This window comes from Gorilla gorilla, chromosome 6 (assembly GCF_029281585.2).
Source record: "Gorilla gorilla gorilla isolate KB3781 chromosome 6, NHGRI_mGorGor1-v2.1_pri, whole genome shotgun sequence".
Taxonomy (NCBI): Eukaryota; Metazoa; Chordata; class Mammalia; order Primates; family Hominidae; genus Gorilla; species Gorilla gorilla.
This window is the reverse complement of record NC_073230.2, coordinates 64119925-64189241: the sequence shown is the minus strand read 5'-3', so window position 1 is coordinate 64189241 and position 69317 is coordinate 64119925. Positions and strand designations below refer to the sequence as shown.

At 45.3% G+C, this 69317-nt stretch overlaps 3 protein-coding genes across 10 annotated transcripts in view; all 3 read right to left on the bottom strand.

Moving 5' to 3' along the window:
* Positions 1 to 8589: 8589 nt before the first annotated feature.
* On the bottom strand, positions 8590 to 44325 carry NIPSNAP2 (nipsnap homolog 2). 2 transcript variants are annotated; one of them, XM_031007100.3, is made up of 10 exons: positions 44169 to 44325; positions 30559 to 30698; positions 30429 to 30474; positions 27261 to 27355; positions 26548 to 26618; positions 24962 to 25102; positions 23923 to 23954; positions 13812 to 13906; positions 11338 to 11421; positions 8590 to 9758 (listed from the first exon to the last, which is right to left on the bottom strand). In XM_031007100.3, the coding sequence occupies exons 1-10, from the start codon at positions 44258 to 44260 to the stop codon at positions 9694 to 9696; spliced, it is 861 nt and encodes a 286-aa protein (XP_030862960.2). In that variant the 5' UTR covers positions 44261 to 44325; the 3' UTR covers positions 8590 to 9693. The 2 variants fall into 2 exon arrangements, with proteins under 2 accessions (XP_030862960.2, XP_055203091.1); XM_055347116.2 differs by lacking the exons at positions 26548 to 26618; positions 30429 to 30474 and having other exon boundaries at positions 44169 to 44324.
* An 8022-nt stretch (positions 44326 to 52347) lies between these two features.
* Positions 52348 to 57058, bottom strand: MRPS17 (mitochondrial ribosomal protein S17). Of its 2 annotated transcripts, none has more exons than XM_019030741.4 (3): positions 56943 to 57058; positions 55556 to 55695; positions 52348 to 53962 (listed from the first exon to the last, which is right to left on the bottom strand). In XM_019030741.4, exons 2-3 carry the CDS (start codon positions 55676 to 55678, stop codon positions 53693 to 53695), a joined length of 393 nt encoding a protein of 130 aa, XP_018886286.1. In that variant the 5' UTR covers positions 55679 to 55695; positions 56943 to 57058; the 3' UTR covers positions 52348 to 53692. The 2 variants fall into 2 exon arrangements, with proteins under 2 accessions (XP_018886286.1, XP_018886287.1); XM_019030742.3 differs by lacking the exon at positions 56943 to 57058 and adding an exon at positions 56597 to 56907.
* A 5340-nt stretch (positions 57059 to 62398) lies between these two features.
* The window catches only part of ZNF713 (zinc finger protein 713), a 60411-nt gene continuing 53492 nt past the window's right edge, over positions 62399 to 69317 (bottom strand). For all 6 annotated transcript variants that reach the window (XM_055347099.2, XM_019030738.4, XM_019030740.4 and 3 more), the window contains one exon: positions 62399 to 69317. This exon is cut by the window's right edge and continues 528 nt beyond it. In XM_055347099.2, the coding sequence (XP_055203074.1) occupies positions 68821 to 69317 (497 nt within the window). In that variant the 3' untranslated portion in view covers positions 62399 to 68820.

The window sequence follows — 69317 nt, the reverse complement described above, 5'->3', positions numbered from 1 at the left end:
CCACACCCAGCTAATTTTTTTCTGTATTTTTAGTAGAGACGGAGTTTCACCATGTTGGTCAAGCTGGTCTTGAACTCCTGACCTCGTGATCCTCCCACCTCGGCCGCCCAAAGTGCTGGGATTACAAGTGTGAGACACCACACCCGGCCAAGCTATTATCATTTAAGCTATAAACTAAATGTCTCCCAGTTTAGCTTGGTCCAAGCCCAGCTATGATTAAGGGCAGTTTGAAGGCTAAAGGCAAGATTGGGGGTGGTTAAATTACATCTCACTTGTTAGAGTTTTTGCAAATGTGGTTTCATTTGTGTGTGTGTGTCTGGGGGTTTTTTTTGTTTTTTTTTGTTGTTGTTGTTGTTGTTTGAGACAGAGTCTCGCTCTGTCATCCAGGCTGAAGTGCAGTGGCATGATCTCGGCTCACTGCAACCTCCGCCTCCTGGGTTCTCATTTTTCTTTGCTGGTCCATCTTTCACAAGCATGCAAAGGTGGTTTCAGAGCCCATCCATGGGGCTGTGGCCTGAACATAAGGTGGACATGAATTTGGCTCAGAGGGATCTGATCCTCCGAGAAATACTGATGGCCGCATGGGACCCTTTATAAGAGGGGCTGGTCCCACAGGCTGCCCAGCTCTCAGCAAACTGCCCAAAAGCTGCCGTCTCAGACAATCCCTGTTTTGTTGTGTTAGAGGAGTGAGTTTGAAATGATGCAAGAACTGCCTTTCATACGTTTTGAATTCTGGACTCACTGGAAACAGCTACGGAACAGCTCTCCCAGGAGTTACGCACATGCCTACACTAGGATGGACTCAGAAAGGCATGGCTGATTGTCCGTGTGACGCCATTGTTCATTCTGATTATGAACACCGCTTATGTAAACAGAAAGAGCTAAGAATTGGGATCATGAAGCCAAGAGCAGAAATTTGTCAGGGTATTAAGTTGAAACAATAACAGTCCTTTAAAGCTTTTATATGCTTTAAAAAAAATGACTTTATGCCCCCACCCACTCCATTCTCTCCTGGTTTAACTGCTGCTTATTTTTTATTTTTATTTTTTTGTTGAGACAGGGTCTTGCTCTGTCACTCAGGCAGGAGTACAGTGGTAAGATTATAGCTCATTGCAGCCTGGAACTCCTGGGCTCAAGCGGACCTCCTGCTTTGACCTCCTAACTGGGACCACAGGTGCACACCACCACACCTGGCTAATATTTAAATTTTTTGTGGAGATGGGGGTCTTGCTGTGTTGTCCAGGCTGGTCTTGAACTCCTGGCCTCAAACGATCCTCTGTTCTCAGCCTCCAAAAGTGTTGGGATTGTAAGTGTGAGCCACTGCATGCAGGCCTAACTGCTGGTTTAATGATTCTTCCATTTCTCTCTCTTCTACTGGAGACAAGTGTGTCTGTCTCCATGGCACCCAGGGAGGCCCACTGGGGCTGCTGCTCCCAAGGGCAAGGCCAGGAGAGAGCGGCAGATTTCAGAGATTGGCCTCAGGAAGCGGTAACACGAACCTGATGGCTTTTGACCCTACGACCCTCAGAATCTTTATGAGCAGCTTCAGAAAAGCTAACCATGAGTCACAGTGCTTATTTTCACATTTTGCAAGGTGTTTTCATGTCTCCTCATGTGATTCTCACAGTCCTAAGGTCAGCAGTATAGAAACTGCTGCCCTTTTTTTTTTTTTTTTTTTTTTTTTTGAGATGGTGTCTCGCTCTGTCACTAGGGGCTGTAGTACAGTGGTACGATCTGAGCTCTGCAACCTCTGCCTCCCAGGTTCAAGTGATTCTCTTGCCTCAGCCTCCCAAATAGCTGGGATTACAGGCACCATGCCTAGCTAATTTTTGTATTTTTTGTAGAGACTGGATTTTGCTATGTTGCCCAGGCTGGTCCCAAACTCTTGGCCTCAAGAGATCCGCCCACCTCAGCCTCCCAAAGTGCTGGGATTACAGGTGTGAGCCACCGCGCCCGGCCCTGCTGTCCTCTTTAACAGCTGGGAAATACCCTACCAGAGTTCATGACAGCTGTGAGATTACATTCAGAGCTGGAACCGGAGGCAATGATTTCCACACCATTCTTTATCTTGTAAGCATTCCTAGAGAGTTAACAATTTAGCAGGCCAGGATTATCCACCCCAAGTGAATACTTAACACTGTGGTCACAAGTGCTGACATATGAATACAATGGAGAAATTTTACTCCCTGAGATAGAAGCCCTGTTTTGCAAAAACTTCAAGTGGTTTTCATCTATTTTTTAAATTTTTTTGTAGAGATGGGGGTCTCATTATGTTAGGCTCAGGAACTCAAGATCAGCTTTACAATGTAGCGAGACTCATCTCTACAAAAAACACAAAAAGTAGACAGATGTTGTGGCTCATGCCTGCCGTCCCAGCTACTCAGGAGGCTGAGGCAGAAGGATGGCTTGAGCCCAGGAGGATGAGGCTGCAGTGAGCCATAATTACACCACTGCACTCCAGCCTGGGTGACAGAGTGAGACCCTGTCTCCACAGAAAAACAAAAACAAAACCCCAAAACTGACAGTCTCTATACTTTTTCTTCTCCTTCATTCTCTTCTCTCTCCCTTTCTCCTTTTACTTCTTCCCTCCTTTCTTTTTGTTGATTCATCTTATTATTGACCATCTATGATGCCCCAGAAATAAACTGAAAGTATAAATTTAATAAGAAATACATTTATAGAGCAGGGTGCCGTGGCTCATGCCTGTAACCCCAGCACTTTGGGAGGCCGAGGTGGGCAGATCACGAAGTCAGGAGTGCAAGACCAGCCTGGCCAACATAGTGAAACCTCGTTTCTACTAAAAATACAAAAATTAGCCAGACGTGGTGGTGCACTCCTCCAGTCCCAGCTACTCCGGAGGCTGAGGCAGGAGAATCGCTTGAACCTGGGAGGCGGAGGTTGTGGTGAGCTGAGATCACGCCACTTCACTCCAGCCTGGGCAATAGAGCGAGACTTCACCTCAAAAAAAAAAAAAAAAAAAAAAAGAAATACATTTGTAGGCCATGATGGTGGGCTCAAGTCTATAATCCCAGCACTTTGGGAGGCCAAGGCAAGCAGATCACATGAGGCCTGGAGTTCAAGACCAGCCTGCCCAACATGGTGAAACCCCATCTCTACTAAAAATACAAAAATTAGCTGTGCTTGGCGCACACCTGTAATCCCAGCTACTTGGGAGGCTGAGGCAGGAGAATTGCTTGAACCCGGGAGGCCAAGATCCTGCCACTGCACTCCAGCCTGGGTGACAGAGTGACACCCTGTCTCAAAAAATAAAAAAAAAATAAAAATTTGTAGTGAATTCTTATAACTTTATATTGCATCAGCAACCTTTTGAAATTTAAGTTGGACTTTCTACAACCAGAAGCAGGGCTCAGTCATTCTTTTTTTTTGAGACAAGGTGTCGCTCTGTTGCCCAGGCTGGAGTGCAGTGCTGTGATCTCGGCTCACTGCAACCTCCCCCTCCCAGGTTCAAGCAATTCTCCTGCCTCAGCCTCCCGATTAGCTGGGATTACAGGCATGTACCACCATGCCGGCTAATTTTTGTATTTTTAGTAGAGATGGGGTTTCACTATATTGGCTGGGCTGGTCTCGAACTCCTGATCTCAGGTGATCCGCCTGCCTCAGCCTCCCAAAGTGCTGAGATTACAGGCGTGAGCCGCCACAGCGCCGGGCCAACTCAGTCACTCTTGACACTGTTTCCAGTTCTACTCCCTGACCCCCACAGTCCCTCAATGTGGTGGATCCAGAAGTCTGCCTTACACAACTGCCCCCTGGTGGCCACCTTCCCGTGGGACAGTTACATGCCGCCTGTTCAGCAGGCCCCACTGACCCTCACACCGACACGGACTGTGCAGATATGCTGCAGTGACCACCATTCAGTCACTGCAAGACCTCCTGGAACTCGTGACTGCTTGCTTTATTTTTTGTTTGTTTGTTGAGGCAGGGTGTGTCTCTGTTGCCCAGGCTGGGGTGCAGTGGTGCAATCTCAGCTTACTGCAGCCTCGATCTCCCAGGCTCAAGTGATCCTCCTACCTCAGCCTCCCAAGTAGCTGGGACTACAGGCGCCCACCACCACGCCCAGCTAATTTTTGTATTTTTAGTGGAGACAGGGGTTTCACCATGCTGGCCAGGCTGGTTTCAAACTCCTGACCTCAGGTGATCCATCTGCCTCAGCCTCCCAAAGTGCTGGGATTGCCGGCGTGAGTCACCTCGCCTGGCCACTTGCTTGCTTTAAACCCACCAATTAAAATCCCCACGTGAAACCTGCTTGGGTGACACCCAGGACCCCACTAAAGGCACTGGCCCCCAAGTCTCCTTCTGACCTCCTGTGTATGACCTCCAGGAGTGTTGTGTATCCCTAGGATCTTTAAGTGATAAACTGTTTGTTTGTTTGGTTTTGTTTTTTGACAGGCTCTCACTTTGTCACCCAGGCTGATGTACAGTGACATGAACACAGCCCACTGCAGCCTTGACGTTCCAGGCTCAAGTGATCCTCTTGCCTCAGCCTCACAGGTAGCTGGGTACCATCACACAGGTACCATCACACCTGGCTAATTTTTAAATTTTTTGTAGACACAGGGTCTACAGAAATTGCCCAGGCTGGTCTCCAACTCCTGTACTCAAGAAATTCTCCTGCCTCGGCCTCCCAAAATGCTGGGACAGGCATCAGCCACTGTGCCTGGCCAAGTGATAAACTATTTCCATCTTGGGCCTCTCCTAATCACTGGAGGGGTGCCGTCCACCTTAAAGGCCCTACATTAAAGCAATGGGCGGCCAAGCGCAGTGGCTAATGCCTGTAATCTCAACACTTTAGGAGGCCCAGGCAGGAGGACTGCTTGAGCCCAGGAGTTGGAGACCAGCTTGGGCAACATAATGAAACCCTGTGTCTACAGAAAATTTAAAAATTAGCCAGGCATGGTGCATGCACTGTAGTCTCAGCTACTCAAGAGGCTGAGGTGGGAGGGTCACTTGAGTCTAGGAGGTCGAGGCTGCAGTGAGCTGAGGTCACGCCATTGCACTCCAGCCTGAGTGACAAAGCAAGACTCTGTCTCAAAAACAAAACAAAACAACTACTTGATATCAGCGGAAGCTTGTCAGGTAAACGTCCAAAGAAAAACAAGAAAAAAATATATATATATATTGTTTTAGTCACCTAGAAATACAAGCCATTCTAAAGATTTTACTTATAGAACACTAAAAGGGCGGGAAAGTAACTGATTATCTTGTGGTATGGGCTGTCCCAGAGGGAGGCTACTGCCTAGGGACATTGAGTTAAAAATCTTCCTCTTTTTTTTTTTTTGAGATGAAATCGCACTCTGTCCCCCAGGCTGGAGTGTAGTGGCATGATCTCGGCTAACTGCAACCTCTGCCTCCCAGGTTCAAGCGATTCTCATGCCTCAGAATCCCAAGTGGCCAGGGTTACAGGTGCATGTCACCACACCTAATTTTTGTATTTTCAGTAGAGACAGGGTTTTGCTTTGTTGGCCTGGCTGGTCTCGACTTCCTGACCTCAGGTGATCCACCCTCCTTGGCCTCCCAAAGTTCTGGGATTACAGGTGTGAGCCACTGCACCTGGCCTATATTAACACATTTTTGATGTGGCTCCCATCCCAAGGGTTAAGAGGCCAGGCTGGGGGCACGCACTCTCCTAGGCCTCACTAACCACAGATTGTGACACAGCCTCCACCTCCTGGGCTCAAACGATCCTCCCACCTTAGTCTCCTGAGTAGCTGGGGCCACAGGTGTGTACCACCACACTGGCAAATTTTTTTTTTTTTTTTTAGAGACGGGATCTTGCTATGTTGCCCAGGCTGGTATGGAACTTCTGGTCTCAAGAGATCCTCCTGAGTTGGCCTTCCAGAAGAGCTGGGATTATAGGTGTCAACCACTGTGCCCAACCATGCTTGCTTTAAATCTACTAATTAAAACTCCTCATAGGGAAATCTGTTTGAGCAATGCTCTGTACCCCACTAAAGGCACTGGCCCATGCGTCTCTTTTTCTCCCCGTCTGTGCTCCCTGACTCCATGTGTGTGACCTCCAGGCATGGTGTTTACCCCCAGGACCTGTAAGTAATAAAATCTTTATTTCCATCTTGGGTGTCTCCTAATCACTGGAGGGATGCCCTCCATCCTAAAGATCCCAAACTAAAGCAAAATTATGATGGGGAACTGCAAAAAGGGTCTTTCACAGGCAGTTGTGAAAATAAAAGACGGTTCTATCAAGGGCTAGTTTGGAGGAGAGCAAAGTGGTTCTAAAAAGGCTTTTAACAAGTGGTAAGGGCTGGGTGCGGTGTCTCACGCTTGCAGTCTCAGTGCTTTGGGAGGCTGAGGTGGGAGGATTGCTTGAACCCAGGAATTTGAGACTAGCCTGGGCAATATAGTGAGACGCCATCTCTACAAAATAACAGTAATAATTTTAAAAAGCCAGGCATAGTGGCACACCTGTAGTCCTAGCTCTTTGGGAGACTGAGGTGGTAGGATTGCTTGAGCCCAGGAGTTTAGGGTTACAGTGAGCTGTGGTCGCACCATTGCACTCTAGCCTGGGCGACAGAGTGACACTGTCTCCAAAGAACAAAAAAGGTGGTAGGGATGCTGATAATATGGCACACTTGCTTTTTGAAACAGACTTAGAAACCTCACGTGTGATAATGAAAAATGAGTTGGCTTTTATAAGTAATATTCCTCAGACTTATAACCAATAAATGGAAAATGAGTTTGGAAGTTTTGAATACTGCCAATGAAAAGTAATAGTGTGGCCGAGGACAGTGGCTCACGCCTGTAATCCCAGCCCTTCGGAAGGCCCAGGTGGGTAACTTGAGCGCAGGAGTTCAAGACCAGCCTGGGCAACACGACAAAACCCTGTCTCTACAAAAAAATACAGAAATTATCTGAGCATGGTGGTGCACACCTGTAGTCCCAGGTATTCGGGAAGCTGAGGTGGGATGGCTTTAGCCTGGGAGGTGGAGACTGCAGTGACCCAAGATCGTGCCACTGCACTCCAGCCTGGCGACAGAGCCAGAACCTGTCTCAAAAAAGAAAATTAATAGTGGGACAAAATAATGATTCATTGTGCTATAGAAATTCAGTAAAATGACTCGTCAAACTGAGCAGGAATTGCTAAAATAAAGTGATAATTTCATAAAATAGCTCAAGAATAGAATGCCCTTATCAAAGGTCACTAGTGACCATCATGTTGCTAAATTCATGAATTTTTTTTTTTTCCTAGATGGTGTCTTGCTCTGTCACCAAGGCTGGAATGCAACCTCCGCCTCCCAAGTTCAAGTGATTGTCCTGCCTCAGCTTCCCCAATAGCTGGGATTACAGGCGTATGCCTCCATGCCAAGCTAATTTTTGTATTATTTGTAGAGATGGGGTTTCACCATGTTGGCCAGGCTGGTCTCGAACTCCTGACCTCAGGTGACCCGCCCGCCTCGGCCTCCCAGAGTGCTGGGATTACAGGTGTGAGCCACTGCACCCAACTATGATCAGTTTGGGGACCACATCTGGCCCAGTCACTTGGCAGCATTTGACAGAGGTGATCTCTGATGGACTTTCTTCACTTGGCTCTCATGACGCCTTACTTGCTTGAGTGTCTGCTGAGTTCCCTGGTGGTTTCTTAGTCTCTTTTGCAGGTTCCTCCTCATCTTGATCCTCTCCTCTGACTACAGTCACTCCCTTGGTGAGCTCCTCTAGTCTCACTTTTTTTGAGACAGGCTCTCGCTCTGTCACCCAGGCTGGAGTGCAGTGGTGCGATCTCAGCTCACTGCAACCTCCACCTCCTGGGTTCAAGCGATTCTCCTGCCTCAGCCTCCCAAGTATCTGGGATTACAGGTGCCCACCCCCATGCCCAGCTAATTTCTGTGTTTTTAGTAGAGACAGGGTTTCACCATGTTGGCCAGGTTCATCTCGAACTCCTGACCTCAGGTGATCCTCCTGCCTCAGCCTCCCAAAGTGCTGGGATTACAGGTGTGAGCCACTGTGCCCAGCCTTATTATTATTTTTGAGACAGGATCTAGCTCTGTTGCCCAGGCTGGAGTGCAGTGGTGCAATCACAGCTCATTACAGCCTCGACCTCCTAGGCTCAAGCAATCCTCCTGCCTCAGCCTCCTGAGTAGCTGGGACTACAGGCACATGCTACCACGCCCAACTAATTTTTCGATTTTTTGTAGAGATGAGGTTTCATTCATGTTGCCCAGGCTGGTCTCAAACTCCTGCGTTCAAGGGATCCTCTGGCCTCGGCCTCCCAAAGTGTTGCAATTACTGGTGTGAGCCATTGGGCCCGGCCACTAGGGTCTTTCTAATGGCCTCCAACACTCAAAGGATCCAGCCCTGTGACCTCTGAGTTCATGTCCCACCACACTCTCCCTCATGTCTGCTTCTGCCACTGGCTTCTGCTGCCCTCAGCACATACCAGGCATGACCTTGCCCAGGGCCTCGTAATTTGTTCCTATGGAGGGATTTTCCGCAGAAGCCAGCTGACTTCCTCACTTCCTTCAATCCTTTGTGACAAGCTATTTTGCAAGAGTGACAGGGTCATTCACAGCACGTTTGTCAATCTCAGAACAAATTAAAAAAGAAAATCCAAACGTGATATGTGAAAATTAAGAGGATTTTATTGACTTTTCTATGTTCTTTGAGAAAATCATTCACATGTAAAAGTTTGACATTTGATATGAGATTTATTCACACTTTACACATACATTCTTGATTGTGGGGCAGACAACTGTTCATTTCAACAGGACTTTCACATGGTAACAGTCACAAAATTGGCATACTATATTAAAAAATGAAATCAAACAGCTAGACAAAAAGTATGCAGCTTTATGCCAATTTAAATCTCAACATGCACCACCCCTCATCCATGATCTCAGAATTATCTGCTGTGAGCTTATTAAAATATTAGCCAGAGAGTGTCTGAGGTCACAAATGATCGTTTACAAAATAAAACCTCTTTTCCTAGAGCTACTTGTTTTGTTATAGAAAAATACCACAAATAAAAATTAGTGCTATTCAAGGTGTTCATTTCAAAATCACATATGATACACAAGTTTCAAGCCATTGTTTTTGTGTCTCACATTGAAACATCACAATACATGATGTGAAACTGATTTACTGATTAAATGTACCTTGCCCAGCTTGGAAAACCCATTGTCTACTATGTGGACTGCTTACAAATGAGAGTGAGTTAAAACATTTTCAGTTATTGGGTACACTTGTAATTTGTTCCTCCTCAGAAACTACTCAGAAAAACTGCTTGAGAAACATGACAAAATTTGTATTTCTTCCTGATACAAGAAATTTGTCTAAAAATCTGTGATTATAAAACAGATTTGTTTTTTGGTTTTTTTTAGTAAAGAAATGGCTAATTTTTTTGTGTGGTTGGAATCTTATTTTCAAGATGATTCAGAATTCAATGTGGACCCCTTCTGGAGGGTGGGGAGAAGTGGCTAAGTGTTATAAGGTATACTGGACAACACGGGGGTGTTTCAAAGAGGACAACAGGGCACTGTCACAATCAGTCCAACTGTAATTCTTTCCTTTCTTGTGATTATGTAAATTTTAAAGAAAAGAGGTTTCTCACAAGCTATATACAGCAGCTTAAAACCTCAGTGTTTTTCACTTGATACACAATTAAAATTAATTTATGACAAATACTTGTCACAGAAATGTATGTAGGCACATAGAAACTCTACAGCTTTACTGGAGGGGCGAGGTCTTCAGTGGGATCATGATTCTGGATTCCATTTCCTGAATAAGTGGAACTGAAAACAGGATCAGGGTTACTGCACTTGTTACTTTCTAAACACATTATGGTAAATGACACTAACAGACAGATTGCCGAGAATGTTCACCGATGTGCTGCTTGAAAACAAGAGAATATCATAATATACAGGACTAACCTCAAGGGCAGAAATATACAAGCGGACCCTGTATCAGCTGCCATCCTACAAGATGCTATTAAAATTACAACAGATCAGCTGGGCGCAGATCACCTGTAATCCCAGCACTTTGTAACAGATCACCTGTAATCCCAGCACTTTGGGAGGCTGAGGCAGGTGGATCACGAGGTCAGGAAATCGAGACCATCCTGGCCAACAGGGTGAAACCCTGTCTCTAGTAAAAATACAAAACTTAGCTGGGTGTGGTGGCGCCTGCCTGTAATCCCAGCTACTCAGGAGGCTGAGGCAGGAGAATCGCTTGAACCCGGGAGGCGGAGGTTGCAGTGAGCCGAGATCGCGTCACTGCACTCCAGCCTGGCGACAGAACAAGACGCCGTCTCAAAAAAAACAACAGATCCTACCTGGATATTTGTTTTATTTGTGGGAGGTGGGGAAAGTCCATACTGTGAGGAGAAATGGTGATTTCTCAAACGTTCGCGTAAGCAGCAAAATCAAATACAATTATATAATTATAACATGTAATTATATGTTATATAATCTCTTGAACTGAAAGACAAGGTAACACCTACTTTCTAGGACAAATTACTCTTTTATTTTCTTGGTAGTATAGGGGCTGAGATACACTTTTTTTTTTTTTTTTTGAGACGGATTCTTGCTCTGTCACCCAGGCTGGAGTGCAGTGGCACAATCTCCACCTCCCAGATTCAAGCGATTCTCCTGCCTCAGCCTCTCAAATGGAGACAGGTTTCATCATGTTCGTCAGGCTGGTCTCGAACTCCCGACCTCAGGTGATCTGCCCACCTCAGCCTCCCAAAGTACTGGGATTACAGGCGTGAGCCACTGCGCCCGGCCTGAAATATACTTGCCATGCAACATGGCTGGTACTGATTACCTCTACCAATGCCACTGGGTTACATTCAGCCAACTGTTTTCTTTTAAAAATCAAGCAAACAGGGTTTCATAATATACTTATGTATGTGCACATGCATGTATTATGTACCCAGATACATACTGTACATACAGGAAGTTTAATTTATCTAATTTCAAAATCACTCTTTAATTGATGTATTAAGTTCTGATTTGGGATACTAACAATTCTGATGGAAAAGGAAAGCTTAGAAAAAAATTTTATTTGTGTAATAAGTTTTCAGAGAATATAGAAATCTACAAAAAAAGGTGATGATGTAAAATTTACAACATCCAAGGGTCTGAAAACTGCAACAGATGATATACCTATTTGAAAGCATGGATATTCTACTTTATTGAAAAAAAGTCATGTTAAGTATTAGAGAAAAATTGACTATCTCCCTTCCCCCCACAACCTGATAACTCACTATCCTAGCAACATACTATTACAAAAGCCACCTATTAGTGTCAGGGTGAAAGAACATGATTGAAACAGTAAGACAAAAAGCATATTTCATGGCTGTTAAGAGATTACCTGTGTAATATACCAATTCCTCCCAGCCATGTTTGTGCCATGCTGCATTCCGTATGTCTTCCCTGGTCTGAAGATCCCTGTAAGCTTAAAAATAACCACACAGAGAAGTAAGACTTAAAACACATACACTGCATTCCATCCATACATCCGTTAAAGTCTTGCTTCACCTGGGCATCTAGTTTTCTCAGGGACTACTTCAGGTGTGTAATATACTGGGCTGGGGAAATTCTGAGCAAAATTATATTAGGCCATGTGGGAAAAGCAAACTTTCAGTCTTTTTTTTTTTTTTTTTTCTGAGACAAGGTCACTCTGTCAACCAGGCTGGAGCGCAGTGGCACGATGATGTTTCACCGTGGCCTTGACCTCCTAGGCTCAAGTGATCCTCCCACCTCAGCCTGCTGAATAGCTGGGACTACAGGAATGTGCTACCACATTGGCTAATTTTTGTGTTTTTTTGTGCCCAGTCAGATGTCAAACTCCTGGGCTCAAATCATCAAAACGTCTCAGTCTCCCAAAGTGCTAGAATTACAGGGGTGAGCCACCACGCCTGGCCCATTCTTAAGTTAAAAAAATTATTTATTTGTTTGTTTGTTTGAGATGGGGTCTCACTATGTTGCCCGAGCTGGTCTCAAACACCTGGACTCAAGTGATCCTCCCGACTCAGCCTCCAAAACTGCTGGGAATCGAGGCGTGAGCCACCACATCCAGCCACAATTCCCTCTTAAGCTTTACAATCTAGTGAATCTAAGATATACCTTTATAAACCAAGTGAAATTCTCCAATAACATGTTAAATTCATGACCAGAAACTGTGAGACCACAGATGAGCAATGTCAGATCAATTTTATTCACCATTTATCTCGCACTACACTGATCTGGGCAGGGAGTATGTTCCTTGCGGTGAAGCCCCAGGATATGAGGCAGGTGAGGTCAGTTGTGGAGAGTGCCGTGGCCCATACGAGGACACGGTGTATAGGGGAGCAGGGCAAGCAATGGGAGAGCTGTGGGAAAGGTGCAAGCTGACCAGGTGGGTGTTGAAGTAGAAAAGGACATCACTGACGTAGGAATAGGAAGAAAGGCGCTTCAGGTGGAGGGGGATCACCTGTGTCATGGTACAATTCACAGGTATCTCATCCAGATGCCTTGGTTTCTTTTCTTTTTTTTTTTTTTTTTTTTGAGATGGAGTCTTGCTCTGTTGCCCAAGTTGGAATGCAGTGGCGCGATCTCGGCTCACTGCAACCTCCGCCTCTGGAGTTCAATCATTTCTTCTGCCTCAGCATCTTGTGTACCTGGGATTACAGGCATGCGCCACCATGCCTAATTTTCTGTATTTTTAGTACAGATGAGGTTTCACCATGTTGGTCAGGCTGGTCTCTTAACTCCTGACCTCAGATGATCCACCTGCCTCGGCCTCCCAAAGTGCTGGGATTATAGGCGTGAACCACTGTGCCCAGCCAATATCTTCTTAATTACATTTTTTTTTTTGAGACAGGGTCTTGCTCTATTTGCCCAGACTGGAGTGCAGTGGCACAGTCATAGCTCACTGCAGCCTCAAACTCCTGGCCTCAAGCAATCCTCTTCAACTTGCTGTTGCTCTGTGAAGCCTTGAGTCCTCCCCACAGGGTAGAGACAAGAGGTCTGTCCTGTGTTCCCCACAGCCTCTATGAGAGCTCCGCCATTCACACTCTGGTGCCTGCCTGTTTGCAATTCCAGGATCCTGCATCTGGGAGGCCCTCTCCGGGCAGCTACAGGTGCTGATGTGAATGGAGCATGCACCTGGCTTGACCTCTGCCCAACAGCCAAAGGGATGGAACCTTCCTCCATCCAATCCGGCCCTTCTAGCACCTGTGCTTATTCACATGCCTGGGAGGGTTGCACACCATATACAGCTGCAACGGTGATAACCAGCACCACACAAGGCTCTGGGGGCTCAGGAGGAGTGACGATGTTCACTAGTGGGGAAGGGTGACATCTGGGGCAGGCCTGGAAAAATACCAAAGATGGTGCCAAACAAAAGTGTGTGGGGATGGAAACGGTGAGGGGGTCAATGTCCTGAGACAGTGGAACCACGTCTACAAAGGCAGGCAGTGAGTATGTGCAGGAAGCTGCCGCTCTGGGTAAAATGCAGGCCTGCCTCTGTCGAGGAAGTAAGCAGTCAGTCTACAAAGAAAGGCTGGGACCACTCTGTGGAAGGCACTCTGACTTCCCTGGCCTCCTTCTTCCATGGCTGCTTGCTTTACCCCTTATTCCTTTCCCCATCATCCCCACTCACTTTCAGCTCACTAATGCCATCAATCTATGGACTTTCACTGTTGACCTCGCTAGTTCCAGACAGCCCCGTATGGACTGTCCCTCTGTGACGTCTGGATTTGCTGTAGTGGTTAAGGTTACTGACTCAAGATGTGCTCTACTTCCCAGTACAACTTAGTAATGAACTCTTAAATCCCAGTAACTCGAAAAGGGAAAAACAGATACCCCAAAGATGGTGCACCATGTACAGCTGCCCAATCTGAGAGAAGAATCCTCCGACGGCTTCGTTACCATCCTGTCTGAAGCGGATTGCACGAGCCCTGTAAGAATGAGATGATGTTTGTTTAAGACACTGAATTAGATACGCTAACGAGAATCGGTAGACTAAACCTTCACCATACTCAGGGCAGGCTGTTTAAAATGAAGACTAATGGTTTATCAAACTGGTATCAAGTTATCTAAGGCAAATCAAAAGTTATTTTATTTACTTTATTATTATTTGAGACGGAGTCTCATTCTGTCACCCAGGCTGGAGTGCAGTGACACAATCTCAGCTCACTGCAACCTCCACCTCCTGGGTTCAAGCCATCCTCCTGCCTCAACCTCCTGAGTAGCTGGGATTACAGGCACCCGCCACCATGCTCGGCTAATTTTTCTATTTTTAGTAGAGACAAGATTTCCCTATGTTGGCCAGGCTTGTCTCAAACTCCTGACCTCAAGTAATCCGCCCGCCTCAGCCTCCCAAAGTGCTGGGATTATAGGCGTGAGCCACCACACCTGGTCTAAAAGTCATTTTAATGTATACGAAATGTAAGCATACTTTTCTGTAGCTATACGAATTTTTGTGAGAAAATGTACAGTATTTAATAATTATTAAAAATAAAAACAGCAACCTGAGGATGTATATATAGTTGCACTGGTGATTCTTGAAATAAAGTCTAGAACTGGCAGAGGATGGGACCCGTCAATTTAAAAAGCACTGCTTCTCCAGAACACCCTCAGAGGGGAAGCGAGGCAAACCTGGAACTAGAGCACCCAAGGTGCCACAGGGCACTGTACCCAAGGGAGACAGGGACCACCCCTGGGGCAGGGCATTAAAACACAGGTGAAGGAAGCACACCTTCAAAGCAGCTGATGACTCTGAAATCCTGAGAAACACCCCTGCTCTCTGAACTACACAAGGGACTCTGCAACTTCTTGGATGCCATACGGAGGAACCATGGGAATGAAGCTTTCTGGTGGTACAGCCTCGGTAGTGCAGGCAAAGCTGCCTCTTGCTTATTTTTTTTTTTTTTCTTTCCTACTAGAGCAAACCATTCAGAAAATGAGTACCAAAGGCATTCATTATGTACCAAATATGTAAGAAAGTACTAATACACATTGTGCCTCTGTAGACATCACACTATGATCAGTTAAAAATAGGTACTTGGCTTAAAACTTTCTTTTAAGAATTTCCCACTGCAAAAGGTATCAGCTCTTTAATTTTTTTTGAAACAGTCTTCCTCTGTCTCCCAAGCTGGAGTGCAGCGGTGCGATCTCAGCTTACTGCAATCTCCGTCTCCTGGGTTCAAGTTATTCTCCTGTCTCAGCCTCCTGAGTAGTTGGGGTTATGGGCACATGACATCATGCTCGGCTTTTTTTTTTTTTTTTCCAGATGGAGTCTCGCTGTTGCCCAGGCTGGAATGCAATGGTACGATCTTGGCTCACTGCAACCTCCACCTTCTGGGTTCAAGCGATTTTCCTGCCTCAACCTCCCGAGTAGCTGGGATTACAGACGCCCACCACCACGTCTGGCTAATTTTTTGTATTTTTGGTAGGCATGAGGTTTCGCCATGTTGGCCAGGCTGGTCTCGATCTGCCCCGCTTAGGCCTCCCAAACTGCTGGGATTATAGGCATGAGCCACCAGGCCAGCCTACAGCCCTTTTTTTTTCAGACGGAGTCTTACTCTGCCACCCAGGAGTGCAGTGGCAGGATCTCGGCTCACTGCAACCTCTGCCTCCCAGGTTTAAGCTATTCTCCTGCCTCAGCTTCCTGTGTAGCTGGGATTACAGGTGTGCACCACCACGCCTGGCTAATTTTTGTATTTTTAGTAGAGATGAGATTTCACCACATTGGCCAGGCTGGTCTTGAACTCCTGACCTCAAGTGATCTGTCCACCCCAGCCTCCCTAAGTGCTGGGATTACAGGTGTGAGCCACTGCACCTGGCTCAGAGCCCTTTCCTTTCATACTTGCACTACTTAAAAAAAAAATATTTAGTGATGCATCTGAATTCCTAAAAATGTTTTAAAATGTGCCCATTTTTTCAAAAGCAGTCTTCTAGAATCAAAGGTGAAAAGGAAGGGGCTTCAAATGACATAGGGAGGTCACCAGAAGACTCATGGTTAAGGTCTATCAGGAGATGACACACCATGCGTTACCCAGTAAATCCATACCACACTGCCCAGGCTCTGGCCTGAAGTCTCAGTCATATCAGGGTCCCACAGGTGACAAGACTTGGGAAGACAGATTCACTCTAATTCATTCAAAAGAGCTGGCAGCATATAAACAAGGATAGCAACCTACTAACAATGACAGTGAAAGATGTCACTCTCAAGGCATAAGATGCTTGAGTTGGCTTGGCTGAGCATTCTCTTCCTGGAAGCAAACCTCATATATACTGAATGATAACATCTCAAAAGGGGGAAAAAAATCGAAGTAAGAGTGATTTCCTGTGAGTGACTAAGCCAGTCTCCTTTTTTAAGACAGAGACTCACTCTGTCACCCAGGCTGGAGTACAGTGGCATGATCTTAGCTGACTGCTGTCTGGAACTCTTGGGCTCAAGGGAGCCTCCTGCCCCGGCCTCCTGAGTAGCTGGAACTACAGGCTTGCACCACTAAGCACAGCCAATTTTTTATTTTTTTATTATGTTTTTGTTGTTGTTGAGATGGGGCCCTGCTATGTTGCTTGGGCTGGTCTCGAACTCCTGGGCTCAAGCAATCCAGTCTCCTTAAAATCACTCTACACCTCTGCTCTAATCCACCACGAGCTCAGTGCCATGATGGGAACCTTACCCAAGCGCTTGGGTTCCTTTATGGTGAAAAAGGGACTTCTTGCTATTGCCCCCATGGATTATCCACAAATAAGATGACATCTTTAATCTTTACATTGAGAATTAAGTGATCAATATCTTCACAGAAATTATAAATCTGATTATTGAAATTAAGCAAATCACTTCAATGTGCATTCTAACTCTATTCAGAAGAAAAAAACCTGGCTTTCATTGATAGTGATAAATATTCCAGATTATTCATTTCATTCTGAATTTTTGTAATTTAGTTATGGTAGGCAACGAAAACATACTTGCCTTAGCCTGGTAACAATCAGAAGCCTGTACAGACGAGGTGGTCACCATCTTAGTTACCTATGTGCCAAAATATAAACTGAATGCTAAACTGGCTTTATAAATAATTTTTTTTTTTTTTTGAGACAGAGTTTCACTCTTGTTGCCCACGGTGGAGTACAATGGTGCGATCTTGGCTTGCCGCAACCTCTGCCTCATGGGTTCAAGTAATTCTCTTGCCTCAGCCTTCCGAGTAGCTGGGATTACAGGCATGCACCACCACAGTTGGCTAATTTTTGTATTTTTAGTACAGACAGGGTTTCTCCATGTTGGTCAGGCTGGTCTCGAACTTCTGACCTCAGGTGATCTGCCCATCTTGGCCTTCCAATGTGCTGGGATTACAGGTGTGAGCCACCGCGCCCGGCCAAATAATTTTTTAAATAACTGAATAACCCCAGTATGTCCCTGTGGATTCCACGGCGAGCGAGTCTTGATCAGTAATGTGCAAAAATTGAACTAGTGAGTAATCCTATTCCGTGAATAGCTACATGATTAACAACAATAGTCCAAAAACAAAAGAACAAAAACTGTATATAACAGTAGCATACAACCAAATATGTATTTCTTAGTTTTCAAATGAAAAGAAATTCTAACTTGCATTACTTAGCCTTTGATGATCTAAGGAGGAAAGGTTCATTAGAAATAAAGATCACAGAACTATTTGTTGGAGACAGAAGGGATCTTAGAAATTATTTCATGCACAGCAGGAAATTTCATAACCGAAAAAAGAGAAAAACTGGGGCCGAGCACGGTGGCTCACACCTGTAATCCCAGCACTTTGGGATGCTGAGGCAGGCAGATCACTTGAAGTCAGAAGTTTGAGATCAGCCTGGCCAACATGGCAAAACTGTGTCTCTACTAAAAATACAAAACATATTAGCCAGGTGTGGCGGTGCACGCCTGTAATCCCAACTACTTGGGAGGCTGAGGCAGGCTAATCGCTTGAACCCAGGAGGCAGAGATTGGAGTGAGCCGAGACTGCGCCACTGCACTCCAGCCTGGGCAACAGAGCAAGACTCCGTCTCAAAAAAAAAAAAAGAAAAGATATAAGTTGAAGTAAAAAAAAAAGGCAAAAAGGTACAAGTTCTCTTTTCAAGGTGAGAGCTGTCAAATAACTCAAACCCAGAGCTTTTTCTCAGCACCACGTGGCCTCCCCCTTTGTGGGTAAATAGTTATGAAATGCCAGCTTAGGAAACAGAAATAGCAAGTTGCCAAAGAAAAGTAAGAGTTAACATAATTACTTCAAAGAAATAAACACACACATCTCCCCCTAAAAATGAAAAACAGGCTAGGCGCGATGGCTCATGCCTGTAATCCCAACACTTTGGGAGGCCGAGGCAGGCAGATCATGAGGTCAGGAGATCGAGGCCATCCTGGCTAACACAGTGAAACCCCGTCTCTACTAAAAAACACAAAAAAAATTAGCCGGGTGTGATGGCTGGTGCCTGTAGTCCCAGCTACTCGGGAGGCTGAGGCAGGAGAATGGCGTGAACCTGGGAGGCGGAGCTTGCAGTGAGCCGAGTTCACACCACCGCACTCCAGCCTGGGCGACAGAGCAAGACTCCATCTCAAAAAAAAAAGAGAAAAGAAACAAAAATTAAGGTACAGAAATAAGTTTCAAAGAAAAAAAATGCTATAAATCTTTTGTTGAATTAGATATAGATGTATGCTTCAGATTATTTTAGGAAACTATCCCAATGTTTCAAAATTATATATATATTCTGAGATGGAGTCTCACTCTGTTGCCCAGGCTAGAGTGCAGTAGTGCCATTTTGGCTCACTGCAGCCTCCACCTCCTGAGTAGCTGGGACTACAGGTGCTCGCCACCACACCCAGCTAATTTTTTTTTTTTTTTTTTTTTTGTATTTTTAGTAGACAGGGTTTCACCATGTTGGCCAGGCTGGTGTCAAACTCCTGACCTCAAGTGATCTGTCTGCCTCAGCCTCCCAAAGTGCTGGGATTACAGGCGTGAGCCACCATGCCCAGGCAGTATTTTTAGCTTCCAAAGAAATCCCATAATGAAGTAAGTATGGAGACTGGTAAAAAGAAAACACCAACAATCTCACCATCACAGAACCCTAAATGTCACTAGTGTTTTTCTTTCCATTTCCTGTCCCAGGCACTGACTTCAGCTAACCAATGGTCAATAATTTATTCTTGCATCCCTCTTAATTATTGAGGCTTGAGACAGGGTCTTGCTCTGTTGCCCAGGCTGGAATGGAATGGCATGATCATGGCTTGCTGCAGCCTCAACAGCGAGGGCTCAAGTGATCTTCCTGCTCAGCCTCCAGAGTAGCTGGTACTACAGGCAAGTGCACCACCGCACCTGGCTAATTTAGTATTTTTTGTAGAGATGAGGTTTCACCATGTTGCCAAGGCTGGTCTTGAACTCCTGGGCTCAGGGGATCCTCCCACCTCAGCCGCCCGAAGTGTTGGAATTAGAGGTGTGAGCCACAGCACCCAGCCTATTGAGGCTTTGTATGTCTCTGTCTTTTCTCATATTATAATAGTCAGGATTTCTAAAAACAGTATTAAATCATAATGGTGAAAGCTGGTATTTTGTTACAATTGTAATCAGCATGCTTCTTGTGTTTCTTGTGTTTTGAATTTAAGGTAGCTCCTCGGAGGACATGGACAGCTTTATCATTTAAAGCAGGGCTAGTAAACTGGCCCTCTGGCTAATCCCACCCTCTGCTGATGGGCATTTAGGTTGTTTCTACTTGTTGGCTATTATAAAACATGCTGCTATGGTCACTTAAGTGTTTACATGGATGTTTGCTTTCTAACTTGCATTATTTAGCCTTTAATGATCCAAGGAGGAAAGATTCTTGTATAAGAAACACTTATACACATATGTATAAGTGTTTATATGGATGGTATCTTTTGGGTAGACACCCAGGAATGAAATTGCTGGGTCATATGTAATTTTTCTTTTCTTTTTTTCTGAGATGGAGTCTTGCTCTGTCGCCTGGGCTGGAGTGCAAAGGCGTGATCTTGGCTCACCGCAACCTCCACCTCCTGGGTTCAAGCGATTCTCCTGCCTCAGCCTCCTGAGTAGCTGGGATTACAGGTGCACACCAACATGCCCGGCTACGTTTTTGGTATTTATTTTTAGCACAGATGGGGTCTTGTCACGTTGGCCAGGTCGGTCTCGAATTCTTGACCTCAGGTGATCCGCGCCCTCAGCCTCGTTAAGTGCCGGGATTACAGGCGTGATCCACTGCGTCCAGCCCACATGTAATTTCATGTTTACCATTCTGAGGGACTACTAGACTATTTCCAAAGTGGCTGCACCATTTTACATTCCCATCAGCAATATCGGAAGGGTCCACTTTCTCCTCACCTCACTAACACGTTATTATCTATCTCTTTTAAGTTACAGCTGTCCCAGTGCACAGGAACTGGTATCCCATTATAGTTTCACTTTGCATTTCCATAATGACTAAGAAGGTTGAGTCCCTTTCCATAAGCTTATGGGCATTCATGTATTTTCTTTGGTGAAATCCTATTCAAATCCTTTGCCCGTTAAAAAGTTTTAAAATTTATTTAAAAAAAAAATTTTTTTTTTTGATACAGGGTCTGTAGCCCAGGCTGAAGTGCAGTGGCACAATCTCAGCTCACTGCAACCTCTGCCTTCCAGGTTCAAGTGATTCTCGTGCCTCAGCCTCCCAAGCAGCTGAGATTACAGGCATGTGCCACCACACCTGGTTAATTTTTGTATTTTTTGTAGAGATGGGGTTTCACCATGTTGCCCAGGCTGGTCTCAAACTCCTGATCTCAGGTGATCTGCCCACTTTAGCCTCCCAAAGTAGCTGTGAGCCACTGCACCTGGCCTAAACATTTTTTAAACGTATTTTTTATTGTGGTAAAAAAACACGTTAACATTGAATTTACCATCTTACCCATTTTTATGCAGTGTCCAGTATATTTACACTGTTATGCCACAGATCTCCAAAACATTTTCATTTTGTAAAACTGAAACTCTATACTCAATAAACACCAATTCCATATTCCCTCTCTGCCCAGCTCCCGGCAACCACCTTTCCACTTTCTGTTTCTATGATTTTGGCAACACTGGATACTTCACATAAGGAGAATGATACACTATTTGTCCTCTTATTTCACTTAGCATTACATCCTCCTCAAGGTTCACCATATTGCAGTATAAGACAAGACTTCCTTCTTTTTTGGAGGTGGGGGATGAAGTCTCGCTCTGTTGCCAGGCTGGAGTGCAGTGGCGCGATCTCAGCTCACTGCAACCTCCACCTCCCGGGTTCAAGTGATTCTCCTGCCTCAGCCTGCAGAGTAGCTGGGGCTACAGGTGCACGCTACCACGCCCAGCTAATTTTTGTATTTTTACTAGAGACGGGGTTTTGCCATGTTGGCCAGGCTGGTCTCAAACTCCTGAGCTCGGGTGACCAGCCTGCCTCGGCCTCCCAAAGTGCTGGGATTACAGGTGTGAGCCACCGCACCCAGCCCACAATTTCTTTATCCATTTATCTATTCATGGATATGTGGGTTGTTTCTACCTCTTGGCTACTGCAAATAAAGCTATGATAAACATGGGTATGCGAATCTTTTTGAGATCTGCTTTGAATTCTGTTGGATATATACCCAGAAGTGGGACTGCTGAATCACACTAATTCCATTTTCAATTTATTTATGTATTTATTTTTGTGAGACAGGGTCTCACTGGGAGTGCAGTGGCATGATCATGGCTCACTGCAGTCTCCACCTCCCCAGGCTCCAGCAATCCTCCCACCTCAGCCTCCTGAATAGCTGAGACTACAGGCATGTGCCACCACCACGCCTGGCAAGTTGTTTTTTTTTGTTTTTTTTTTTTTTTTTTTGTAGAGACAGGGTTTCACCATGTTGCCCAGGCTGGTCACCAACTCCTAGCATCAAGCGATCCTCCTGCCTTGGCCTCCCAAAGTGCTAAGATTACAGGTGTGAGCCACCACACCCAGCTGCTGTCTTTTCAAGTTCTTTACCCATTTTTTAATTGAGTTATCTGTATTCTTATTATTGAGTTGTAAGAATTATTTATCTATTCTGAATTCAATTTGCTTATCAGACATATGATTTGCAAATATTTTATTCCAGTATATGACTTGTCTTTTTAATTAATTTTTTTTTTTTTTAGTATCACTGAAAGTAAGGCATTTTTTTGTTTTGTTTTGAAACAGTCTGCTGTCACCCAGGCTATAGTGCAATGGGGTGATCTTGGCTCACTACAACCTCTGTCTCCCAGGTTCAAGTGATTCTCCTGCCTCAGCCTCCTGAGTAGCTGGAACTACAGGTGCACACCACCATACGTGGCTAATTTTTGTATTTTTAGTAGAGACAGGGTTTCACCAAGTTGGTCAGGCTGGTCTCAAACTCCTGACCTCAAGTGATCTTCCCACCTTGGCCTCCCAAAGTGCTGGGATTACAGGTGTGAGCCACCATCCCCGCCCTAATTTTTTATTTTTTTGAGACAGGGTCCTATTCTCTCCCAGGCTGAATAGTAGCACAATCATGGCTCACTGCAGCCTCCACCTTTAAGGCTCAGGTGATCCTCCCACCTCAGCCTCCCAAGGTGCTGGGACTACAAGTGTGTGCCACCATGCCCGGTTAATTTTTGTATTTTTTTGTAGAGTCGGGGTTTTGTCATGTTGCCCAGGCTGGTCTCAAAGTCTCAAACGTCTGGGCTGAAGCAATCCTCCTCCTTCAGCCTCCCCAAAGTGCTGGAATTACAGGCATGAGCCATCACGCCCAGTCTTTATTTTTATTTTTATTTTATTTTTTTGAAAAGGAGTCTCACTCTGTCACCTAGCCTAGAGCACAGTGGTGCGATCTCAGCTCACTGCAACCTCTGCCTCCTGGGTTCAAGCAATTCTCCTGCCTCAGCCTCCCAAGTAGCTGGGATTACAGGAGTGCACCGCCACGCTCGGCTAATCTTTATATTTTCAGTAGAGATGGGGTTTTGCCATGTTAGCGAGGCTGGTCTTGAACTCCTAACTTCAGGTGATCTGCCCACCTCAGCCTCCCAACGTGCTGAGATTACAGGTGTGAGCCAACATGCCCGGACTTTTTTTTTTTTTTTTTTTGAGACAGGGTCTCACTCTGTTGCCCAGGCTGGAGTGCAGTGGTGCAATCTTGGCTCACTGCAAACTCCATCTTCTGGGCTTAAGTAATTCTCTTACTCAGCCTCCCAAATACCTGGGACCTCAGGCATGTGGCATCACACCTGGCTAGTTTTATTTATTTATTTATTTTGGTAGAGGTTGGGGGTCTTACTATGTTGCCCAGGCTGGTCTTGAACTCCTGGACTTGAGTGATTCTCCTGCCTTGGCTTCCCAAAGTGCTGGGATTACAGGCATGAGCCACAGTGCACCTGGCTAGTCTTTTGCACTTCTAAAGCCTGCTGGGAGTTTGATAGGGATTCTGCTGAATCTACATATCAACTTGTGGAAAAATTGTTATTTTTCTACTCAAACTAGCAAGGAAAAAAAGAAGAAACTATTATTGACATGGTGTGTATACATGACAAAAGTAACGTTTCAGAAAAGATGATATCCAAGAAGTATGTAAACTAACCTTATGCAATATTGGTTTTGCTTTTAAAAAAAGGTGCTTATCTTTTAGAAATATATATAGTACTGAAATATTTATGAATGAAATAGAATGCTGTCTGGGACTTAATTCCAAACAATCTGGGTTGAAGGAGTTAGGCCTAAACAAGATTGGCCATGTGTTAATTATTGAAGCTAAGAGATGGATGTGGAAGGGAGCCCCATTATTCTCTCTAGTTTTGTATGTTTGAAAAATCTCATAATAAAAACATCAAACGAAACATTAGTGTAGTGTTAAGTCACGGTACTATCCTCAGATTTTTTCCCCTAGAATTAACACTATGGCCTAAACTAATCTATTCACAAGACTTAAAAAATCACCATTCAGTAATATACTCACCAGTAATTGCCCCATTCAATCATGGTTCCTGGCTGAAAACAGATTTAGATTTGGTTTGTTAGTTCTTCTGTGAAAAAAAAAATACAGAAATAGCAAACAGCAGTAGAAAAAACATTAAGTGACAAAACTAACTTCAAAAAACCTTTTTTTTTTTTTTTTTTGAGACAGAATCTTGCTCCGTCGCCCAGGCTGGAGTGCAGTGGCTCAATCTCAGCTCCTGCAACCTCCGCCTCCTGGGTTCAAGCAATTCTCCTGCCTCAGCCTCCTGAGTAGCTGGGATTACAGGCGCCCGCCACCATGCCTGGCTAATTTTTTATATTTTTAGTAAGAGATGGGGTTTCACCATGTTGGCCAAGCTGCTCTCAAACTCCTGACCTCAGGTCACCCACCTGCCTTGACTTCCCAAAAAGCTGGGATTACAGGCATGAGCCACCACACCCAGCCAAAACTTTACTTTTTAATTTAATAGAGACAGGGTCTCACTATGTTGTTCAGGCTGGTCTCAAACTTCCTGGCTCAAGCGATCCTCCAACCTTGGCCTCCCGAAGTGCTGGGATTACAGGCATTAGCCACTTTAATAATGCTGCTATGTGGGGCTTTCTTTCTAGACCTCAGTAGGAAAATTTCTAGAAAGTGTTATAAGATATTATTGCCTTTTACTCTTATCATGTTGTATAATTTGTTCAACAGTCACAGTGTTTATTAGCTGCTCTCATTTAACCACAACAGATGTTACATATTGTACCTTATCCTGCACTTTAGGTCTTTCTTCTTAAAAACAAATATGTTATTTAGAAAAATATCAAATAATAAGCATTATGTGTAAGGCCCTAAAAAGCAAAAGAGCTTAGCCTTGGTGACAGTGTGAGACCCAGTCTTAAAAAAAAAAAAAAAAATATATATATATATATATATATATATATATATATAATGCCAGACACACATCACAGAATGTACACACAAGTTCTGTTGTCAGCCTTACAAAATGCTTGTGCTTCTTCACAGAGGAGTAAAAGGAATAACATATTTCTGTACTTACTCGGAGTTGGTAAGACCTGAGTTCATATATATTAGGTCCTGATCTTGGCACAGGCTCATTCCAGAAACTGAACTCCAACAGGAGCTGATTCTTCCTGGAGAGAAGCATGTCACTTCTTGCCTTACGAAATTCCAAAAATTCCTTTGAGTGAAAAAAATGTGCTCATGAAATCTTCTGATACTTACATATAAGCCCATTTCAGTAACACTGATGTTCCTACAGAATACTATAATAGGGTAATCAACAGGTCCCAGTTGGCCTGAGACAGTCCCAGTTTACATCTGTTGAGCTTGCGTAATCATTAACAGCATTCCTTTTCATTCTCAAAAGTGTCTAGGTTTAGATGACAAATTACTTGGTCATCCTAATTATTTAGGTGGCAATGCAAACAAATCTAATTTGCTATATTTTTAGATTCTTCTAACAGTGTTTGATGGCACATCAATAGAAGTAGCATGCAGACTACAAAAGAGCAGATAATTCAAAACCTATTTATATTTGTCTGGGAATCTATACAAAAGAATTTCTTTCTTAAGGATGTGTGGCTTTTAAATTTCTCCCTATTGACAAGCACCTGCTAGTGAAGGGAGGGTGGAAAGCAAAGTCAGGCCAAGATAAACTCTATGTGTGTGACAAACAGTTCCTGCATTAGACAGTTTTAGGTCATCCAGAGCTAATTGTGCCTGCCATGCTGATTGATACACCAGTCACCAGTCTTTTGGGGTTTTTTTTGTGTTGTTTTTTTGAGGCAGAGTCTCACTCTGCTGCCCAGGCTGTAGTGCAGTGGTGTAATCTCGGCACACTGCAACCCCTGCCTTCTGGGTTCAAGCAATTCTCGTGCCTCAGCCTCCCGAGTGGCTGGGATTACAGTTGTGCACCACCATGCTCGGCTAATTTTTGTATTTTTAGTAGAGATGAGGTTTTGCCATGTTGGCCAGGCTGGTCTCAAACTCCTGGCCTCAACTGATATGCCTGCCTTGGCCTCCCAAAGTGCTGGGATTACAAGCATGAGTTACCGCACCCAGCCCAGTCACTGGTTTCAATGTACCACCTTATCAGTTTCAAAGCATAATTGACTTTTATAATAAGAACAATAAGATTTTTTTTTTTTTTTTTTTGAGACAGAGTCTTGCTCTGTCGCCCAGGCTGGAGTACAGTGGCGCAATCTCAGCTCACTGCAAGCTCCACCTCCCGGGTTCACGCCATTCTCCTGCTTCAGCCTCCCAAGTAGCTGGGACTACAGGTGCCCGCCACCAAGCCCGGCTAATTTTTTGTTTTTTTTTTAGTAGAGACGGGGTTTCACTGTGTAAGCCAGGATGGTCTTGATCTCCTGACCTCGTGATCCGCCTGCCTTGGCCTCCCAAAGTGCTGGGATTATAGGCGTGAGCCACCGCGCCCAGTCAGAATTGTTGTTTGAATAGTATTACAACTGTTTATGTTTAAATACAACTTCAGGAGTCCAAACAATAAAATTTCTGTTACAAAAAATGAAGTTTATTAACAAAAACTGAAGACAGAAAAGTCATTTAATTCTGTACTAACATCTATATATCATAGTCTAAGTAAACATTTTTCAATATCATTACCTTATTTTCTCTGAGTTTATTCATGACTTCTGTGAGGGCTGGATAGCCTCCTTCATACCTCCAGAGGTGGACTGAAATGCATTTTAAAAGATAGTATACATTTAGAATTTCATGATACTACTACTTGAAAATGTTCTAGATAGGTATAACGTTAACACAGCACAAAACTGTAGGCTGGGTGTGTGGTGGCTCATGCCTGTAATCCCAGCACTTTGGGAGGCTGAGACAGGCGGATCACTTGAGGTCAGGAGTTCCAGACCAGCCTGGCCAACATGGTGAAACCCCGTCTCTACTAAAAATACAAAAATTACCTGGGTGTGGTGGTGGGCACCTGTATTTCCAGCTACTTGGGAGGCTAAAGCAGAAGAATCGCTTAAACCCGGAAGGCAGAGGTTGCAGTGAGCCTAGATACTCATCACTGCACTCCAGCCTGGGCAACAGAGCAAGACTCTGTCTCAAAAAACAAAAAAACTGTAATGCCCCATGTTTTGGCCTATGAGTTACATCATAATGGTTCAATAATAGATTCAAACATTAAAAACAATTTTAAAACCATTTTCGCAATGAATTGTTGAAGAAACTACTTTAATCACAAAATTAGACTGAGACTTGGAAAGCTTTGATGATAAGAACAAGCATTAAATTAGAAAATTACTTAAGTGTTACATAAGGCTTAAGGAAGAAGTGTTTATTCCAAAGACTTCGCTTCCTACCAGCTTGGTCCTGCTCGCCATACCACGTGTTCCAAGTCCCCACCAAAGTACAAGGGTAGTGTTTATCTTCGTGAATCTTTGGCAACACCTCTTGACTTAAAGAGAAGAAACAGCAACACTAATTAAACAACCAGCAAAATTTGACCAGGTGGACAGCACCTGATCAGTAACAGGAAAAAGACCACCTACTCTGTGTTCTAACAACTGACCTTAGAACATCATGATAAAACGGCATGTGGAATTAACCTTTTAGCTGAATTATGTTGTATTCCAACACCCTGCTGATCAGAAGCTTAAGTTTCTGATACCCCAACTATCTAGAAGAGTTGTTGAATCAGTATAAAGATGATACAGAAAAACCAAAGGTCCCAGGATTTTGGGAGCTATGGGTCTACTATTTTCCATTTGAGGGGAAAAAAAACGACATCACCAAAAAACATTCTGTTGGTTCCAAAGACAGGAAGAATGAGAGACGGGGAATAGTAGAAAAGAACACGGAAGAAATAAGGAAGATGGAAAGGGAGGAAAGTAATGTTCAGGACAGAGGCAGACAACACAAGCAGTACCAGCAGGCAGAGGTAACAGGAGCAGAGAACAAGCTGGCCTTCAGGAAGGAGCAAGAAGACAGCTGGAACACAACATAGTCTGGAAGCGACTCCAACCTCCAATAGTCCCCAAGGGCATCAACATGGCAGAAGAATAAAAATTAAAGATACAATGCGAAGCATAAATTATGTTCTACTCAATTCAATGGGCCAAGGGGATGGGAGGGGTGTCACGTAGTCTCACACCGAACACACCAACCAATTCATTCCCGCGCATTGTGCAGGGACAGGGGCAAAGCCATGACTGGTGACGGCAGTGTATGAATTTAACAGGGGTGTCAGAGTGGAGCTTGGTTCCATGGAAGCTTTCCTATGGTATAGATTCTAATGTACAGGGAAAGGCAAAGGGAAGAGTATAACTGTTTTACACCAAGAGAAAAGCTAAAACCTGCACACTTTTTGAATAGAAAAATTATGATGAAAAAGTATCATACAGATTCAACAATGGATGCAAAAGGGGATCAAGGGCAAGAAATGGAACCTGTTCACACTATTTGCTGACTCTGATATTTAGCTAGTGATCACCACCAGATGCTGGGGCTACATGACCAAGGGTATGTAAGTACCATGTGCTAACCGACTGCACCACTGGAGCTTCATACGACCAGGGATATATAAATGGTTAACAGAGAAAAGTTCCAAAACGGTCTATGTCTAACTAACTGAAAACCCATACATCTTTATGACCCAGTATAGTGACCACATCATGTGTACTTTTGGAAGAGTAGCATTTACTTTTTAAATTAGGATCTGATATTAAATGTATCTGATGCGTGACTCATGAATGTTCAGAAATAACATGGGATTAATGAAAATCGAGGACAGGGAAAGAGGGATTCTGCTAGGGAAATGTATGTCCAACATTTCCTTTTCGTCGCATGACATGAGCAGGAATAGACAACCCTGCATTGGAGGCAGTGCCCAGGAGGAAGCCCAGTACACATGACTCAGGTGGGGTCCAGAAAGGGGCCTGGCAACAGGGCCTAGGTTTTTCACCAACACAAAGTCACGCATGGATTTGTAGCCACTCCTCTTTGCTGGGGACCCCAAACCTGCTCTTAGGAGCCCTGGCCTTACCTGAATGGAGATTGTAAGGCAGGCAGTACTTGTACCCAGAACTGGATGGGTTGGGCAGAATCCCATTATTGGGACCCCTAAAAACCAGGCAGGAGTTAAGTCTTTATGTTCTGGAAACAGGGAGCTGCTGAAAGTTTCAGAGAAAAGAAAAAACGTGATGAAAAAAGAAAACAGAACTCAAGCAGATCAATCTGACAAACTTTGGGGTAATGTATTGCAGGGCAGGGAGGAGACACAGGTATAGCTTGGAGCCCAGAAAGGTAGTCAGAAAAAAAGCTACTTGGGAATGGGGCTCGAGAGGCTTGGAGAGGGAGATGGAGAAGGAAACAAGAGAACCAAAATACATGTCCGATGAAGAATGCACGGCTTAGGTGACAGATTCACCACAGAGAACTAAGGAACGGGCTGAGTAAAACAAGGTGAGTGGCACAGACAGGGAAGTTGGAAGAGCAAGGTGATTCTACATGCTGGATGTGAAGTGAGAGCACAACATCAAATAGAAATAGGAACAGCCAGCCAGAAACCCGAGACAGGAGACGAAGTGATAAGACAGGACAAAAAAGGTAATCCAGGACAACGTCGGCATAGGGAAAAATTCCATTTTTATGAGAAAAGACTTAGAAATAAACATCTGCTTTAAGGGCATTTTTTAATAAAGAGAAATGTGCTGGAATGAGCAAGAAATTCAATGCTATTGTTACATTTCATAAGCTATCTTCAAAAACAAAACAATAAAAAACAAAAGGTTTTTCTTCTAAAAAGTATGCTGATTATAGGGACAAAATTGTTTGCTTTCTTAAGAACGTAGTAGATATTAAAGGTAAAAACAAAACAAAACAAAACTAAAAACCTTTTTCTTCACATTTGCTCACCATGGGTCATTAAAATACTATTTCTGTTAACTTAAAAGCCAGTAAGCTTAGTTCTCCCCTTTCATCTTAAAGTTTACAAATTCTGTAAGCAGGTTTAGATCTCAAATGAGAATCAGCGGAAGGGACTTGGATCCTGGAGAACAGAGGAGTTGGGAAGAAATGGCAGCTATGTTCGAATACATACAGGACTCTCACAGGGCAGTTTTACTTAGGGGAATCAATGAAGGACTCAGAGATGTGAATTCTTATTCCTAACACTCAGAGCTGTCCAGAGATGGAAGTTACTTCAGGACAGGCAGTCAGGAAGGTCTGTGGAAAGGATTCCAGCACTGGATAAGTAGATGGACTAGACAGCCTGGCAAAATTCCTCCAAACACAAGAGTCTGGTAACATTCTAAAGTCTGATAGCCTATATGATGATTTAGCTGTGTGAGTGCTTAAAATCAAAACGCCTTCGGCAATCCCACACAAAGCTCAGTTTAAGAGCCTCTGAATGTTCAGCTTCAAAAGAGAGGGATGAAAGATCTCTCTCTATGCTATCAAGTGTTAGTGGAATTAACTAACAAATAAAGTCATTATTTTTCCCCAAGTAAAGGATAGTTTGGTATACACACCAAATTTTGTTGTATGCTTCTAGGCATTCCGGTTTAACATTGTGAACTGAAACAAAAGAAAATTCAACGATAAACTTAGGAACAAAGGGGAAAAAAAGTCAACTATGAAGATAGCAAACCTGTCACTCACACTGTAATTTGTATAGATTGCTTGTTTCCTTTTTGGCTAGGAGATTGGAGTGGGCATCTTTTCTTGGATCAACTTTCCGGACAAATAAGGATTTTAGCCAGCTGTCTTCTCGAGATCTGTTGCTGGAAGATGTCCATGTCCTATGGAATAACAAAGGTGTTGTCACGCAGTATACTGTTTTCATATATCCATCAGCTCACCTGGCAAACACAGTGAGCAGCTATTCTAGGCACCGTTCCAGAACCTGGGCTACCACAGAATGCCTGCTTTCCATGACAACAGCATGCACTCCAAGAAGCAGAAGCAAAGAAAAATGTAAAATGTGTGGCACTCCTATAAGAGAGCCCACATTTATCTTTGCAATTTGCACTATGTGTTTTTCAAAGCAATTTTTGACACAGAAAAAATATACATGGATACCTAGAGTAGATAAACCCACAGAGACAGAAAGCAGAACGGAGGTTGCCAGGAGGTGAGGAAAGGGGAGGTTGGGGTAAGGAGTTTCAGTTTGGGAAGATGAAGAAATTCTCAAGATGAATGGTAGTGATGTTTCCCCAAAATGTGAATCTACTTAATGCCACTGAACTGTATGCTTAAAAATGGTTAAAATGGTGAATTTTACATTACGCACATTTTGCCACAATTTAAAAAATATTATTTGATTTGGAAACAGATAGTGGTGATGATTGTACAACATTGTGAATATAAGTAATGCCACTGAATTATGCACTTAAGATGGTTTAAATGGCAAATTTTATGTATATATGTTTTACCACAATAAAAATATTTTTAAAATACAAGGAAAATGAAATACATTCTTTCTTTAAAAAAAATTTACCCCTCAAGTAAATTAAAAATCAAAAAAATTTTTTTTTTTTTAGATGGAGTCTCGCTCTATCGCCCAAGCTGGAGTGCAGTGGCACGATCTGGGCTCACTGCAACCTCCGCCTTCCAGGTTCAAGCGATTCTCCTGCCTCACCCTCTAGGGTAACTGGGATTACAGACACACACCACCACGCCCAGCTAATTTTTTGTATTTTAGTAGAGATGGGGTTTCACTGTGTTGCCCAGGCTGGTCATGAACTCCTGAGCTCAGGCAATCCACCTGCCTCAGCCTCCCAAAGTGCTAGGATTACAGGCAGGAGCTACCGAGCCTGGCCAAAAAAAATCAAGATTTGTAAAAATTAACTTTAAAAATCAAAAAATTTTTAACTGCCCCCACAAACCTCAGAATACCAACTTTATTAACACATAATTTGCTAATTTTCATCTTATAATTAAATTTCTATTGTGAATGCTTTCAGAAAGTGAGGATAAATTTGACTCAAGTCACAAACTATACTTTAACTCATGGATTTTTTCTTTCTTTTTTTGAGACTGGGTCTTGCCCTGTCACCCAGGCTGGTGTGTGGTGGTGCGATAGCTCACTGTAGTTCACTGTAGCCTCAAATTCCTGGGCTCAAGTGATCGTCCCACCTCAGCCTCCTGAGAAGCTGGGACTAGAGGCATACGTCATCTTGCATGGTTAATTTTTTTCAATTTTTTCTAGAGATGGGGTCTTGCTATGTTGCCCAAGTTGTTCTCAAACTCCTGGCCTCAAGCAATGCTCCCACTTCAGCCTCTCAAAGTGCTGGGATTATAGGTGTAAGCCACTGCAATTGGCCCTACTTCACAAATTTCTATGTGCATGTTGAACTCCCATATGCCAGCTAATAGGAATACAAATTTGTTGACCTCCCAAGAGGGCAGTGTGGCATCATCCATATCAAAATGGAAACTGTGTATGACTTCAGCCCAATAATGACACTTGCGGTTATGTCCTACGGCCAGCTATATTTAGACAGGTGCACAAAGTTGAATGCATACAAATATTCATTGCTGTCTTGTTTCCAGTTATCTCCTGGCATAGGCCATTTGAATAGCCATTAATGCAGACTGGTCACATAAATTAGGAAATACTCCCTGTCAGAAAATATGCACTCGATAAAAAGAATGAGGTAGATTTATGTGCACTGATGTGCTGACATCTCCAAAATAAATTCTGTAAAAAAGCCGGCACAGAACAGCACTATATATACACGTACAGAGTGAGCTGTTAAAGAGTGATGACATCTGGGGAACATGACTGGGCCTGGGGTGGGAGTAAACGTTTTTTCTTTTCATTGTATAACCTTCTGAACTATCTGAACAATTTCTACACACACACACACACACACACACACACACACACACACACACACACACTTTTTTGAGAGAATCTCGCTCTGTTGCCAGGCTGGAGTGCAGTGGCACCATTTCAGCTGACTGCAACCTCCACCTCCCAGGTTCAAGTGATTCTCCCGCCTCAGCCTCCTGAGTAGCTGGGACTACATGGTGTGCCACCGTGCACGGCTAATTTTTGTATTTTTAGTAGAAACAGGGTTTTGCCATGTTAGCCAGGCTGGTCTTCAACCCCTGACCTCAAGTGATCTGCCCACCTCGGCCTCCCAAAGTGCTGGGATTACAGGTGTGAGCCACTGCGCTCAGCCCTCTTCTGAACTTTATGTAACCATGATCAAATGACAAACAGCGTTTCCTTCATCTTCTTGGTTTTTCACATCTATGTACAATAAAATGTACTTTTTTGGCAGACAGTACTGAGTTTTGACAAATGCCTAAAGTAATGCAACCAGCATCACAACAGTTTCTTCACCCCTTGAAGTTAATCCTTTTATAATCAACCCCTCTCGCCATCTCTAGCAACCACTGCTGTGTTCCTTTTCCCTCAGTTTTGCCTTTTCTAGAACATCATATGTATGGAATCATACAGAAGGGTAGCCTTCTGAATTCCTGCCCCTTCTTTCTGCACAATCCCTTTTATAATTGGTGATCTTACCTCTGGCCAGGTCTATCACAGCATACCCTTTATACTTTTGTTCTCTTTTTATTTTTGAGACAGGGTCTTACTCTGTTGCCCAGGCTGGAGTCCACTGGTGTGATCACGGCTCACTGCAGTCTTGACCCCCAGAGCTCAAACGATTCCCCCACCTCAGCCTCCAGATTAGCTGGGACAACATATGCACACCACCATGCCTGGTTAATTTTTGTATTTTCTATAGAGAATGGGTTTTGCCAGGTTTCCCAGGCTGGCCTTGAACTCCTGGCCTCAAGCGATCCTCCTGCCTTGGCCTCCTGAAGTGTTGAGATTTCAAGCATGAGCCACCGTGCCCAGCTACTTTTGCTCTCTAACTGACCTACACATAGATCTTTTCTGCCTTTTCCTAGATGAGTAATGTACTGGGATTCCAAAGGGCCAGCATAAATGTCCAGAATCTTAGTGCTTCTGGACATAAAAGTCCAGATGCTGATGGGCCAGTGTGAACCTCTTCTTGGGGATCTCTTTAGAAACACTAGATGATTTTCTACAACAGTATTCCTTTTTTTTTTTTTTTTTTTTTTAAGACAGAGTCTCGCTCTGTCGCCCAGGCTGGAGTACAGTGGCATGATCTTGGCTCACTGCAAGCTCCGCCTCCCAGGTTCACACCATTCTCCTGCCTCAGCCTCCTGAGTAGCTGAGACTACAGGCGCCCGCTGCCACACCCGGCTAATTTTTCGTATTTTTAGTAGAGATGGGGTTTCACCGTGTTAGCCAGGATGGTCTCGATCTCCTGACCTCATGATCCTCCTGCCTCGGCCTCCCAAAGTGCTGGGATTACAGGCGTGAGCCACTGCGCCCAGCCTTCTACAACAGTATTTCTAATCTGCTTGGTAGACTTGCTTAAGCACCCAGATACCACCAGGTAAACATTAAGAGGAAAAGAGAGAGCAACTCCAGGTATTAAAAAGGGGGACCAGGAATTTAAACAAGGGACAAGAAAAACTCTCATGAGAGCAAATTCCCCAGTACTTCATGAAATGAACACACGGATTTCATACTACAATAATAGAAATTCCTATTCTTATGCAGCAACGGTATTTTAGAAGTAGGGCACTAAATTTCACATGATACTGGCAGCCTTTTTTTCTTTTTTTTTTTTTTTTTTGCTTAAAAAATCAGTTTGCTGCTTTATTTATTTATTTTTGAGGCAGGGTCTCATTGCACTTGCTGGAGTGCAGTAGTGCAATCTCGGCTCACTGCAACCTCTGCCTCCCAGGTTCCAGCAATTCTCCCACCTCAGCCTCCTGACTATCTGGGACTACAGGTGCATGCCACCACATCCGGCTAATCTTTGTATTTTTAGTAGGGACAGGGTTTCATCATGTTGGCCAGGTTGGTCTCGAATTCCTGGCCTTAAGTGATCCGCCAGCCTCAGCCTCCCAGAGTGCTGAGATTGCAAGCGTGAGCTGCCGCGCTCAGCCTAGTTTGCTGCTTTCTTGAACAAACACTACAGAGCAAACTTCTCCCCAATATGATGTTCTTTTAATTTAAAAACCAACTCATAGGATATTGTCTCAAATAGGTAGAAACCAGATATAAAGGTTTTTGAATGATGTGAACTTACAAATATAAAAAATACAAATATATTGGCCGGGAGTGGTGGCTCACGCTTCTAAATCCCAGCTCTCTGGGAGGCCGAGGCAGGTGGATCACCTGAGGTCAGGAGTTCAAGACCAGCCTGGCCAACATGGTGAAATCTTGTCTCTACTAACACTACAAAAAAAAAAAAAAAGATAGCTGGGTGTGGTGGCACATGCCTGTGATCCCAGCTACTCAGGAGGCTGAGGTAGGAGAATCGCTTGAACCCAGGAGGTGGAGACTGCAGTGAGCCAAGTCGTGCCACTGCACTCCAGCCTGGGCTACACAGCAAGACTCAATCTCAAAAAAAGTAATAATAATAAAATAAAATAAATTAAATTAAAAATAAAATGTGCTCTATAAATAATTATAAAGAAATATAAAAGCACGTTTTCACATCCTTCAAAGATTAAAAAGAAGCAAACGCACTTTAAACAAGCAAAATAACAATACCAGTAAATGCAATTTTTCTTGAAAGTGAGTAAGATAAAAACATATAGTATTAAGTGGCATTTGCAGATGTAAGTTGAAGATGCTTCCAATTTGTGTTTACTATATATAAAAATTCCTAAAAATTAAGAAAGCATTAATGGTGGTTTCCCTGAGAAAATGGTTTAAAGGGATAGAGGGGAAAGACACACAGCTTTCTCCATATAATGTCTATATTGTGCTTTTCTCTTCTGTATTTTTTTTTTCTTTGAGACAGGGTCTCACTTTGTCACTCAGGCTGGAATGCAGTGGCGTGATCTTGGCTCACTGTAGCCTCGACCTCCCGGGTTCAAGCTATCCTCCTGTCTCAACCCCTCCCAAGTAGCTGGGACTACAGGTGCCCAGCACCACATCCAACTAATTTTTGTATTTTTTTTGTAGAGACAGGGTTTCACCATGCTGCCCAGGTTGGTCTTGAATTTCTGAGCTCAAGTGATCTGCCTGCCTCAGCTTCCCAAAGTCCTGGGATTATAGGTGTGAACCACCACACCCAGCTATATTCCAATAAAAATGAAAGCACATTTTGTCAATTAGTTTGAAGTGTTTTACGTACACTACATTTAGGGATATCTGTTTAATAATATCATGGGCTGGGCACAGTGGCTCATGCCTGTAATCCCAGCACTTTGGGAGGCCAAGGAGGCGGGTGGATCACCTGAGGTCGGGAGACCAGACTGACCAACATGGAGAAACCCCGTCTCTACTAAAAATATAAAATTAGCCAGGCATGGTGGCGCATGCCTGTAATCCCAGCTACTCACGAGGCTGAGGCAGGAGAATTGCTTGAACCCGGGAGGTGCAGGGTGTAGTGGGCCGAGATCACGCCACTACACTCCAGCCTGGGCAACAAGAGTGAAACTCTGTCTCAAAAAAAAAAAAAAAAAGAAAAAGAAAAAGAAAAAAGAAACTTACCCATTACTTTAAGGCAACCATATAAAATTAGTGATACACAAAGTAGAAAGTTTTAAGATTTGTTTATGGGACTATGTAATTTCTGTATGTTCTTTTTTTTTTTTTTGAGACAGAGTCTTGCTCTGTTGCCCAGGCTGGAGGGCAATAATGGCACAATCTCAGCTCACTGCAACCTCCGCCTCCTGGGTTCAAGTGATTCTCCTGCCTCAGCCTCCTAAGCAGTTGAGACTAGCGGCGCCCACCACCACACCCATCTAATTTTTGTATTTTTAGTAGAGGTGGGTTTTCGCCATGTTGGCCAGGCTGGTCTTGAACCCCTGACCTCAGGTGATCCGCCTGCCTCGGCCTCCCAAAGTGCTGGAATTATAGGTGTGAGCCACTGTGCCCAGCCAATTTCTGTGTTTATTTTAGATTTTAAGTTCATTAAACAGAAATTGTGTCTACAATTTTTTTTGTTAAATAAATTGTAAAAGCTTAGGAATAACAATTATGAACAATTAAGAAAGGGATATAATAAAAAGTGTCTAAAAATACTGACTAGGGAGTTTCACTTAAAATAAGAAATACTAAAGCAATGACTACTAATAGTTTTATGTATATCCTTCCAGAAATACAGAGGCAAACATATATTATGTATATTTATAGACAGATAATATTTTCACTAATAAAGGATGCCTTTGAAATAAAAATCACCCCAACTGAGCATTTATTTCATATCTCAGAAACACCAAAGTCAGCCTGGGCAGCATAGGAAGACCCTGTCTCTACAAAAAAAAATAAAAAGAGTAGCTGGGCATGGTGGCTCGTGCTTATGGTCCTAGCTACCCAGGAACCTGAGGCAGGAGGATCGCTTGAGCCCACGAGTTCAATGCTGTAGTGAGCTATGATCATGCACTGTACTCCAGCCTAGGCAACAGAGCAAGACCACCTCTAAAACAAACAAACAAATAATAATACCAAAGGGATTCCCCTTTGGGTGGGTACAATGAGGTAAGGGATGTGACAATGCTAGTAACTGAAAAATGCAGAGCAGGGGGTGAGACTAAATCAACACAGCACACACAAAAGAACCTGAGTGGCATTTGCTTGTGAACTTGGGCAGCAATCATCTTGACAAATGAAAAACAAGCCAGCCCAGTACTACCCCCAACCGTCAAACTGAAATCTTTGAGTGTCAGGTGACCAAAGCTGCCTAATATGCCCAACCCATCTAGTCATTCGAGTCGCAGCTATGCCGACGGCTGCCCAAATGATAAGATCTGGCTTGGGCCTGGGTTCTTAACTGACAGCGACAATCGCCAAGATGGTAGGGGGCACTTTCCAGAGGATAAGGAAGGGTGCACTATACAAAACACTAGACTTGAAATCGAGTCAGCATTCTATGCCGGGCTCTATGGATACAAAGATAAACCAGATGCCAAGCCTATTCAGTCTCACAGGAAAAACCTATCAGTAAACAGCCAGAGCGGCCACAGATGCTGTAAAGTTAGACATACACTGCAAGAGCTCAAGTGAACCCACCATCAGCTTGGCCTGGGAGGCACAGGAGGGACTCCAGTAGGGGCATTCTGGCTCTGTTTTGGAGGGCAAGCAAGACATGTGGAGAAGGCAGGTGCTAATTCCAGTCAATGGGAACAACATGTACAGGGACATGGAGTCATGACACTGAATGGCATATGTCTGGAATGGCAAGCTGTTTAGCAAGGCAGAAGAGCATGTGGGAGGACCGTGAGGGCGAGGCGAGGGCGACTTTATCCTGTGTAGGGTGAGATGCTGTCAAGTTTTCAAAAAAAATATAAGTGTCGGACGAGCGCAGTGCCTCATTCCTGTAATCCCAGCACTTTGAGAGGCTGAGGTGGGTGGATCATCTGGGGTCAGGAATTCAAGACCAGCCTGGGCAACATGGCCAAACCCTGTCTCTACTAAAAAATACAAAAAAAATGGCCAGGTGTGGTGGTGGACACCTGTAGTCCCAGCTACTCGGGAGGCTGAGGTAGGAGAATCACTTGAACCTGGGAGGCGGACGTTGCAGTGAGCCAAGATCACGCCACTGCTCTCCAGCCTGGGCGAGAGTGCAAGACTCCGTTTCAAAAAAAAAAAAAAAAATCTAAGTGTCAAAAGCAGCCTGGCAGGAGCGTGGTATATGGCTGCAGCAACGAAGGCCAGGAACATGCTTCCTGGGCACCCTGGCTGCCATGCCCAGCAGCACCACGTATGCAGAAGGCACTCAATAAATACTCACTAGATGGTCTGGGGTTAAGATGGCAGTGGGGATGAAGAGAAAGGAGTGCATTCAAAAGAAGCTCGTGGGTGCTGATCAGGTGGGGAAGAAGAAACTGAAGAAGGGAAAGGACTTAACGCTGAGACCACAGGATGAGGCAGCAGGAGCACACCGCGCTTCATTCATATGATCATTTTTTTTTTTTTTTTTTTTGAGACAGAGTCTCGCTCCGTTGCCCAGGCTGGAGTGCAGTGGTGTGATCTCGGCTCACTGCAAGTTCAGCCTCCCGGGTTCACGCCATTCTCCTGCCTCAGCCTCCCGAGTAGCTGGGACTACAGGCGCCCGCCACCACGCCCGGCTAATTTTTTGTATTTTTAGTAGAGACAGGGTTTCACCATGTTAGCCAGGATGGTCTCGATCTCCTGACCTTGTGATTTGCCCACCTCGGCCTCCCAAAGTCCTGGGATTACAGGCGTGAGCCACCGCGCCCGGCAATATGATCACTGTTATTTACAGACTGTGCACTACACCTGTCAGCCACTGACGATGCACAGATGAACCTGGCCCTGACTTCACGGGAGCTCAGTTTGCTGGTGAGGGCAGACAGACAAACACGATCACAACTCAAACAGACAAGCTCTTCAATGATGACACAAGGAAGTAGGTAGCTGTTGTGGCATGGGTAAGGGCAGCCTGGGGGCCAGCTCTAACGAAGTACCTGTTGAGTGGAAGACTGGAAAGAAGAGGAACAGATGGTCAGGTAGATACCCATGGAAGGGAGATTCTAAGCAGAACCAGTGATGGCCAAAGCCACAAGTGTGCAAACAGCACCAGCATTTGGAAGCACAGGCCCGGGGGAGAGAAGAGGTTGACAGACCCATGCCAAGAAGACTCCTGCCTTAAAGCAGCAGCTCCCTGACTCCCCTCCCCACCACCACACTCCGTCCAGCCCCAGTACCCGTCTTCCACACTGCTGCTCCAGAGACCTGTTCCCACACCTTTCATTTCCAGAAACTTCAAACCCAGAGGAGTTTAAACATGTCAAGACTTCTCTGCCCTGCATCTAGATTTTAAAAATGAACATTTTACCATTAAAAGTTTTTCTCTCTATATATTTGCTTTTTAATTTCTTTTTTCTTTTTTTTTTTCAGACAGGGCCTTGTTCTCTCATGTCAGCTGGAGGGCAGTGGCGCGATCTCGGCTCACTTCAGCCTCCACCTCCTGCGCTCGAGCAATTACCTTGCTTCAGCCACCTGTATAGCTGGGACTACAGCCCTGCACCATCACACCCTGCTAAATGTTGTAGTTACCCTGCTAAATGTTGTAGTTTTAGTAGAGACAGGGTTTCATCACGTTGTCCACACTGGTCTTGAGCTTCTGGCCTCATGTGATCCATCAGCCTTGGCCTCCTACAGTGCTAGGATTACAGGTGTGAACCACCACACCCGGCCCTATATTTGCTTTTTAATTTCTACTGAACCATTTGAAAGTAGAGTTTTGGGCTGGGCGCAGTGGCTCACGCCTATAATCCCACCACTTTGGGAGACCAAAGCAGGCAAAGGCGGGCAGATCACGAGGTCAGGAAATCGAGACCATCCTGGCCAAATGGTGAAACCCCATCTCTATTAAAAATACAAAAAAATTAGCTGGTTGTGGTGGCGCACACCTGTAGTCCCAGCTAATCGGGAGGCTGAGACAGGAGAATCACTTGAACCCGGGAGGCAGAGGTTGCAGCGAGCCGAGATCACCCCACTGCACTCCGGCCTGGGTGACAGAGCGAGACTCTGTCTCAGGAAAAAAAAAGAAAAAGAAAGTAGAGTTTGGACATAATGATACTTCTCCCGTAAATCCTTCAGCATGTATCTCCAAAACACAATGACAGAACTACAATGCTATCATCACATCTGAGAAAAACAATTATTCCATCATATCTAATATCCACTCCCTATTAAAATATCCCCAGTTCTCCCCAAAATGTCTTTCATTGCTCTTGTGGGTAGGGGAATGGGGGCAGACAGGGAGGAGGGATTAGGAACCAGTCAAGGTTTGTGTCATAGAGATCTTTCTACTAGGAAAATGTCCGCTTAGAATTCTTTAGACGTGTGGCTGGGCACAATGTCTCACACCTATAATCCTAGTACTTTGGCAGGCAGAGGGTGGGAGGACTGCTTGAGGCCAGGAGTTTGAGACTAGCCTGGGGAACATAGCAAGACCCCCTTCTCTACAAAAAAATTAAAAATTAGCAGCCGGGTGTGGTGATTCATCCCTGTAATGCCAGCACTTTGGGAGGCCGTGGTGGGAGGATCACTTGAGGTCAGGAGTTTGAGACTAGCCTGGGCAACATGGAGAAACCCCATCTCTACTAAAAATACAAAAATTATCCAGGCGTGGTGGTGCACGCCTGTAAGTCCCAGCTGCTCAGGTAGCTGAGACAGGAGAACTGCTTGAACCCAGAAGGTGGAGGTTGCAGTGAGCCGAGATCACGCCACTGAACTCCAGCCTGGGCAACAGAGTGACACTCTGTCTCAAATAAATAAATTAAATAAATAAATAATAGCTGGGCATGGTGGTGTGGGCCTGTAGTCCCAGCTACTTGGGAGGCTGAGGTGGGAAGATCCCTTAAGTCCGGAAGGTCAAGGCTGCAGTGAGCCGTGGTCATGCCATTAAACTCCAGCCTGGGCAACAGGGCAAGACTATCTCCAAGGAAAAAAAAAAATTCTTTAGTCATCCCCTTCACTAACAGGTTCGAGCCCACACTCTTCGTAGGAATCCAGACGAGTATTGCTGAGGGTTGAGCTAGGGCAGTGAAGATGGAGAGGGTGGATTCAAGACATACTAGAGGCAGAACTGACAGATTTGGTAAATGATAGATGGCGGGAAAAAGAGGGATGGGCTTGGGGAAGACCATCTGGTGTCCGGCCTGGGCCACCACATGGAAAATGTTTCATGACTGGAGAAGAAGAACCAAAGAAAAGCAAGCTTCGTAGAAGGAAGAGGAGTTAAATCCTGGGTACAGCAGTGTTTTGAGCACCTGTGAGACACTCATGCAATGTCCAGGAAGCGGCTGGGAATTCCAAGCTTGCTGCTGAGCAGCACTAAGTGAAATGCGCTGGCTAATGTACAGGCAGGGATGAGGCTCCCGGGAGGACGCCCTTCTCCCTTGCTGAAACTCATTCAGCAAATCCTGTTTTCTTCTGTCATTTTACCTAACGCTTTGGCAGCGGATGGCACTCCCTCCCTCCTCCTGGCCACTGCCACATAACAACGAGCTTGCCAGCTCCCCCTCCTACATTCAGCCTATATACGCTGCACATCCCAGGGCTTGCTTTGCAGCCCCTTCTCTCTCCACACTCTCGCCTCAAGCAATCTCACACATTCCTATGGTTTTTTGTTTTTTTGTTTGTTTTATTTTGGAGACAGGGTCTGGCTCTGTCACCTAGGCTGGAACGCAGTGGCATGATCTCGGCTCACTGCAACCTCCACCTCCCAGGTTCAAGCCATACTCCCACCTCAGCCTACCAAGTAGCTGGGACTACAGGCGTGTGCTACCATGCCGGGCTAATTTTTGTATTTTTTGTAGAGATGTGTTTTGTCATGTTGCCTGGGATGGTCCCGAACTCCTGAGCTCAAGCGATCAGCCCAGCTCGGCCTCCCAAAGTGCTGGGATTACAGCCTGAGCCACTGCACCCGGCTTCCTATGGTTTAAAAAAAGTTTCATTATACAAATTTTTATTTATGTACTTATTTATTATTAGGGACAGAGTTCCACTATGTTGCCCAGGCTGGTCTCAAACTCCTGGGCTCAAGCAGTCCTCCTGCCGCAACCTTCCAAAGTGCAGGGATTACAAGTGTGAGTCACTGCGTCCAGGCTTTATTACGAAAAACGTAAATCAAATACGAAACAGTATAATGAAATCCATGTGTCTATTAACATTTAGCATTCCTATATACTGACAACTCCTAAATGTTACCTGTAGCCCAGACACCTCCTTTGAGGAGTCATACTGCCAACTGTCTATTTGCTTTTCCACTTGAATAGCACACAGCCTTCACAAACTTTACCAGGTCCTAAACTGCTCTGAATTCTTCTTCCCCAGCCCTCCTGAATTACTGGTAAGCTCCGGATGGCCTTGGACGCCTTATTCACTGATGTCTCTCAACAGTCAACAGTGCCTGCCTGGCACGTGGTAGGCACTCACATTTTGGCAGAACAGCTCTCAGCAAACTCTCAACTCAGTGCCAGCGTCCACTCAGCTGGCCACTACCCTTAATTCTGCCCCCTCTCCCAAGTCAGACTCATCTTTTTAAAAAGATCAGGCCGCGCCTGGTGACTCACGACTGTAATCCCTGCACTTTGGGAGGCCGCGGCAGGTGGATCACCTGAGGTCAGGAGTTCGAGATCAGCCTGACCAACATGGTGAAACCCCGTCTCTACTAAAAATACAAAAATTAGCCGGGTGTGGTGGTGCATGCCTGTAATCCCAGCTACTTGGGAGGATGAGGCAGGAGAATTACTTGAACCCGGGAGGCGGAGGTTGCAGTGAGACAAGATCGTGCCGTTGCACTTCAGCCGGGGCAACGAGAGCAAAACTCCGTCTCAAAAATATAAATAAATAAACAACAACAATAATAATAATAAACCATGTTACTGAAACCTCCCTGGCCCATGGCGAGTTTAACACACAGTTCCTCAGGTAATTTAAACTACCCAAAGCAATGAATACGAGAAAGCAATTCTGGGTAAGTCAGGATAGGCTTTGCTGTTTGAATGTGGAAAACAGCACATGCAAATATCAAGGTGATGAATTTGGACAACCAAACGTCCAATCCACTGAAGTTAGAAAAAAAAAAAAAGTTTAAACAAGAGCCCCAAGCCTGAACTTAGTGCTGATAACTCTAAGTACTTTTAGATCCACGGCCGGCTTTAAATTTCAACTCCAAGACGTTAAGTGATTTGACCTCCTCCAAGCTCTAACTTCCCCTACCCTCCGCGGAGAGCTGGCCCGGGACAATGCTTTACTCTTTTATTCCCTACTCACGGCACCTCAGAGACCAGGGTCACCAACGTCCTCGGCAGACGCAGCCACTCAGGCTTGGAACAGCCTCCGGCGAGGACCCAGCAGACGGCGTCCGGGGCCTGTGGCCTCAGGCGCGCGCTGTCCCTGGCCCTGGCCACGGGTCGCGGCGGTCAGGGCCCTGCAGGCCGGGCCAGCGCCGCGGGGAGGATGTGGCCTCCGGGCCGAGCCTCGGGGGCCTTCCCGGGCGAGGGTGGAGCCGCGGGGCGGCCCGTCCCCGCCGTGACCTTGAGCCCGAGGACGCCCCGACCCCGCCCCAGCTCCGGCCCCACCCCAGCTCCGGCCCCACCGCCCCGAGGCCGGGCAGCCACCCGCGCTGGGGACAGGGCCGGGGCGGAGACCGGCGCCGGGAAACCCGCGCCCTCCGCCTCGCGGCGGCCCCTCCCCGGCACCTCCCGGAAAGGGCGGCGCTGCTCACCGGAGCCTGGGCAGGAGGCTGCAGGGGGCCGCCCGCTGCAGGAGGCCGCCGGTCCAGGCCGCTCCGCGGGCGCGCAGCACTCGCGCCGCCATCTTGCTCGGCGCCTCGGCTCCCACCGCCCGGGCGCCGCCGCTGACGCCGCCGCCGCGCGACCCCTCCCCCGGCCGGGCCCCAACGCGGCCACTGCAGTGCGGGGCGCGGCCGCCAGGGGGAGCAGGGCGCGCGGCCGCGGGGGTCGGCGGGGCGTCCAGGCGCCAAGGCCCGGCCGCTGCGGGAAAGCGCGAAGCCCAAGCGCAGTCAGTGCAAGCCGATCACTTCAGCGGGAGGAGCTCGGTGCCCAGAAGCGCGGGTGCAGAAGGGACAAGGGCATAACTTCAATGATCAGGGAAAACTCCACAAGGAAAGAGTAACACTGTGCCTAGGGGAATCCAGGGCCTGGGGCGGGGCAGTGGCAGTGGGTTTACCCCCACCCCACCCCGCCAATGTCTTTTAAATTTTGTAGTATATGAATATATTGTCATTTCAAAAAGCCCCACAACGCTTTAACAAGTGCATTCTGGGGCCGGACGCAATAGCTCACGCCTGTCATCCCAGCACTTTGGGAGGCTGAGGCCGGAGATCTCTTGAGGCCAGGAGTTCGAGACCAACCTGGGCAACATAGCGAGCCCTCACTGTGCAAAAACATTTTTAAATTAGCTGGGCATGGAGGAGCACGTCTGTGGTGCCAGCTACACTGGAGACTGAGGCAGAAGGATCGCTTGAGTTCAGGAGGTGGAGGCTGTAGTGAACTATGATCGTGCCACTGCACTCCAGCCTGGGCAAACACACGACGTCCTGTCGCGAAAGAAAGAGAAAGAGAGAGAAAGAAAGGGAGGGGAAGGAAGGAAGGAGAAAGAAAGGAGGAAGGGAGGGAGGCAGGAGAAAGAAAGGAGGGAAGGAAGGAGAAAGAAAGGAGGAAGGGAGGGAGGCAGGAGAAAGAAAGAAAGAGAAAGAAAGGAAAAGAAAAGAAAGCAAGTGAGGAAAAAATTAAAAAACACCATACACACACACAAAAAAAAAAATTAAGGAGAAAGGACTGGGAAGGTTCTCTTGAGGTCTTGGGACTGCATCGTTCCCATTCATTTCAGCACCGGTGGGCACTGGCCATGGGGAGTCCTTGGTACCTTACCCTCAAGGCCGTTTGGGTCTAGTGGGGACAGAATGTACAATGATGATTGGACCGAGAGTGTTAAGTGTCAAGATGGACAGGTTCATGAGACACGAAAGAGGCACGCAAAGACAGCATGTAACCGGGGGTGGCTGTGAATTAGAGGATAGATGGGGAGAAAGTTCTCCAAGGAGCTGGCAGGACATATCAGTCCCAGGAGAAGAAGGGAGGGCATCCCTGTCTGAGGAAATAACTTAAGCAAAGGCGTGGATCTGGGTGGCTGGCGCTGTAGAGGGAAAAATGTGTCCTCCAGGAAGATTTTTTAAAAAGCCACAAATGTAGCCAGGCACGGTGGCTCACGTCTGTAATCCCAGCACTTTGGGTGGCTGAGGCGGGCGGATCACCTGAGGTCAGGAGTTCGAGACCAGCCTGGCCAATATGGTGAAATCCCATCTCTACAAAAATACAAAAATTAGGCAGGCATGTTGTCGGGTGCCTGTAATCCAGCTACTCGAGAGGCTGAAGTGGGAGAATCGCTTGAACCTGGGAGGTGAAGGGTGCAGTGAGCCGAGATTGTGCCTCTGCACTCCAGCCTGGGCAACAGAGTGAGACTCCATCTCAAAAAAAAAAAAAAGAAAAGAAAAGAAAAAGAAAAAGAAAAAAGCCACAAATATAACCATGAAAACTGCAACCAAGGTGAGGGCAGGAGGAAGGAAGCTGGACCCTGGGGGTGGGGGAGAACCTGGGAGAAGTAGGGGCTCTGGCCACCAAAGGGAGCATTTCCAGGCCAGTGCGGGGCTGCAGAGGCAGAGAGGAAAGTGCCCTCATGACTGGGTTGCTTGGAGGTCATAAGGTGGACAAAAACTGGGAGGTTCCCTGAAGCTGGTAATCTTGGGGGCCAAGGGAGCATCAGGGCTCAAGGGGTGCAGTTTTCTGACTGGGGTAGAATTTGAACACGTTAATATGGCAAGGAGCCACCAGGGAGGACAGAGGTGGACCCTGTGGATGGAGGAGGGCTTTGCCCCAGAGCAGGGAAAGGCACCTGTCCCTTGGAGGCCAGTGGGATGGAGGCCAAGGGACACAAGGATAGGAGGCCAGAGGCTGTGTGGCTGAGGACCTCCTGGCCTCAACTAGTGTATGCTTAGTAAAGCTGTGGAGAACCCTGTAAGAAGTACTTTTTAAGTGGTCCGTTTTTAGAAAACAGACAGACAAGTCTGGGCAGTTCCCTTGTGGATGTGACAAGATGCACGGTACAGACATCTGGGAAGAGTGATAAAACTCACAGAAGTCAGAGAGGAGGGAGAAAAGTGGCAGGGGTGTCTAATCCATAAAAGGAAAGAAAACTTAGCCATTGGGAAATCGAAACTTCAAGTAGGGAAGAGGACAAGATGTAACCTAATAAGGGGATAATGGAACTTAGGTGATGTCCAGGAAGACTGCAAACCCATATTACTCAGCCTGTGAGGAACGGGGGGAGGGACCTGTGCTCTAGGGGATAAATTGTTGCAACTGCACTGGGTGTGCCTGCCCATCACACATCCGATCTTGCAAAACCATTATTAAAAAGTCTTACTTTTGTCCGGGTGCGGTGGCTCATGCCTATAATCCCAGCATTTTGGGGGGCTGAGGCGGGTGGATCACCTGAGGTCAGGAGTTCAAGACCAGCCTGGCCAACATGGTGAAACCCCATCTCTACTAAAAATACAAAAATTAGCCGGGTGTGGTGGCGCATGCCTGTAATCCTAGCTACTCAGGAGGCTGAGGCAGGAAAATCACTTGAACCTGGGATATGGAGATTCACCTGGGAGGTGATCTCAGCTCAGCAATGAGCTGAGATCGCACCGCTGCACTCCAGCCTCAGTGACAGATCAAGACGGACTCTCAAAAAAAAAAAAGTCTCACTTTCACTGTTCTTCATGCCTCTAAGTCCATTCTTTGGGTTTGAATGGGTGAGTGTGTTTCTCACACTCCAAAGAGAGGCAGAAGTGAGCTCTCTCCAGGGTATCAAGGACTTGGCCCAGCCCTACAGAGCGGGAGGCCAGGCCTCTTTAAGGGTGGATGAGCTCCTGTGACTGTCACAAATGCCCCCAATTTCTCAGCTCTGTTTCATGAGACACCTGCTTTTAAATTTATTCTGAAATATAAACTGTAGCTAGACACTTCTTTGCTGACCTTGCTTTTGTGTTTAGTATTAGCCTGCTTAGCCTGCATTGCTTTTCTCCACTATCATTTTGTTGTGGAGTTCCATTCACTCAGGACTTTTTACTGGGGAAAAAGAGGGTACTCCGATTGCACAGCTGTGTGGCTTCAGATATTTGAAGCCATAGAATAAACATAGGAAGTCTTCCTGGAACATAAGTTTTATACAAAGACTCTCAGGAAAAAGTATGTGTTAAAATATAAACAAGTATCATTTATATGTTAACATTTCAGTGGTACTTAGGTATAATTTATATTTTAATACTTTGATGGTACTTAAGTATCATTTCTATTTTAATACTTGAATGATACTTAGGTATCACTTATATTTTAATGCTTCAATGGTACTTAGGTATCATTCATATTTTAATACTTCAATGGTACTTATACATCATTTATATTTTATTTTATTTTTTATTTTTTTGAGATGGAGTCTCACTCTGTCACCCAGACTGGAGTGCAGTGGCACGATCTCAGCTGACTGCAACCTCTGCCTCCCAGGTTCAAGCGATTCTCCTTGAGAATCTGCCTCAGTCTCCTGAGTAGCTGGGATTACACGCGTGCACCACCACGCCCCGGCTAACTTTTGTATTTTTAGTAGAAATGGGGTTTCACCGTGTTGGTCAGGCTGGTCTCCAACTCCTGATCTCATGATCCGCCTGCCTCAGCCTCCCAAAGTGCTGGGATTACAGGCATGAGCCACCACGCCTGGCCATCATCATTTATATTTTAATCCTTTGATGGTACTTAGGTACTATCTATATTTTCACATGCTTTTAATTTTATATTTATACTTTAATACTTCATTGGTACTTAAGCATCATTTATATTTTAACATATTTATAAATGATGCTTATTTATAAATGTTTAAATATTTAAACCTTTAAAATATTTTAGAGACGGCTTGGACTCCATCCCAGAGCTGGTGACACATGTGTCACCATATGCTAGGAGCACCACTTGGAGATGTCTGATGCTTTATTTTTAATTTTTTTTTTAATTTTAAGTTCTGGGATACATGTGTAGAACATGCAGGTTTGTTACATAGGTATACATGTGCCATGGTGGTTTGCTGCACCTATCAACCCATCGTCTATGTTTTAAGCCCCATATGCATTAGGTATTTGTCCTAATGGTCTCCATTCCCTTGCCCCGACAGGCCCCGGTGTGTGATGTTCCTCGCCCTGTGTCCATGTGTTCTCATTGTTCAACTCCCACTTGAGTGAGAACATGCAGTGTTTGGTTTTCTGTTCCTGTGTTAGTTTGCTGAGAATGATGGTTTCCAGCTTCATCCATGTCCCTGTAAAGGACATGAACTCATTCTTTTTAATGGCTGCATAGTATTCCATGGTGTATATGTGTCACATTTTCTTTATCCAGTCTATCATTGATGGGCATTTGGGTTGGTTCCAGGTCTTTGCTATTGTAAGTAGCGCTGCAATAAACGTATGTGTGCATGTGTATTTATAGTAGAATGATTTATAATCCTTTGAATACATACCCCAGTAATGGGATTGCTGGATCAAATGGTATTTCTGGTTCTAGATTCTTGAGGAATCGCCACACTATCTTCCACAATGGTTGAACTAAGGTGATCTTTTTTTTAAACTGCTTATTAGTGATATGTACTCTCAAAGCAAAAACAGCCAAGCATGTTATTTTCACAGATATCAGACTACACAAGTGTGTTTTCAAAATCTCTGGTTACTCCTTGGGTTTCTAACCCTTCCCCTCAACTGTGTAGATGGTATTCTGGTGTTTTCTTGAACTTTCTATCACAGAGAAAAAGCCAGGGTCAGTCTGATTTTCATTCAGTTCTAAGTACTTTTCTCAGATCCTGGAATGGTTTGAAGTTTTCCAGCATTTCAATACATATTTTGCCAGGATATGTCTATGTGAGGATCTCTTTTTATAGAACATGATTTTTCTAAAGGTCAAGAAAAAATGTTTTCTTTTTTTCATTAGTTTGTTGTTTTTGTTCTACTCTATTCTGAAAAATGTATTATATTTATATTGGAGTTTTAAAATTGAGTCTCACAGAACTATCATTCTCGTTACTTTCATTTCTTTATCCTTTTCCTCTACATTCTTAGAGAACTTCTGAAGTGTATTCTTACTATCACTGATTTGACTTTTCTTTTCTTTTTTTTTTTTGAGACAGAGTCTCGCTCTGTTGCCCAGGCTGGAGTGCAGCGGGGTGATCTTGGCTCACTGCAACCTCCGCTTCCCAGGTTCAAGCGATTCTCCTGTCTTAGTCTCCTGAGTAGCTGGGATTACAGGCGCGCGCCCTCATACCCGGCTAATTTTTGTATTTTTAGTAGAGACGGGGTTTCACCATTTTGGCCAGGCTGGTCTCGAACTCCTGACCTCGTGATCTGCCCACCTCGGCCTCCCAAAGTGCTGGGATTACAGGCGTGAGCCACCGCACCCGGCTGATTTGACTTTTCTACGATATCAGTCTTGCCTCACTTCCATGTGGATATTTAAATGCTTTTTGATTTCTTGCAAATCTTATGGCACATATGATGGTCCCCTCCCTGTGTCCACGTGTGTGATGTTCCCCTCCCTGTGTCCATGTGTTCTCATTGTTCAACTCCCACTTATGAGAATATGTGGTGTTTGGTTTTCTGTTCCTGTGTTAGTTTGCTGAGAATTATGGCCAGCTTCAACCATGTCCTTGCAAAGGACATGAACTCATTCTTTTTTTTTGAGACGGAGTCTCACTCTGTCGCCCAGGCTGGAGTGCAGTTGCACAATCTCCACTCACTTCAAGCTCCGCCTCCCAGGTTCACGCCATTCTCCTGCCTCAGCCTCCTGAGTAGCTGGGACTACAGGCGCCCGCCACCACACCAGGCTAATTTTTTTTTTTTTTTTTTTGTATTTTTAGTAGAGATGGGGTTTCACCGTGTTAGCCAGGATGGTCTCCATCTCCTGACCTCATCATCCATCCACCTCGGCCTCCCAAAGTGCTTGGGATTACAGGCGTGAGCCACCATGCCTGGCCTTATTTTTTATTTTTTATTTTTTTTGAGACGGAGTTTCACTCTTGTTGCCCAGGCTGGAGTGCAATGCTCACTGCAACCTTCACCTCCCAGGTTCAAGCGATTCTCCTGCCTCAGCCTCCAGAGTAGCTGGGATTACAGGCACCTGCCATCACGCCCGGCTAATTTTTGTATTTTTAGTAGAGACGGGATTTCACCATGTTGGTCAGGCTGGTCTCGAACTCCTGACCTTATGATCTGCTCGCCTTGGCCTCCCAAAGTGCTGGGACTACAGGCATGAGCCACTGCACCCAGCCGAGCTCATTCTTTTTTGTGGGAGATGCCTGATACTTTCATGTACCCTTCCAGGCTAAGCAGTCCCACAGCCCCACCTGCCAGAGACCTGGACAGTCTAAGATGCTTCCGTTTCATTCACCTACCCTGGCACCAGTTCTGCCTTGGAACCTGTTATTCAGTCCCTCACTGCTGTTACTCAGTCCTTCCCTGCACAATTCAGTTTGGGTCTTAGGACCAGTCTTTGAACTGTGGTCTCCCCACCTCTATCTAACATGTCCGCTTCCAGTCTGTTCTCTACAATCCCGCAATCACTTTTATTAAAATGCAAATGCAATTGTATCACTCTTTAAAACGTTCAGCCACTATCACTTGTAGTTACTTTCACCTATTTCTGAGTTCCACCACTGCTGAAAATGTTGCAGCAATCCTCATCTGCTTCCAGAAGCCCTGGTTATACTTTCATTCACTTTGTGGATTTTACATTCCCTTTCCTCTGCCTCAAATGCCCTTTCCACCCCATCGTCTACTGTCCTGGAGACTCTTGCTTCAATGCTTACTTCTAGCACCATCTCATCTCTCCTGAGAAGTGACCTTCAATTCACCCTCACCCATATCCTGTTTGCCATGGAGGCACCTGTGCATACCTCCCCAACTAGATTGATCCCTGAGGCCGGCAAGGCCTGTGATCATCCTGGAAACCCTGTGCTTACACAATACATGTATCAAGGCTGGGCGCGGTGGCTCAACGCTGTAATCCCAGCACTTTGTCAGGCTGAGGCGGATGGGATCACCTGAGGTCAGGAGTTCAAGACCAGGCTGTCCAACATGGTGAAACTCCGTCTCTACTAAAAATACAAAAAATAATAATAAAATTTAAAAAAATTAGCTGGACATGGTGGCAGGCAGCTGTAATCCCAGCTACTTGGGAGCCAGGAGAATTGCTTGAACCCAGGAGGCAGAGGTTGCAGTGAGCAGAGATCACACCATTGTGCTCCAGCCTGGGCAACAGAGCGAGACTCCATCTCAAAACAAACAAACAAACAAACATGTATCAGCTAAGATTGAAATATTCCCCTTTTGGCCAGTCGCAGTGGCTCACGCCTGTAATCCCAGCACTTTGGGAGGCTGAGGTGGGCAAATCACCTGAGATCAAGCGTTCGAGACCAGCCTGGCCAACATGGTGAAATCTCGTCTCTACTAAAAATACGAAAAAAAATTAGCTGGGCGTGGTGGTACACTCCTGTAGCCCCAGCTACTTGAGGAGGCTGAGGCTGCAGTGAGCCAAGATTGTGCCACTGCACTCCAACCTGGGCAACAGAGGGAGATTCGATCTCAAAAAAAAAGTCCCCTATTCTCTTTCTAGGGGCCAGAAAACGGAAATATACTGCTCAATGCTTCCTTAAGTCAAAATCTAAATTATCGTGGTATATTAATGAATAGCAACAAAACTCACTCTCCATCTCAAATGCATGTGGGAGAAGTCCTACAACTTAATGTGTCAGATTTTAGGAACTTACACCTATTTAATCTAGCCTAGGATGTAAGAAAAGTGACACAGAATTGTAAAATTTTATTTTCCACACATCAATATTCTTATTAACACAGCTTGATTGAAAGAATTCTGACCAGTGGCTGGTCATTACATGCAGTGGCTCATGCCTGTAATCCAAGCACTTTGAGAGGCCCAGGCGGGCGGATCACCTGAGGTCCGGAGTTCAAGACTAGCCTGACAAACATGGAGAAACCCCATCCCTACTAAAAATACAAAATTAGCTGGGCGTGGTGGCACATGCCTGCAATCCTAGCTACTCAGGAGGCTGAGCAGAATCACTTGAACCTGGGAGGCGGAGGTTGTGGTGGGCTGAGATCATGCCATTGCACTCCAGCCTGGGCAACAAGAGTGAAACTCCAGCTCAGAAAAAAAAAGACTTTCTTCCTTCAAAATAAAGGTTCTAAGATAAATTCAAAATTCCTTTGAATGAAAAAAAGGAAACCGGCTGGGCACAGTGGCTCAGGCCTGTAATCCCAGCACTTTGTTAGGCCAAGATGGGCAGATGGCTCCCAGGAGTCCGAGACCAACCTGGGCAACACAGGGAGACCCTGTCTCTACAAAATTTACAAAAAATCAGCCAAGTGTAGTGGTATGCTCCTGTGTTCCCAGCTACTCAGAAGGCTGGGGTGGAAAGATGCTGGAGCCAGGGAGGTCAAGGCTGCAGTGAGCCAAGATCATACCACTGCACTCCAGCCCCGGCAACAAAGCAAGACCCTGTCTCAAAAGACAAACATAAAACCTTCTATAACAGTGAGCTTGCTAAGCACAGTGGCTCACGCCTGTAATCCCAGCACTCTGAGAGGCCAAGGCAGGCAGATCACGAGGTCAGGAGATCAAGACCATCCTGGCCAACACGGTGAAACCCCGTCTCTACTAAAAATACCAAAAAAAAAAAAAAAAAAAATTAGCTGGGCATGGTGGCAGGCGCCTGTAGTCCCAGCTACTCGGGAGGCTGAGGCAGGAGAATGGCGTGAACCCGGGAGGCGGAGCTTGCAGTGAGCCAAGATTGCACCACTGCACTCCAGCCTGGGTGACAGAGTGAGATTCCATCTCAAAACAAAAAACAAAACAAAACAAAACAAAAAACAGTGAGCTTACAAAATGCAACAGACTGCTAGGCACACTTAGTGTAACGTGGAAGTATGTTCAATGAAATGATGAAAATTTGAAACACGACCATAAACGTTTGTGAAAAACCATAGTATGCCCTTTACTTCATTTGCTTTTAGCTATTTCATAAACACCACAGAGAAACTGGACACAGTTTGTGATGAAACTTAGAAAAATTTCTTTTTCCATAACATAAACATGTCAGTTTTTCCCTTTAGATCCTTCTTCCACTCCCGCTTCACTGTGCTGAAGAGATATTGAGTTCTTCCAGATTTTTGCTTAGCTGGGTGGTTTCCGAACTCAACGGACTCTCCAGGTAGGTAGTTCCGGCACAGGGCTTTCCTGTCACTGGATCTATGACTTTTCCAACTTTGAAAACGATCTCAGCCAGTTCATGTTTCACATGCTTTGCTCGTGGAACAGGTAAAGCTCTGAGAAGCACAATATCCCCAACTGTGCACTGCTGAAGGGCATCGTGAGCAAAGTAGGTTTTCCGCTTATTAAAATACTGTTGAGAGAGGGAGAGAAGCACATCAGTAGTTCCCATCTGTGACCTGGTAATGCAATATGTAATATGAAAAAGTAATGTATGGAAAACAAGCCAGGACTTAGGAAAAGATAAGATACTTAAGGAGGCTTCTAGCACAAAAATTAGAGCCTGAGTGATATAGTGAGACAATCCAGTGAGATGGATTCTTGCTCTGTTGCCCAGGCTGGAGTGCAATGGCACGATCTCAGCTCACTGCAACCTCCGCCTCCCAGATTCATGAGATTCTCCTGCCTCAGCCTCCCAGGTAGCTGGAATTACAGGTGCCTGCCACCATGCCCGGCTAATTTTTTGTATGTTTTTTTAGTAGAGATGGGGTTTCACCATGTTGGCCAGGCTGGTCCTGAACTCCTGACGTCAGGTGATCCACCTGCCTCGGCCTCCCAAAGTGCTGGGATTACAGGCATGAGCCACCGCGCCCAGCCTAGAATCACCTGTTCTTTATAACAACCCTGTTGCAGCAGGTACATATGAGAAAAGTTCAGGGAGGTTAAGCCATGTGTGTAGCTGGTAAACAAGAGTCAGTATTCAAACTAAGGTCTCCCAAAGGTCAAGGATCATGCAGTCACTCTTCAGCTTGCTCCTGTGTTTCTAATCCTTGATAATGACCAGCATTGGTACCCACCTGTGTGCTGAACTTTGGATGTGAAACCATCCTTGGCACCTATCCGTCCCCTGGGCACAGCAAACAAATCAATGACTCTGTCCTTCCTGAAATATTTTTTCCACTCCATCCCCACTACATCAACTTTAGTTCAGGTCCTTATTTCCATCCTAGACTTTTGCAGCAGCCTCTTTGCCCATTCCCTTACCTCCAGTCTTCATCCCTACCCGTGTTTCCAAGCCTGTCTTTGGGTTCAAGCAGGGATCCCCAACCCCCAGGGCAGCAGACTGATACCATTCAGTGGCCTGTTAGGAACAGGGCCGCACAGCAGGAGGTGAGGGGCGTTGAGCCAGCATGAGTATTACCGCCTGCGCTCCACCTCCTGTCAGATCAGCAGCGGCATTAGATTCCTATAGGAGCACAAACTCTATTGTGAATTGTGCATGGTAGGCAGAGTTTTGCTCTTGTCCAGGATGGAATGCAGTGGTACAATTGTGGCTCATTGCAACCTCTGCCTCCCGGCTTCAAGAGATTCTCCTGCCTCAGCCTCCAGAGTAGCTAGGATTACAGGTGCGCACCACTATGCCCAGCTAATTTTTGTATTTTTAGTAGAGACGGGGTTTCACCACGTTGGCCAGGCTGGTCTTGAACTCCTGATCTCAGGTGATCCAACCGCCTCGGCCTCCCAAAGTGCTGGGATTACAGGTGTGAGCCACCTCATCTGGCCAGTACTTTGCATACAGAATGACTACAGCAGTTAGAGTAGATTGACATTAACTCTGTTTTCTTGGAATGTATAAACCGTGTTATACCTACAGACCAGCAGAATGCCTGGCTCAAAGCAGATGAGAGACAAGACATCTTTACTGAGAGAGAAATGTTTTTTTGCTCAGGACCCAGGACATGGTGGTGATTTACCAAAGCCACCCAGAAACAAGAATGTTTCTCACCTTTAATAAATAGGGATCCAGAACAAGCCTGGTCACTCTCACTTTAGCAGTCTTTTGCATTTTTGTCCCAATCACCTTCCCCACAATCCATTTGGCATGGACAGATGAGCGAACTACGGACATTACGTGGCTTTGGTCACCTGAAAAGCAAATTCCAAAGTCTCATATTCTGGTGGTTATGATGCCACATGAATTTTGTCACAAGAACTGTCCAAGTTAGTCCAGAAACAGTTTTTTTCTTTTTCGTTCCCCCCTCCACCCAGAAACAGTTTTGTTTTTTTTTTTTTTTAGATGTAGTCTCTCTCTGTCGCCCAGGCTGGAGTGCGGTGGTGCGATCTTGGCTCACTGCAAACGCCGCCTCCTGGCTTCACGCCATTCTCCTGCCTCAGCCTCCCGAGCAGCTGGGACTACAGGCGCCCGCCACAACGCCCGGCTAATTTTTTTGTATTTTTAGTAGAGATGGAGTTTCACCGTGTTAGCCAGGATGGTCTTGATCTCCTGACCTCGTGATCCGCCCGCCTCGGCCTCCCAGAGTGCTAGGATTACAGGCGTGAGCCACCGCGCCCGGCCATATTTATTTTTCTTGAGATGGAGTTTAGTTCTTTCGCCCAGGCTGGAGTGAAGTGGCGCGATCTCGGCTCACTGCAACCTCCGCCTCCCGGGTTCAAGCGATTCTTCTCCCTCAGCCTCCCGAGTAGCCGGGACTACAGGCCCGCGCCACCACGCCGGGCTAATTTTTGTATTTTTAGTAAAGACGGAGTTTCACCATGTTGGCCAGACTGGTCTCGAACTCCTGACCTCAGGTGATCCGCCCGCCTCAGCCTCCCAAAGTGCTGGATTAAGAGGCGTGAGCCACCGCGCCCGGCTTGAATCACCATTTCAGAGATGCTTACACGTTCCCCACTACCCAACCTCTCATCTTTACAGCGCTTACAAAGCGGTAACTTTAACTTCGCCAAGCCTCACGTTCCCCTTCTGCAAAATGGGCAGGCCTATTTCGCAGGAGTGCTTTGAGAATTTGACCCACAGAACGCTCAATACCACGGACAAACGCTGGACGTTACTGGTCCCTTATCTCTCTCCACCCCGCTGGGTCGCCTCTCCCCACAGGCTCAGTGCCCAGGTAGCACTCGGCGGGGCCGCCGCGGTGTCCCCCTCGCTGGCCCAGCGACGGATGACTTGGGCTGCTTTTGAGATCAGTTCATAAGCCATTCCACCAGGCTTCGGAAAGGTTAGGGTGATTCGTGCCCTCGCCCCGGACAACCCCGAGGTCAGACGAAGCGATTCGCTCTCAGGGCTCTCACGCGAGGGTGCCTCGGGTCCCCAGCAAATCCTCCCCCGGCAGCAACACCCCGGAGCCCGCCCTCACCTCCACCACGAGACTCACCTCCGCCAAGACTATGCAGCCACCTGCCCCGGGGAGCGCCGGTCGCAGCGGGATGGCGTCACGCCGTACGCATTGGCTCTGTCCCACACTACCCCTCTCTTAGGCCGTGTATCTCCTTAGCCGTGGGCGGAGTTAAAGGCAGGACCCCGCCCACTCTCCCTTAAAGGGACCCGCGGCGGTGGCGGGGCGGGGGGCGCTGACCTCTGGTTTCCTAACGCGCAGCTAGTGGACAGTGGCGCAGGAGGTTTCGGACTTTTCTTTCATTCTTTTGTTTTCTTTCTTTTTTTTTTTTTTTGAGACGGAGTCTCGCTCTGTCGCCCAGGCTGGTGTGCAGTGGCGCGATCTCTGTTCACTGCAACCTCTGCCTCCCGGGTTCAAGCGATTCTTCTGCCTCAACCTCCCAAGTAGCTGGGATTACAGGCGTGCACCACCATGCCCAGCTAATTTTTGTATTTTTAGTAGAGACAGGGTTTCACATGTTGGCCAGGCTGGTCTCGAACTCCTGGCCTTAAGTGATCCAACCACTTTGGCCTTTCAAAGTGTTGGAATTACAGGCGTGAGCCACCGTGCCCGGCCTAAAAGTGTTTTGTGTTTTTTTTTTGTTTTTTTTTTTTTGAGACAGGGTCTCACTCTTGTTGCCCAGGCTGGAGTGCAGTGGCATGATCTTGACTCACTGCAACCTCTGCCTCCTGGGTTTAAGGGATTCTCCTGCCTCAGCCTCCTGAGTAGCTGGGACTACAGGCATCTGGCACCACGTCCAGCTAATTTTTTTTTATTTTTAGTAGAGACGGGATTTCACCATGTTGGCCAGGCTGTTCTTGAACTCTTGGCCTCAAGTGATCCACCTACTTCGGACTCCCAAAGTTCTGGGATTACAGGCATGAGCCACTGTGCCTGGCTGGTCCAGATTTACCTATACTTTCCCTGACCAGTTATTGTATCAGAAGTTTTTCAAACGAAAAATATCAGTGGGGAGTGGTACTTAGCAACAAAGCTCTGAGTGCTAGGTGAGCAACTTGCTACTGGGATTTTCCTGCCTGTAGGCTATTTCAGCAGATGTAGCTATCGATACATTGAAACACACACACGCACACACACACACCTACCTTTAAACACCAGTGGGTTTCTTTCTTTCTTTCTTTTTTGGGACGGAGGCTGTCTCTGTCGCCCAGGCTGGAGTGCACTGGCGTTATCTCGGCTCACTGCAAGCTCCGCCTCCTGGGTTCACGCCATTCTCCTGCCTCAGCCTTCCGAGTAGCTGGGACTACAGGCGCCTGCCACCAGGCCGGCTAATTTTTTGTATTTTTTTAAGTGGAGACGGGGTTTCACCGTGTAAGCCAGGATGGTCTCGATCTCCTGACCTCGTGTTCCGCCCGTCTCGGCCTCCCAAAGTGCTGGGATTACAGGCATGAGCCACCAGTGGGTTTCTTCTTTTGCTTCACCAGTTCCGGATTTTTATCTCCTTTCTTCCGCAGTTAGAACTCTGGTCCCTACCCCGACAACATCAATGATTAATGCTAAATCCTATAGTATACACTATATGCTTTTGGAGTTGTACTAACAATATCCCGACTAAAAACAAACTTTCTAAGTGATGCGTGAGATTATTTTTTGTGGTTCTTTTTGTCCTTAGAGTGTACAATGACAGCACTGTGTTCAACATTTCTTGGGATTCTTTTTTTTTCTTCTGTGTGGTTATAACAATATTCTATACAATTAGATTTTTTTTTTTTTTTTTCAGACGGAGTCTCGCTCACAATCTCGGCTCACTGCAAGCTCTGCCTCCTGGGTTTACGCCATTGTCCTGCCTCAGCATCCCGGGTAGCTGGGACTACAGGCACCCGCCACCACGCCCGGCTAATTTTTTATGTATTTTTAGTAGAGATGGAGTTTCACCGCGTTAGCCAGGATGGTCTCCATCTTGTGACCTAATGATCCGCCCGCCTCGGCCTCCCAAAGTGTTGGGATTACAGGCGTGAGCCACCGTGCCTGGCCTTCATTTTTATATGTTTGTATACAATTTTGTATTCGAGGATAGGAAAAACCATATCCTTTTAATCTTATTTTTGAATGTGTAAATCATTAAAATGGTTCAAAAATTAAAACTTTAAGGCTGGACGCAGTGGCTCACGCCTATAATCCCAGCCCTTTGGGAGGCCGAGGCATGCGGATCACCTGAGGCCAGGAGTTCGAGATCAGCCTGTGGCAACATGGTGAAACTCCATCCCTACTAAAAATACAAAAATTAGCTGGGCATAGTGACACAGGCCTGTAATCCCACCTACTCAGGAGGCTAAGGCAGGAGAATCGCTTGAACCTGGAAGGTGGAGGTTGCAGTGAGCGGAGATGGTGCCAGTGCACTCCAGCCTGGGTGAGGGAGTGAGACTCCGTCTCAAAAAAAAAAAAAAAAAAAAAAAGGGACGGGAAGGGAGGGGGGAAGGAAGGACTAAAACTTTGAAAAGATACAAGCAGAGAAATTTCATTCCATTCCCAATCTTTTTGATCTTGTTCTTGTTTCCCATAGGTAACTAATTTATTAGTTTCTGGTTTGGCCTGCTTATATTTCTTTTTGCAAAGATTGTATATATTCTCTTACAAAAGTAACATTCTATGTAGACTGCTTTGTATTTGCCCTTTTCACTTAACATATCCTGGAAGAATCGCTCCAAATCAGCTTCTGGAGTGTACTGAACATGCTGATCTTTCTTTTCAGTTGCACAGAACTTTACTATGTGAATGTACAATAGTCTTTTTTTTTTTTTTTTTTGAGACAGAGTCTCACTCTGTCACTGAGGCTGGAGTGCAGTGGGGTGATCTTCGCTCACTGCAACCTCTGCATCCTGGGTTCAAGTGATTCTCCTCCCTCAGCCTCCCGAGTAGCTGGGATCATAGGCACTCGTCACCATACCCGGCTAATTTTTGTATTGTTAGTAGAGACAGGGTTTCATCTTGCTGGCCAGGCTGCTCTTGAACTCCCAACCTCAAATGATCCACCCGCCCTGACCTCCCAAAGTGCTGGGATTACAGGCGTGAGCCACTGCACCCAGCCTTATTCATTATTGACCTAAAAATATATTTTTTTTTCTTACTAGGTAGGAGCATATGTACACACACACATATATATGTATGTGTATATAGATTTGTTCCTGTTTAATCAAGAAATAATAAACATTGGGGTGCTAGGCAAGCCAAGTAATCTTGGAAAAAGTTACTTCAACAAAGTAGAAAGATGGTCTAACAGTTAAAATAGTTAATTCAACAAAGTAGAAAGACGGTCTAACAGTTAATTGGCTCTAATGATTACATACAATAATAACCAAGGAGAAGCAGGATTCAACAGTGTGTTTCAAAATGATTAAGCAGCCAAATGTTCTACAATGAAAAGCTGACCACAAAAACTGCACTTTTCACGAAGAAGGAGCTGGATGGCCTTTTAATTATACAAATAAGGAAGATAAAGGCTTTGGAATAATGCTAGCTAAAAAAGATCATTATGTCCTGTCATAAAAATGACCAGACAATGGCTAGATACTTTTGGGAAAGTTCAAGTCTCAAAAATTTAAAGTTTATACAAAAGGTCTTAAAATGTTCCACAACATTACAAGTGATATTTTGTTATAAAAGACCAAATAAGAGTTATTTCATTGATGCAAGGTCTTATGGATGACGTGACCAAGGATGAGGCATTGCTAATGCATATGCTACAATTCAGTTTGAGACAGTATTATTATTTTGGGTCTGGTAAGATTGGCAGGCGGATCACAAGGTCGGGAGTTGGAGACCAGCCTGGCCAATATGGTGAAACCTCATCTCTATTAAAAATACAAAAAAAAAAAAAAATAGCCGGGCGTGGTGGTGCATGCCTGTAATCCCAGCTACTAGGGAGACTGAGCCAGGAGAATTGCTTGAACCCAGGAGGCGGAGATTGCAGTGAGCTGAGATCACGCCACTGCACTCCAGCCTGGACAACAGAGCAAAACTCTGTCTCAAAAAAAAAAAAAAAAGGTCGGGCGCAGTGGCTCAGGCCTGAAATCCCAGCACTTTGGGAGGCCAAGGCAGGTGGATCACCTGAGGTCAGGAGTCCGAGACCAGCCTGGCCAACATGGCGAAACCCCGTCTCTACTAAAAATACACAAAAGTAGCTGGGCGTGGTAGTGGGCACCTGTAATCCCAGCTCCTTGGGAGGCTGAGGCAAGAGAATTGCTTGAACCTGGGAGGTAGAGGTTGCAGTGAGCTGAGATTGTGCCATTGCACTCCACCTGGGCGACAGAGTGAGACTCTGTCAAAAAAAATAATAACGTAAACCTAGAAACATATGGAAAATTGGAACCCTGTTCCAATTGGAAAAGTGTTCAAATAAGGATAAGAAAAAAATTAAATCCACGCAGTTAACATTTTTTAACTGGTTTTGGTATAATGATTGTGACATCTGGGTGTATCTTTTCTGTTTCTTGAAGTGTTTAAAGCATTTAATAGAATCTGACAGTTTAGGTTTGGATATAATGAAACATTAAGATCTGTTTACATCTGAAGTTAATGTTTAAAAGAGTAGCCATATCTAATTTTAGAAATTCTTAATTTTTTATTTATTAGTTGCAAATGTCCAAATAAGTAGAGGAATGCTGACTGTTTAAAGAACGTCAATTGTTTTCTTAAATAAATACATAGAGTTAGGTGTCGTACCTCATGCCTGTAATCCCAGCACTTTGGGAGGCTGAGATGGGCGGATCCCAAGGTCAGGAGATCGAGACCATTCTGGCTAACATGGTGAAACCCTGTCTCTATTAAAAATACAAAAAATTAGCCAGGCGTGGTCGTGGGTGCCTGTAGTCCCAGCTACTCAGGAGGCTGAGGCAAGAGAATTGCTTGAACCTGGGAGGTAGAAGTTGCAGTGAGCTGAGATCGTGCCACTGCACTCCAGCCTGGGCAGCAGAGTGAGACTCCGTCTAAAAAAAAATACACTGAACATTAATCAAAATACAAATTCTAATGAGTATTTGTATTAGTCTGTTTTCTCACTGCTATAAATACCCAAGATTGAGTACTTTATAAAGGAAAGAGGTTTGACTCACAGTTACACATGGCTGGGGAGGCCTCGGGAAACTTACAATCATGGCAAAAGGGGAAGCAGGCATGTCTTACATGGCGGCAGGCAAGACAGAGTGTGAGTGAGCGAAGCGGGAGAAGTCCCTTATAAAACCATCAGATCTCATGAGAACTCACTCACTATCACAAGAACAGCATGGGGGAAATGCCCCCATGATTCAATCACTTCCCATTAGGTTTCTCCCTTGACACATGGGGATTACAATTTGAGATGATATTTGGGTGGGGACACAAAGCCAAATCATATCAGTATTTTTCTCCATGCTAACAAGCTCTTTGGACATAAAAGAACCAATGAACAGGACGATTCTTTACTAATACTTTGAGGTTATGAGAAATAGTCACACAGATTTTGGTGTTGAGCAGCAATCTTTCCTTTTATTAAAATTCATATATTTACCAAATGTTTTCAGAGTGTTACAATAGACTGTTCCAGGCACTGTTTGTATCTACTGGATTAGGAGTCAAATGACTGATGTTATAGTGACATTTCAGTGAGAGAAACCCTGAATAATAAGTCATCTACTACTATGTGTAGCTTAAGTATTTCTTCTTATAGAAGGACAACAACACCTGGTTGGATGGACCAAAGAAACTAATACATGTGAAAGGGTAATATATTGCTCTCCTAGATAGAAACAAGTCATAACAAATAAGTACTGGAATGTGTACACCTCTGGCTCCTGTACACTGGGGGGGTACCAGTATTTTGATGTAATGAACATATTTAGGCTTCACTCCTTAACTTGGAACATTTTGAAGAGAACAAAGGACAACATGAGAATGAATCTGCACCAATTTTACTGTACAATTAACATAAACAGAATCACTTGTGACCCTAAGGAATATATAATAGGATTCTAATGTACCATTCCTATGTATGAAGAATTGGTGAAAGTCCTTGGCCAACTGTGGTCGAGTTCAGTCCAGACACCTTTTTTCTGGGATGTCCAAGTTCTGCTCATCCTCTTCTGAGAATTCCATCTTGTTCTTGTTTTTCACATGTGCTGTGATACAGATACACTGCCTTGTGCTGGAGCCTTTAGAACTCTTTGCAAAATACTTTTTTTTCCTGGTTGCAAAAGTAAGCTTTTTTTTTTTTTTTTTTTTTGAGACGGAGTCTCACTCTGTCACCCAAGCTGGAGTGCACTGGCACAATCTCGGCTCACTGCAACCTCTGCCTCCCGGGTTCAAGCAGTTCTTCTGCCTCAGCCTCCCGAGTAGCTGGGACTACAGGTGCGCACCACCATGCCCGGCTAATTTTTGTATTTTTAGTAGAGATGGAGTGTCACCATATTGGCAAGGCTGGTCTCGAACTCCTCACCTCATGATCTGCCCGCCTCAGCCTCCCAAAGTGCTAGGATTATAGGCATGAGCCACTGCGCCCAGCCACAAAATTAAGCTTTGATCAAAGATTTTACCAAGTGTAATTAACCATTACTTTTAAAAAGTACATACTTGGCTGGGTGCGGTGGCTCACGCCTACAATCCCAGCACTTTGGGAGGCCGAGGGCAGGCAGATCACGAGGTCAGGAGTTTGAGACCAGCCTGGCCAACATAGTGAAACCCCCCTCCCCACTAAAAATACAAAAAATTAGCCGGGCGTGGTGACAGGCGCCTGTAATCCCAGCTAATCAGGAGGCTGAGGCAGGGGAATAGCTTGAACCCAGGAGGCGGAGATTGCAATGAGCTAAGATAGTGCCATTGCATTCCAGCTCAGGCGACAGTGCGAGACTCTGTCTCAAAAAACAAACAAAAAAGTACATACCTCTGCTGTCTGAGATGTCACCTTCGCTCACTCTCTCCCCTCCTGAAATCTGAGTGCCCTATATCCTGCCTCATTATGGCAAATGAATGTTAAATGTGGCTTTTTTTGGGTGAGGATGCTTCCAGAATTGATTTGCCCTGAAAATGCATCGCCACTGCACACGTTTGGACAAAATACTATTAGAAATCCTCCCTGATTACAGTAACTCAAGGTTTTATTAACTATTTCATACCTACTGTTGCATGGGACAAAAATGCTTTTGAAAAATTTAATTTCTAAAATGAAATGAGTTTTTTTGGGGGGGGTTTAGTGTTTTTGTTTTTTAAAGTCCTTAAATCATTTCAGCTTTGACTCAGGGCCTACAAAATCTAGTCCTTTCTCGGGGAGAATAAATCAGGGAAGTCTTGAGCCAGGCTCAAGTTAGAAGAAAGATGAGAAAGCAAGTGGGCTGCACTCCTACCTTAACCTTATGTTTTCTTCAGCCATGCCTGAGAAGACAGAGGAAACTTGAAAACCAAGAAACTGAAGTGTCCCTATGCTTGCAGCTATTCATGGTTTATGACCGTTTACATTTTGAATGCTTTAAAACATCAAATGTGGGGCCGGGCACGGTGGCTCACGCCTGTAATCTCAACTCTTTGGGAGGCTGAGGTGGGTGGATCACCTGAGGTTAGGTGTTCGAGACCAGCCTGACCAATAGAGTGAAACACTGTCTCTATTATAAATACAAAAATTAGCCAGGCGTGGTGGCACGCACCTGTAATCCCAGATACTCGGGAGACTGAGACAGGAGAATTGCTTGAACCTGGGAGGCGGAGGTTGCAGTGAGCCAAGATCAAGCCACTGCACCTCAGCCTGGGTGACAGAGCGAGACTCTGTCTCAAAAAAACAAACAAACAAAAAACAGAAAAAAACATCAAATGTGACTTCTGTCAAACAAGGCAGCAATCATAAAAATCAAATGAAATCACCTTAAATTCTGATATATTATACTTTGGATATTTGTCTCTTCCAATCTCAGGTTGAAATGTGATCCCCAATGTTGGAGGTGGGGCCTGGTGGGAGGTGTTTGGGCCATGGGGGTGGATCCCTCATGAATGGCTTGGTGTCCTCCTGTGTTATTGAATGAGTTCTTGTAGGGAAAAGAAAGAGAGATCAGACTGTTACTGTGTCTATGTAGAAAGGGAAGACATAAGAGACTCCATTTTGAAAAAGACCTGTACTTTGAATAATTGCTTTGCTGAGATGTTGTTAATTTGTAGCTTTGCCCCAGCCACTTTGACCCAATCACTTTGATCCAATCTGGAGCTCACAAAAACGTGTTGTATGAAATCAAGGTTTAAGGGATCTAGGGCTGTGCAGGACATGCCTTGTTAACAAAATGTTTACAAGCAGTATACTTGGTAAAAGTCATAGCCATTCTCTAGTCTCAATAAACCAGGGGTACAATGCACTGCAGAAAGCCACAGGGACCTCTGCCCTTGAAAGTGGGGTATTGTGCAAGGTTTCTCCCCATGTGATAGTCTGAAATACGGCCTCGTGGGATGAGAAAGACCTGACCGTCCCCCAGCCCGACACCTGTAAAGGGTCTGTGCTGAGGTGGATTAGTAAAAGAGGAAAGCCTCTTGCAGCTGAGATAGAGGAAAGCCACTGTCTCCTGCCTGCCCCTGGGAACTGAATGTCTCGGTATAAAACCGGATTGTACATTTGTTCAATTCTGAGATAGGAGAAAAACCGCCCAATCGTGGGAGGCGAGACATGTTTGCAGCAATGCTGCCTTGTTATTCTTTACACCACTGAGATGTTTGGGTGGAGAGAAACATAAATCTGGCTTACGTGCACGTCCAGTCATAGGACCTTCCCTTGAACTTAATTATGATGTAGATTCTATTGCTCACGTTTTTCTCCTTATTATCACCATGCCCTCCTACATTCCTTTTTGCTGCAATAATGAAGATAATAATCAATAAAAACTGAGGGAACTCAGAGACCGGTGCCGGTGCGGGTCCTTGGTATGCTGAGCGCCGGTCCCCTGGACCCACTGTTGTTTCTCTATACTTTGTCTCTGTGTCTTCTTTCCTTTCTCAGTCTCTCATCTCACCTGACTAGAAATACTCACAGGTGTGGAGGGGAAGGCCACCCCTTCAAATTCTCACTCTGGTAGTTCATGTGAGAGCTGAGTGTTTAACAGGTTGCAACCTCCCCCATCTCTCTTGACCCCTCTATTGTCATGTAATATGCTGGCTCCCATTGACCTTCTGCCATAATTGGAAGCGTTCTGAGGCCATCAACAGAAGCAGACACCAGCACCGTATTTCCTGCAAGCCAAATAAAGCTTCTTTTCTTTATAAACTACCCAGTTTCAGGTATTCCTTTATAGCAATGCAAACAAACTAATATGAATTCTTTTTGGAAAAAAGTGTTACAGATATATATTTCTTTTTTCTTTTTCTTTTTTTTTTTTTGAGATGGAGTCTCGCTGTATTGCCCAGGCTGGAGTGCAGTGGTGCAGTCTCAGCTCACTACAACCTCCGCCTCCCAGGTTCAAGCAATTCTTCTGCCTCAGCCTCCTGAGTAGCTGGGGTTACAGGTGCACATCATCATGCCCAGCTAATTTTTGTATTTTTAGTAGAGACGCAGTTTTACCATATTGGCCAGGCTGGTCTTGAACTCCTAACCTCAAGTGATCCACCTGCCTTGCCCTCCCAAAGTGCTGGGATTACAGATGTGAGCCACTGCGCCCAGCCCAGATATATATTTCAATAAATAAAATAAATGATTAAGCCAATTAGACCACTTCGTCAGGTGTTTATATAAGCCACTGCAGCTCTCCTGATTCCCACCCTCAACATGGCACCAGGGCTCACCCGCAGGTACAGTTCCTCACTTCTCCATCTTCCACAGTGATACGGCGTGGCATGGGAATTCTTAGTCTCTGGTCATTATTTTACAAAAACCCAAAACTTCTATTCTAAAAATACAGCAGAAATAATTTTAACTGAAAAAAAATCTAGACTTGCCACAGGGAAATTTAAAGCTAAAACAAAATAGAAAAGCAGACTTCTCTGAATCAGTATTTCAAAGTTCATCAATAGGACCCTCAAGTCTTCTTCAAGGCTCTTCTCAAAGTGATCCTAGGATTCATTTGATGAAAATAATGTCAAGATTGCAAAAAGAATCATCACAGGATATTGCCACAAACTATCACACTGTTTCTCAAACAATAGCAGACAAGATTTTTGGGGGGACATCAATGAATATTTTTAATTTCAAGGTTATGTATCTATTTTGATGAAGAGTAGAATAAATTTAATTAGCATATAAAACTAGCATATAACTTATTTTATATGCTAAATAGTATTTCCTAGGAGAAGGCTAAAAATCTTGCATCCCTTTATAAAGAATATTAAGTAAATACTAGATATGGTAAAAACTGTAAAGAAAGCATACAAATAACTGACGTTCATGAAATATTACTCTTTTATGTTTATTTCAAGTTAATGTGACTGGCTGCACTACAGTATCGCCTTTATTTTTAAATTTTACTTATTTTTTTTTTGAGACAGTCTCACTCTGTCGCCCAGGCTGGAGTACAGTGGCGTGATCTTGGCTCACTGCAACCTCCACCTACCGGGTTCAAGCAATTCTTCTGCCTCAGCCTCCCAAGCTGCTGGGACTACAGGCGTGCACCACCATACCCAGCTAATTTTTGTATTTTTAGTAGAGATGGGGTTTTACCATGTTGGCCAGGCTGGTCTCAAACTCCTGACCTCAGATGATCACCCCACCTCGGCCTCCGAAAGTGCTGGGATTACAGGCGTGAACCACCGCCCCCAGCCAGCACTGTCTTTAATTAATCAAAATTTCTGATTTAAAAGTTTTATACCATAACCTGCCAGGTGCAGTCGCTCACGCCTATAATCCCAGCACTTTGGGAGGCGGAGGTGGGCAGATCACAAGGTCAGGAGTTCGAGACCAGCCTGGTCAATATGGTGAAACCCTGTCTCTACTAAAAAATACAAAAAAAATGTTAGCCAGGCGTGGTGGTACGCACCTGTAGTCCCAGCTACTCGGGAGGCTGAAGCAGAAGAATCGCTGGAACCCGGGAGGTGGAGGTTGCTGTGAGCCGAGATCGCGCCATTGCACTCCAGCCTGGGTGGCAGAGCGAGACTCTGCCTCAAAAAAAAAAAAAAAAAGAAAGTTTTATACCATAAAACTTACAGGTGAGTAATTACAAGTTGTTGCCTATAGGCTTTCTTTTTTTTTCTTTGAGACAGAGTCTTGCTCTGTTGCCCAGGCTGGAGTACAGTGGCATGATCTCAGCTCACAGCAACCTCCACCTCCCATGTTCAAGTCATTCTCATGCCTCAGTCTCCAGAGTAGCTGGGATTGCAGGTGTGCACCACCATGCCTGGATAAGGATTTCTGATTTTTTAAAAAGTTTTATATCAGATTTGGAACATGACTCCAAATATAATCTCATTTGTAAAATAAATTATTTTTTCTTTTTATAACCCCTCCTGGGAATGTAATATGCTGCTAGTTTAAGGTCTAAATTAATTTGGTTTCTACGCATTGAAAGTTTATGGCCAGGCACAGTGGCCCACGCCTGTAATCCCAGCACTTTGGGAGGCCGAGGTGGGCGGATCACCTGAGGTTAGGAGTTCGAGACCAGCCTGGCCAACATGGTGAAACCCCATCTCTACTAAAAATACAAAAAATTAGCTGGGCGTTGTGGTACGTACCTGTGGTCCCAGCTACTCAGGAGGCTGAGGCAGAAGAATCGCTCGAACCCAGGAGGCAGAGGTTGCAGTGAGCCAATATTGCACCACTGCACTTCAGCCTGGGTGACAGAGTGAGACTCAGTCTCAAAAACAAAACAAAACAAAAATTTATGTATAAGCTTTCTCTCCACTATGAATAATTTGATATTGAATGGGATAAAAAGGTCTGACCAAAAAATGTCCTACATTTATATATTTATCTGATTTCCCCCACCATGAGTTATGTGCTGCTAAGTGAAGGACTGTGGCGAACAGTTTGCTCACATTTATAGTCACATAATTTCTCCCGAGTATGGATTTTCCTATGTTGATTAAGGTGTGCGCTCTGGCTAAAGGCTTTCCCGCATTCATTACATTTATAGGGTTTCTCTCCTGTATGAGTTCTTTCATGTTGATTCAGATGTGTCCTCTGACTGAAGGCTTTGCCACAGAAACCACATTCGTAAGGTTTCTCTCCGGTATGAAGTCTATGATGTTCAGTAAGGGATGTGATGCGGCTAAAAGCTTTACCACATTGATTACATTTATAGGGCTTTTCTCCAGTATGAATCCTCAGATGTTGAGTAAAGGATGAATGCTGACGGAAGGCTTTCCCACATCCATTGCATATAAAAGGCTTTTCTCCTGTGTGAATTCTCTGATGTTGAATGAGATGTATCCTCTGGCTGAATCTTTTTCCACATTCATCACACTTATAGGGCTTCTCTCCTGTAAGCA

Bases quoted from the DNA above. Each gene is read 5' to 3' on its own strand.
- NIPSNAP2 (XM_031007100.3), bottom strand. From the start codon at position 44,260: ATGGCGGCGCGAGTGCTGCGCGCCCGCGGAGCGGCCTGGACCGGCGGC. The intron at 30,699-44,168 runs GTGAGCAGCGCC...GTTATTCCATAG, and splicing joins AGCCTCCTGCCCAGGCTCCG to GACATGGACATCTTCCAGCA. The intron at 23,955-24,961 runs GTAAGTACAGAA...ATCTGTTTTCAG, and splicing joins TCAGGTCTTACCAACTCCGA to CCAGGAACCATGATTGAATG.
- MRPS17 (XM_019030741.4), bottom strand. From the start codon at position 55,678: ATGTCCGTAGTTCGCTCATCTGTCCATGCCAAATGGATTGTGGGGAAG. The intron at 53,963-55,555 runs GTGAGAAACATT...CTCTCTCAACAG, and splicing joins TGGATCCCTATTTATTAAAG to TATTTTAATAAGCGGAAAAC.